At 42.6% G+C, this 54,115-nt stretch overlaps 1 protein-coding gene across 1 annotated transcript; it reads left to right on the top strand.

Annotated features, from left to right (window-relative positions):
• Nucleotides 1-12,378: 12,378 nt before the first annotated feature.
• LOC139374856 (laminin subunit beta-1-like) lies at nt 12,379-45,864 on the top strand. Its single transcript, XM_071116020.1, has 33 exons — nt 12,379-12,517; nt 13,077-13,249; nt 15,316-15,457; nt 17,319-17,392; nt 19,314-19,502; nt 19,643-19,706; nt 19,906-20,108; nt 23,042-23,162; nt 23,377-23,565; nt 24,650-24,826; nt 24,933-25,045; nt 26,590-26,669; nt 26,887-27,022; nt 27,144-27,302; nt 27,481-27,608; nt 29,464-29,584; nt 29,775-29,976; nt 32,966-33,109; nt 33,217-33,448; nt 33,638-33,804; nt 34,142-34,366; nt 34,467-34,684; nt 34,786-34,882; nt 38,097-38,466; nt 38,596-38,780; nt 38,897-39,138; nt 39,428-39,631; nt 39,731-39,875; nt 40,078-40,285; nt 40,428-40,569; nt 40,738-40,914; nt 41,234-41,393; nt 44,412-45,864. Exons 1-33 carry the CDS (start codon nt 12,487-12,489, stop codon nt 44,549-44,551), a joined length of 5,358 nt encoding a protein of 1,785 aa, XP_070972121.1. The 5' UTR covers nt 12,379-12,486; the 3' UTR covers nt 44,552-45,864.
• Nucleotides 45,865-54,115: the final 8,251 nt, after the last annotated feature.

Raw genomic sequence — 54,115 nt, forward strand, 5'->3', positions numbered from 1 at the left:
ACAATTTTAATTGAAAACAATCACAGAAATGTACTTAAATGTTACCCAGAAATGATTTGATTTTGAGATAATAATTAAACATGTCTATATTGGACCTTTAAATCATCTTACACTGTGAGGCTCTTAGATCTGTGGAGCGCCAGGCAATGAGGAATGCTCCAAGTCGAAGTGTGGGGGTGCGCTATGTCGTGACATCCTGGTACAGAGAGAATGTGGGGGTCCTACATGCAAGGGCAGTGTCCCTGTGAGCCACAACACCACACAAAAACAGCAGATCAACTAGACAATTGCATTGTAGACTTGCTCCACAAACTACAGGACTCCAAGATCAAGGCATATTCCCCCAAAAACTCAACAGATGTATTTATTTTTTCCTTTTGATTTAAAATGAAAATATCTGTTTAATACACAATAGTGTATGACACAAGTCTCAATCTATCCTGTTCAGATCAATGAGGTCAAACAGAAGACCAAGGACACCCATCACCAATTGAAGGAGATACAGAAGAAGATCACTGACAGCAAGGACAAGTTTGACAGGGAGAAGAAAGACACCAAGGACCTCATTAAGAGGGTCAAAGACTACCTCACAGGTCAGTGTGGAGGCTAGCTGGAAATAACACTACCTCACAGGTCAGTGTGGAGGCTAGCTGGAAATAACACTACCTCACAGGTCAGTGTGGAGGCTAGCTGGAAATAACACTACCTCACAGGTCAGTGTGGAGGCTAGCTGGAAATAACACTACCTCACAGGTCAGTGTGGAGGCTAGCTGGAAATAACACTACCTCACAGGTCAGTGTGGAGGCTAGCTGGAAATAACACTACCTCACAGGTCAGTGTGGAGGCTAGCTGGAAATAACACTACCTCACAGGTCAGTGTGGAGGCTAGCTGGAAATAACACTACCTCACAGGTCAGTGTGGAGGCTAGCTGGAAATAACACTACCTCACAGGTCAGTGTGGAGGCTAGCTGGAAATAACACTACCTGGAAATAAGCTTGACATTTCCATGCAATGATCCCTTAAAAACTTGATTTGTTGAATGTACGTGTTGGTCCAACGAATCTGCTTAGAAATGAGATGGTGGCACCAGAGGTCATAGAAAGGTTGGCCAAGGGTGTTCTGGCTATCCAGCTGCTGGGCTCTCTAGACGACACCTGCTCCATGATCCAGAACATGTGGGGCATGCTGGCCAACTTCACTGAGTTCAAGGAGGATCTGAAAAAACTGGAGGACTAAGCCAAGACAGCCCAGGACCTACTGGAGAATGCTCTGGATATCAGGTTAGCCAGTACCACATATACTGAATATGAGTGACTGTCACTTTCTATAAACCTTTCTGCTAAATTACCATATTTGTACCATGGTTGTCAATGTATTAGGGACAGAACCAGGGGTATTGATGTTACGGATATCAAGAAAGCCAGTGGCCACAGAAATCACAGGACGAGGTTGAGCAAGACCTGGAGAAGGCAAAAGCAATTACATGGCATACGAGATGATTAAAGAGGTCATTCTCTCACTGTCACACTCTTTCTCCAACTTTCCCTCTCTCTCTACTGTCACAGGCCGGCTCATAGCCTGTGGCAAAAATGAGGGGACGCGAACAGGTATCGGCCAATCAAAAAGGTTCTTTATTGTAAACCAAAACTATTAACTTTAAACAAAGAAAAAGGAATGAGGTGTGAAAGTATCATAATGTAGGGTGTATGTAAAGTGCAGGGATGCATGAATCTGTGTGTGTGAATGACTGAGTGAAAACTATTCAAAACTACAAAGGAACAAACAAAACAGGATCATACCTGGAGGAGCAGAGAGAGAGAGATGAGAGATTAGTGAAGCAGCAGTATTTAAATACCCTGAGCCCAGGTGACTCCAATCACTAATGACCCTCCTCTGCCTGCAGGAGGAACCGCCCCTGCACTGCAGAGGAGGAGCCGTGACACTACCTATTCCTGCTTGTGCGTATTTGTATTAGTCTCAACATCCATCAGATATTCAGACACTTCAGCTCTCAGAAGAAAGTCGGTTCTTTCTCATAACTGTATATATCTGTCATGACCACAGATTGAGAATAAACTGAATAACACATAGACTAACTTTAACTCCACCAGACCTCCAGAGATGCTGGAGGAGATTGAGGCTCTGAAGAAGAAGACAGAGATGAACAGAGAGCAGGCGGAGTAGGCCAAAGCGGATGTTATCACATCCCTGGGTAGCTCTACTATCACAAAGGAGGTACGTTGTGTGTGTCCACTTACTAACCACTACTCACCAACCAGCAACCACTGACCACTACTAACTACTCACCAACCAGCAACCACTGACCACTACTAACTACTCACCAACCAGCAAACATTGACCCAAACTATCTACTCACCAACCAGCAACCACTGACCCCAAATGACTACTCACCAACCTCTGACCACTACTAACTACTAACTACTCACCAACCACTGACCACTACTAACTACTCACCAACCTCTGACCACTACTAACTACTAACTACTCACCAACCACTGACCCCTACTAACTACTCACCAACCAGCAACCACTGACCCCTACTAACTACTCACCAACCAGCAACCACTGACCACTACTAACTACTCACCAACCACTGACCACTGACCACTTCTAACTACTCACCAACCACTGACCCATACTAACTACTCACCAACCACTGACCCCTACTAACTACTCACCAACTACTGACCCCTACTAACTACTCACCAACCACTGACCACTACTAACTACTCACCAACCTCTGACCACTACTAACTACCAAATACTCACCAACCACTGACCCCTACTAACTACTCACCAACCACTGACCACTGACCACTTCTAACTACTCACCAACCACTGACCCCTACTAACTACTCACCAACCACTGACCACTTCTAACTACTAACTACTCACCAACCACCGACCACTACTAACTTCTCACCAACCACTGACCCCTACTAACTTCTCACCAACCACTGACCCATACTAACTACTCACCAACCACTGACCACTACTAATTACTCACCAACCTCTGACCAGTACTAACCAACCACTGACCCCTACTAACTACTCACCAATCATTGACCTCTACTAACTACTCACCAATCATTGACTTCTACTAACTACTCACCAACTAGCAACCACAACCACTACTAACTACGCACCAACCTCTGACCACTACTAACTACTCACCAACCTCTGACCACTACTAACTACTCACCAGCCACTGACCTCTTTTTCCCACTTACTTATTTTCAATCTCACCTTGGTACTAAGTGGTGAGTATAAAACAACGTTTTTGTAACTTGTTATTTGCCAGGAGCTCGAAAAGGTGACAGCTCTGTTTGATAAGCTAAAGGAGGGGAACACAAACCAGGACAGCAATTAAGTGGTCATCAAACACCTAAAGAATATTACTATGGAGGCAGAGAAAATCACAAAATTCCTTCAAGATAAAATTCAACAAATTTGGTGGTAAGTCTCAAGACCTTGAAGGGGCAATCTAAAATTGGTACAATTGGTACATACTTAAAACTTTTAAATGACTGATTAATTCTTGAAGAGTATAACATATAAATGCCTCATGAGCTTAATTCAACTGTCGTACCGCATCATATCTGAAAAGGTAAGCTTGTTTGTAAACAATGTAATGTTAACAACGTCTAGCCTTAAAACATGGTTAAAACTGGCATTTTGATCACATGGATGGTCAGTCATTCCATCCATTGCTCTGCCTATGAATTTTGAGTGTAGTTACATTTCTCCAGCCACATCCCTCAACTGTTTACCAAAACAGTAGTGGGGTGATTGCTTTTGCTTTAATGTTGTTTGAACGGCAGATTTCCCCCTTTTAAACAGAGGTGTCCAACTCCTTTCCTGGAGAGCCACTTGGTGTGCAGCATTTTATTCCACCCCAGCAGTAACAAACGTTTTAAAGGATCCTCTAATCACTGTCTTCATTTTCTCTTTGTCTTTGTTGTTTCGGACTTGGAGAAACAGATCCAAGACTTCATCAACAACAAAGAGGACAAAGCCATGGAGGTTGCCATGTTGTTGGAGATGGTGGAATCCCTCCGAAGGGAGATTGCCTCCCGTGTGGATGGGTACATTAACAGTACCTCCTAACACCCTAGGTGGATCAAGAGAGGAGGATTCAGGGTTCTATCTTCAAGACGGTATACAGGGTCACAGACGTCTAGCACTTATTATAATGCTGACTTTACACATTCATAAGCATGTCATTGCAGATGCCATAGGCAGCACTAACAACGTTTTATAATGCCTGTGTAATAATTATCATCAACTCTGTCAGTTCAAGAGATTGAAATTACATTCATGCAGAGATCAAAGATATGTGTAATGGAATTGACCCTAAACTGTGACCAGTAGTAGTCAAATAAGGTAATTGCTATAATAATTATCTGATCTTGCGTGTGCCAAATGGCATGGATATGTATTATTTTTACACATTAAACTTTTATTTAGTTTATTCTGTTTATTTACTGTTTATATTTACATGCTCAAAATGGTCTGTGTCTGGAACCTGTTCCTACTCTGATGTCATGTCAAAGATAGGTTCTCTCAGGTTCTAGGTTGTATTGTGTAAAAGGAATTTCCTCACATACTGTTCATTGCACCCTACCCTTTCCTCTCCACCTCTCGAGTTTTGCAACTGAATTTAATAGTGTAGTTCTCCTAATCATCCACGTGGGGGCGTGTGGTGGTCATAAAACTGACAGTTGAGAGAGAAGCCCCCTTTGTGATGGGTATTATTACGTTTCAAGCTGACCTAATTATCTGCTTTCATTATATTTGATGTTAAAAAAGGGGGGAAAGCTTTTATTCCTACTGTTTTCAGGTTTCAAGTTATTCTACCTCTAACTTTTTTTCTCTCCAATTTCTACCCTGGTTTCTGGTGGAAGTAGATCTCTTTGTAAGTTTTGACTGTTATTTTGTGAAACTGTGCATACTGAATTGGCCTGGTCTATACAGAGCTTGTTGCTGGCCTGAAACAATGTTTCCCCCCAGCCTAGCTGGGGATGAGATGATATTTAACACACTATCAGGTTTGGAATGGATCCCTGCTGAGTTTGGAATGCAGTCATTTTTCACAACAGAATGTTCTCTCTCATTTAATGCACATTGCCCATTTTTTTTACTTGTAAAATCCTAGATTTCTGTTGCTTTAAGCTCCAGCATACACTTTCTCTCTTGCTCACTCTCAATTTCAAGGGCTTTATTGACATGGGAAACATGTTTACATTGCCAAAGCAAGTGAAATAAAAACATTTACAGTAAACATTACACGCACAAAAGTTCCAAAATAAAGACACATTGTCATATGTCTATATACAGTATTGTAATGATGTGCAAATAGTTAAAGTACAAAAGGGAAAATAAATAAACAAATATAGTTTGTATTCACAATGATGTTTGTTCTTCACTGGTTGCCCTTTTCTTGTGGCAACAGGTCACAAATCTTGCTGCTGTGATTGCACAATGTGGTATTTCACCCAATATATATGGCCGTTTATCAAAATTGGATTTGTTTTCAAATTCTTTGTGGGTCTGTGTAATCTGAGGGAAATATGTGTGTAAAAGCTGTTGGTGGAAGAAGGTGAGGACCAAAGTGCAGCGTGGTACATGTTCATGTTTGTTTGACACTGAACACTAAATACAAAAATAACAGAGGGCATAACCGAAACAGTCCTGAAAGGTGAAAAACACTAAACAGAAATCAACTGCCCACAAAAACCCATGTGGGAAAAAGCTACCTAAGTATGGTTCTCAATCAGAGACAACGATAGACAGCTGCCTCTGATTGAGAATCACAGGCCAAACAACAAAGAAATACAAAACATAGAAAATGAACATAGAATGCCCACCCTAGTCACACCCTGGCCTAACCAAAATAGAGAATAAAAGCCTCTATGGCCAGGGCGTGACAATGTGTCTCTAATATGGTCATACATTTGGCAGGATGTTAGGAAGAGCAGCTCAGTTTCCATTTTGTTGGCAGTGTGCACATAGCCTGTCTTCTCTTGAGAGCCAGGTCTGCCTTTGGCAGCCTTTCTCAATAGCAAGGCTATTCTCACTGTGTCTGTACATAGTCAAAGCTTTCCTTAAGTTTGGGTCAGTCACAGTGGTCAGTTATTCTGCCACTCTATATAGGGCCAAATAGCATTCTAGTTCACTCACTTTGTTTTGTAAATTCTTTCCAATGTGTCAAGGAATTATCTTTCATTTTCAAATGATTTGGTTGGGTCTAATTGTGTTGCTGTCCTGTCCTTGTGTTTGTGAACAGAGCCCCAGGACCAGCTTGCTAAGGGGGCTCTTCTCCAGGTTAATTTCTCCGTATTTGATGGCTTTGTTGTGGAAGGTTTGGGAATTGATTCCTTTTAGATGGAGGTAGAATTTAACAGCTCTTTTCTGGATTTGGATAAATAGCAGGTATCGGCCTAATTCTGCTCTGCATGCATTATTTTGTGATTTACGTTGTATGCAGGATATTAATGCAGAATTCTGCATGCAGACTCAATTTGGTGTTTGTCTCATTTTGTGAATTTTTGGTTTATAAGCAGACCCCAGACCTCACAACCATAAAAGGCATTGGGTTCTAAAACTGATTCAAGTATTTTTAGCCAGATCCTAAATGGTATGAATTGTATGTTCCTTTTGATGGAATACAAGGCCCTTCTTGCCTTGTCTCTCAGATCGTTCACAGCTTTGTGTAAGTGACCTGTGGCGCTGATGTTTAGGCCGAGGTATGTATCGTTTTTTTGTGTGCTCTACGGCAACGGTGTCTAGATGTAAGTTGTATTCATGGTCCTGGCAACTGGACCTTTTTTGGAACACTATTTTTTGTCTTACTGAGATTTACTGTCAGGCCCCAAGATCTAGGTGCTGCTGTAGGCCCCCCTTGGTTGGGGAATGAAGCACCAGATCATCAGTAGACATTTGACTTCAGATTTGTGTAGGGTGAGGCTTGGTGCTGCAGACTGTTCTAGTGCCCTTGCCAAGTCGTTGATATGTACAGTGCATATGTACAAGTCCCCAAAAAATGTACACACCTACTCATTCCAGGATTTTTCTTTAATCAGTTGTGTTGTGACAAGGTATGGGTGGTATACAGAAGACCAAAATCCATATTATGGCAAGAACAGCTCAAATAAGCAAAAGGAAACGGCAGTCCATCATTATTTTAAGTCATGAAGGTCAGTCAATACGGAGCATTTCAAGAACTTTGAAAGTTTCTTCAAGTGCAGTCGCAAAATCCATCAAGCGCTATGATGAAACTGGCTCTCATGAGGACCACCACAGGAAAGGAAGACCCAGAGTTACCTCTGCTGCAGAGGATACTTCATTAGAGTTATCAGCCTCAGAAATTGCAGCCCAAATAAATGCTTATTAAGAAACTGAACACTTCAAAAATACAAAACAACAAAGTGACAACCGAAACAGTTCTATCTGGTGCAGACACACAAAGACTGAAAATAACCACCCACAAAACATAAAGGAAAACAGGCTACCTAAATATGGTTCTCAATCAGGGACAACGATAGACAGCTGCCTCTGATTGAGAACCATATCAGGCCAAACACAGAAATAGAAAATATAGAAAAACTAACATAGACTGCCCACCCCAACTCACGCCCTGACCATACTAAAAAAAGACAAAACAAAGGAATAAAGGTCAGAACGTGACAGAGTGATGGTGTGGGGGTGCTTTGCTGGTGACACTGTCAATGATTTATTTAGAGTTCAAGGCACACTTAACCAGCATGGCTACCACAGCATTCTGCAGCAATATGCTGCAGAAGAAAAACCCTTGAATGAGTTGGTGTGTCCAAACTTTTGACTGGTATTGTATGGTGAAGGGGGTGGGGCTTAAGCTGCATCCCTATCTCACCTCCCTGCTCTGTGGAATGAAATCTGTGGGTTTTTTTTTGCCAATTTTAACTGCACACTTGTTGTTGATGTACATGGATTTCATAATGTCTTATGTTTTTCTCCCAACACCGCTTTCCATCAATTTGTGTAGCAGACCCTCATGTCAAATTGAGTCGAGAGCTTTTTTGAAATCAACAAAGCATGAGAAGACTTTGCCTTTGTTTTGGTTTGTTTGTTTGTTAATTATGGTGCGTAGGTTGAATACATGGTCTGTCGTACTGTAATTTGGTAAAAAGCCAATTTGACATTTGACATTTGCTCATTACACTGAGGAAATGTACGAGTCTGCTGTTAATGATAATGCATATGATTTTCCCAAGGTTGCTGTTGACGCATATCCCACGTTAGTTATTGGGGTCAAAATTTTCTCCACTTTTGAAGATGCCAGAGCTGAGGATGATGTTAAAGTGTTTATGTATAGTCAATTGGAATTCATGGTCTGTATATTTTATCATTTAATTTAGGATACCATCAACCCCACAGGCCTTTTTGGGGTGGAGGGTTTGTATTTTGTCCTGTAGTTCATCAAATCAAATTCAAATCACATTTTATTTGTCACATACACATGGTTAGCAGATGTTAATGCGAGTTTAGCTAAATGCTTGTGCTTATAGTTCTTGTGCTTATAGTTCTGACAGCTTTGATGCACCTGTACTGACCTCGCCTTCTGGGTGGTAGCGGTGTGTACAGGCAGTGGCTCAGGTGGTTGATGTCCTTGATGATCATTCAATGTTATCGGAGAATCCAGTGAGTTCTGGTAGTCTTTAATAGTTGATTCTAAGATTTGTATTTGGTCATGTACAGTATATGTTTTCACTGTTTGTTCTTTGTTATAGAGACAACAAGATTGGAGAAGTGGTTTATCCATACATCTCTGTTTTGGATAGATAACTATTCGTATTGTTGTTTGTTTAGAGTTTTCCAATTTTCACAAAAGTGGATGGATTCTTCAATTACATTGAGCTGATTTCTCTCTCTGTCTTTCTTCCTCTCTACCTGTCTACCTCTCTCACTCTCTCTTTCTTTCTCTCTACCTCACTACCTCTCTTTCCAGGTCACTGCTCATTCTAGTTGTGGAGAGACCACGCACCACTTACTTCTCATGTACGTTCCATCCAACCGTTAATGTTAACTTTCCACCCAGCCGTTAACGTTCCATCCAACCGTTAATGTTAACTTTCCACCCAACCGTTAATGTTAACGTTCCATCCAACCGTTAATGTTAACTTTCCACCCAACCGTTAATGTTAACGTTCCATCCAACCGTTAATGTTAACGTTCCATCCAACCGTTAATGTTAACGTTCCATCCAACCGTTAATGTTAACTTTCCACCCAACCGTTAATGTTAACGTTCCATCCAACCGTTAATGTTAACGTTCCATCCAACCGTTAATGTTAACGTTCCACCCAGCCGTTAATGTTAACGTTCCATCCAACCGTTAATGTTAACGTTCCACCCAGCCGTTAATGTTAACGTTCCATCCAACCGTTAATGTTAACGTTCCACCCAGCCGTTAATGTTAACGTTCCATCCAACCGTTAATGTTAACGTTCCATCCAACCGTTAATGTTAACGTTCCACCCAGCCGTTAATGTTAACGTTCCATCCAACCGTTCCATCCAGCCGTTAATGTTAACATTCCATCCCAAAAGTTAGAGGTCACTTAGAAATGTCCTTGTTTATTAAAGAAAATCTAAAATGTTGTCCATTAAACAACATCAAATTGATCAGAAATACAGTGTAGACATTGTTAATGTTGTAAATGTCTATTGTAGCTGGAAATGGCAGATTTTTATGGAATATCTACATAGGTGTACAGAGGCCCATTATCAGCAACCATGTGTTCCAATGACACGTTGTGTTAGCTAATCCAAATGTATCATTTAAAAGGCTCATTAGAAAACCCTTTTGCAATTATATTAGCACAGATGAAAACTGTTGTTCTGATTAAAAAAGCAATAAAATTGGCCTTCTTTAGACTCGTTGAGTATCTGGAACATCAGTATTTGTGAATTCAATTACAGGCTCAAAATGGCTAGAAACAAGGAACTTTCTTCTGAAACTCATCAGTCTATTCTTGTTCTGAGAAATGAAGGCTACTCCATGCATGAATTTGCCAAAAACTGAAGATCTCGTACAACGCTGTGTACTACTCCCCCTTCACAGAACAGCGCAAACTGGCTCTAACCAGAATAGAAAGAGGAGTGGGAGGCCCCGGTGCACAACTGAGCAAGAGGACCATGTACATTAGAGTGTCTAGTTTGAGAAACAGATGCCTCACAAGTCCTCAACTGACAGCTTCATTAAATAGTACCCGCAAAACACCAGTCTTAACATCAACCGTGAAGAGGCTACTCCGAGATGCTGGCCTTCTAGGCAGAGTTCCTCTGTCCAGTGTCTGTGTTCTTTTGGCCATCTTAATATTTTCTTTTTATTGGCCAGTCTGAGATATCCAGGAGTCACCTCTTCACTGTTGACTGGCTGGTGTTTTGCGGGTACCATTTAATGTAGCTGCTAGTTGAGGACTTGTGAGGTGTCTGTTTCTCAAACTCTGCTCTTTTTATTCTGGTTAGAGACAGTTTGTGCTGTTCTGTGAAGGGAGAAGTGCACGGTGTTGTACGAGATCTTCAGTTTCTTGGCAATTTTGAACTCACAAATGCTGATGCTCCAGATACTCAACTAGTTTTAAGAAGGCCAGTTTTATTGCTTCTTTAATTCACCCAGCAGTTTTCAGCTGTGCTAATATAATTGCAAAAGTGTTTTCTAATGATCAATTAGCCTTTTAAAATGATAAACTTGGATTAGCTAACACAACGTGCCATTGGAACACAGGAGTGATGGTTGCTGATAATGGGCCTCTGTACGCCTATGTAGATATTCCATTAAATAGCAGCCATTTCCAGCTACAATAGTCATTTACAACATTAACAAGGTCTACACTGTATTTATGATCAATTTGATGTCATTTTAATGGACATAAAATGTGCTTTTCTTTCAAAAACAAGGACATTTCTAAGTGAGCCCAAACTTTGGAATGGTAGTGTATGTTCTAAATATATGGATATACATGTAGATTGAACAATTGCCAGGTCTATTGTTTGCTCTAATCCTATAGTGACTCTTGGGGGTTAGTTCCATCTCATACCCCCTAGGGGAGAGTTAGCCCACTCCCCCCTGAGAATGTGTCTTAGACTGGGGTCTGCATTCCCTCCCTGCCCCCTGGTCATGTTTTTAGACGTGAGGAATTCACAGACCACTAATTGCAGGTTGCCACTGATCCACTGCATTGAAGATTAGAGGAAATATCAGCAGTGATGCAGCTAATTACAGAAGAGGGAGCTATTATTTGAGAACCTTTTTTAACCTTTGTGGTTTTTGGTTGCATTTTTCTGTTCTTGAATGGACAGATTGTAGTATTTTTTGTGTGTTGGTTGTATTCATTCAGAATGAGATTGTGATGCCACTGTATTAGCCTAATTTAATGAAGACTTTATTTTTGCAAGTGAGACCACTTTTCTGTGTTTTAGGACTAGTCATTTGTCCCTGGACAGAGCCTAAATTTGGATGTTATTTTCAGCAGTAAACCAAGAAATGGTTCATGAATACCACAAGTAATGTCTTTCTTTCTTCAATATTGTCAGTGACTGTGAACATAGTCTAGTTTCTCAGACTCAAAAAGCTCATTGAATCTGTTCCTACAGTCCCCCTCTTTGCCATTTTAAAGATAATTGAATTAGAACTATCACCCTGTTTCTCCTCCAGCTATGGTTGGATCTGGTACTGACAGACACACAGACACACACAGACACACCAGACACACACATACACACACAGACACACACACACACACACACACACACACACACACACACAAACACCCTGTGACACATAATTAAGGTTGTAGGTGATAGTTTAGTCTTTGGTAATCTGTCATTACCAACAACTGTACAGGAAAGTTTTAAGCTCTTAACCTAATTTCTCTTCAGTACAGTAAATTAGTAGTATGGCTTCAGTACCTATATTATCCCAGCTTTACCTGAGCCTAGGGACATAATAGGGCAGCTTCCTGCCTTAGTGGAGGAATGTCCTTTGTTCTAGATGAGTAGGTCTAGGTGGGGGTTGGTATCTGAGAGAGAAGACATTTACAATCCTACTAGATGTGTAAGTTTGAACGTTCTCTCAATGTGAACATAATGAGATGCTGTCAACATGATCCTTCTGCTCCAAATTATGTGCCACATTTCAGATAGCCCACAGGTAATGATTTATCTATTATGTAATTGGTCGTCAAGCTATACAAGTTAGTTGATGAGCATTTGTAGCTGCTGGTTATAGGACTTCACTGGATTTATCGAATAGACTCTTTGGCGAGTTACACCCTGTGCGCATGCTTGAGGCGAGGGGGACAGAAAAATTACTCAATTTTCTCAGTGGTGATTTGAGGAGTAGCGGGACAAGAAACGCGTGAGGGCAAAACCCTACCATAAGGAACCACACACAGTCTCACGGAGAGGAAGCACACCAAAAATGTTGATAATTCAAATTGCGACCCTGCTATGTAAGTTTATTATTTTTATCATTTTGAAATGTTTTCTGTAGAACGCATGTCCAACATTGAGTCAACTGAAAGTGCATAATGATAAACGTTGCATGTAGCCTAATGAAGAAAATACAGTTAAGCATATTTAAATGGATATTAATTCTAAAAGTTTAAATAGTCAACGTTTCGTAGGCTAGTTTCATTCATCATATGTGGAATTGTTTGTATTTTTTGTTTGATTATGACACATATTGTTCTTGTTATAAACTCGGAATGAAACAATTAAAGAACATGTGGCATGAATATAAATCTAAAACCCATTGAAATGGAAGGTTTATATCCTGTTTTTCAGATTCTGTTTTCGACTAAAACGTACATTTTTATTATGGAGTTTTAAAAGTTTTATGAACAGGGAGACCAAAGCTCTGAGCACTTTTCGTTAGTATTTTATTCTAATACTTCGGCTATTTTATCTAATAGCCCACTTGTCTTCGACATTTTTGTACAATAAAACGTCACTCCACAACCTGTATTGAATAAATCCCATTGTTCAATATTTTTCCTCTTCTTTGTGTAGCCGCAGGGGCGTGCGTCCTTGCCCAGGTACCGGAGTTCAGCGATGTGTGCACAGAGGGGAGCTGCTACCCCGCCACGGGAGACCTTCTCATCGGCAGAGCCCACCAACTCTCCTCCAACTCCACATGCGGCCTCCACCGGCCCGAGCCGTTCTGTATCGTCAGTCATTTACAGGTAAATGCTTCTGGCACAAGTACAGAGACTATTTGGACTAGGCCCAGGTGTTATTATATGCCTATATACTTCATTAACTATCACACAAATATTGTTATGCCAAGTTGACAACAGTTCAATCAATAGGATTCGTTATTATTTCAATGGCACGAGCGCGTAAAAGTAGCGATATTCAATATTCACGAAAAGCAAGCTCTGATTTGTTGTGCCTCTGGGCAGCATTTGGAGTCTCTCATTCATGCCTGTAGTAGCGAGGGAGATAAGCAATACATAGATATGCTCCATAATAAAGCATTCCTGTAATTGCTAACCTGAGGGTGTTTGCTCTTGGAAATGGGAAAGATTGTTTTGACCTTGTGAAAATTTGTGTTGAGAATAAATTGGTGCTATATTCATGCCTGGAGGGGGATTTCTTTCCTAAGTCATCTAGGCTACTACTAAACAAAGTGCAATGAGGCACAAAACAGGCTATGTGGCTAACTCAAAATTAAACATTAATTACAGTATAAGTATTAAATGACAACATTGTTTCATTTCCTCAGTTAGTAAAGCTCCCCTAATTATTTTAATGGGGAATAAATGCATGCTCAATATTAAAATTCTCTTGCTGTGGGCAATGCAGCATTCAGATTTCATAATAACTACTGTAAGGTTTACAGTTAATCTCTTGTCTGTTGGGGGTGGAATATATAAATGGGATATATTCCAAATATCCCTTGGGCTTGTATTGTCAATACAAGGACTTCCTTTCACATATTTTTTCTTAAACTCCTGCTTTCTCAATATGAGCGTAGGAGTGGGAAAGATGTTTAGGATTTGGGAAGGATTGGTTTAGGAGATGCACGACCCTCTGAGTTGCCTAGACTGCTTCCTGGGTCTCACAATCATTCTAGAAGCATTATTGAGGTTCAGAACAACAATGACTTGAAAGTGTCTGTGCCAGCAGCTTGGATGCATGGGGGCTCATTGTATTGGCACAGACATTTCATGGTTAGAGATATCCAAACCATCAAACAACCATCACTTGAGGAGCCAACATCAAATACTTTTGCCGTGCACTTACATGAAAATAAATGGTTGCCTTGCTTTAGGTATCATCCTATTTGATCAGTATCCACCTAAATCAAATGTACTAGAAATGGCTGATTCTTGTTCTCCACCACCTTAACTGTAGAGTATTTGTGAACACTTCTATGATGTGTTGAGCATATTTTTAAAGAAGGGGTGTCACATTCATTTAATAGAGGCCCTAGTGTCTGCAGGTTTTTGTTTTTTCCTTTCAATTAAGCCCTAGACAACCAGGTGTGGGAAGTTCCTTACTAATCAGTGACCTTAATTCATCCCTCAAGTACAAGGTAGGAGCGAAAACCCACAGGCACACTCGGCTTGATACTTGTGATTTAAAGTATGGTATGCCCTGAGCATGCAAAGAATTTAAGATGGAAATCTAATATAATTAAATTAATTACATTTATGTCACCACTGAAGGAGAGAGAAACCAGATTGTGTCAGTGAAAGACGTGATCCAACAGGGTTACATTTCTTATCAAACACATATCGGTGCTGGAATTCAAACAAATGTGTGTGGCTGTGGACAGACTGTTCTGTTGCATGGTCTGGATGTATAGAAGGTTTACAATCTTGGAAATCCATCTGGAAATCCAGATGGTGCTGAATTTGAACCCTTGAGCATGTGTATACATACACACACACACACACACACACACACACACAAGCACACAGTCTGTTTTCTGAACATCTGGTGGCCAAATGAAACCTGCATTGTCAGCAGCCTAAGGTAAGCCTTCACTGATGAGTGAGACCAGGGCAAGACAGACTCCTCATTTTAAAGTAGTTATTAAGGCCCTATTTAGCTCAGTCACTTATTTCAGCATCTATATCTGCTCTTGATAAAATACCCAATTTCAATGAATTCTGTATGAATGGGCTCTTCAAAGATGTTCATTATCTGTACCCTCACCTGATTGGGAGAAATCAGCTTGGCATCCCAAGAATCCCACTGACATTTTTATCTCTCTTTCTCCCAATCTTCACGGTCTCTTCAGGAAGAGAAGAAATGCTTTGTGTGTGACTCCACCGACGTCTATGTCAAAAGCGTAGTTAACGCCACCATCGGCCACCGGGTGGAGAATGTCGTGACCACATTCGCCCCCAACCGCCTGAAAACCTGGTGGCAGTCAGAGAATGGTGAGTTCTCGTGGGGGAAAAATGGTGGATAGCTAGTAGGTAGATGAGTTCAATTAAAGGCGACTCTGTCTTCTTTCCCCCCTCAGTATATTTTCACCCTCCAATCCCTTACCCAACCCCTTTAATCAATGTGAGGGGAGATATCAAAGAGAAAGCAGAAATGGCTGACTTAGATGATGACCAGTTTATTAACTTTGGAATGACAGGATTAACCTGTGGGGAATGATTACCTAGGTGGCTGTTAGATGAGGCGGGGTTACACTCCATGTGTTTGGAGTTACCTTTCTAGCTAATAGGCTATGTTAGAGTTTGCACTTCCTCTTCCAATTATAATGTGGGGAGGTCAAAATTATTTTAAAAAACTATGTACCAAAATGTTGATTACTTCTCCTTGCCATTATCATTCACCTGATGAAATGACAAAACATGTGAAAAACATTTATTTTGCTGGCGCATGTCTCTGGGTCACGGTTTGCCTGGGAGGGTGTCCCTCGGAAAGAAAAAGTTGAAGACCCCTGGTTTTGAAGCATTGTTAATGATTATTAGGAGGCCAAAAGCATTGAAATCGTCCACAACTTAGATACAAATTCAGCTATCCCAAGTGCATCTTGCCTTGAGTTAACTCACAAAAAAGTGCTGGAAGGATATAAGATTCAGAAAGTAATCTGATAGGAGTTAGGGGAGGTTTGGCCAAGGATAAAGCGGTGGGAATATTTCTCCGGAAGAACAGGAAGGAGGTTAATACTCACTAGTGGAGCGGCCAACTACACAGATGGGCCTGGCAAAAGAGACAGGGAATTTTCATTCATAATCCAGACATTACTGTACTAGATCCACTCTATTACAACACTGTCCCAGTAGGCCCCAGCTCAAAGCACAAGCCTCTTACTAGCTTTTCCAACTGTCTTCTCCTCAAAAGCTGTGCAAGACCATTGCCCAAGAACACACAGATCCTACTACATTTGTTTTGTTAAGTTGTATTTTGTTTGTTTTGTTTTTAAAGTGACTTTGAGATTCTACTTGTAATGAAATGCGCTATATAAAATACATGTATTATTATTATTACAATTATAAATATTATAAGCACAGGGGAGGTTCCCCTAAAACGAATGTAAAACTGACACTCAATAGTCCCATTCTACAATATAAGATGGGGGGCGCATTAGTGCTTAGTTGATAAACTCTGTGTTGTTGCTAAAGTAACGCATTAATTGTATATAGTCTAATGATGAGTTCGAACATTTTCTCCTGTTATACATTGTTGCATATTGATAAGTGGTGTCTTGTTCTTGCTCTTATTGCTAAACAATAAACATAACCAATTAATAATAGTTTCACTAAAGAAATAGAGATATTTGAAATGGTTAAGTTGTTATTTGCTGCTTAAACTACCCAGCAGCTATGCATAAAACCCACGGCCCCATTTTGTGGCAAAGAAGAATGTCAGGAATCAGAAGGGCAGCCATGAGCTTTATATCATAGAACAGAACCAAACATGAAAATACTATGAAGGGAGAGGTAAAGAGTTAATGTTAACATTTTTTGGTCCAGAATATGCACTGTGGAGAGTGGATAAGTGTCATGTATAGTTAACCATTCCAGCTTGTGTTATGCTTGGCTCAATTGGAAACCTGTATGTACACTCATGTTTTTGTTTCTGTCTCTCCTTCCGCTCTCCACCCTCTCTGACTTCATCGCGTTTTTAAATTATATCCTTCCCTTGACGTTTGACCCTCTATTTTTTCTCTGTCCCCTCTATCTCTCCCTCCCTTTTAACATTTTTTGGCCACCTATTTTTTCTCTTTCCCCCTGTCCTTTCCGTCCTTGTCTCTTTCCCCCCGCTTCTTCCTTCTTTCCCCAGGTCTTGAGAAAGTGACCATCCAGCTGAACTTGGAGGCAGAGTTTCATTTCACCCACCTCATCATGACCTTCAAGGTAACCAATGGGGAGGCCGGATCAGAGGGCTCAATGTGGGGGAGCGTGGGTAGTGTGTAAGGGGATGCTGGCTGGACCGTCTACTCCGCAGATTATCAGAAAGCTTGGCCTCGTGGGAGGTCTACCATACACACAAACACACACACACACACAGCTGTGTGAGCCTGAGGAATGGAGAACAGACCGCCCACCAGTCTGGGGTTGTTCGCTCCACACAGATCTGGCCTGTATCACTTTACTCACAATTGCAGCTCATTTATGCTGTGTAACAGGAATTTTGTAATACAGCCAATATTGAACTAAACTGTGACATCAATTTTGTGTGACAAATACAGCTGAAATAACAATTTGAGATGAATTTCAAGTTATGAATAAATGTACTGTGACAGACATACCCAATGGATAGCAGCTTATGATAGGAAGGATGTGAAGAAACATATCTTATGTCCCTACTATCCATAGATTTTTCAACATAAAGATGTTCCCGTAGTATAACCGAATTGACATTGTAATTATGGCATTATAGTATATAATATTTTCCGATCAGTTCACACCTAATATTGATACTATGCATGGCAGTCTCTCTTGGCTAAGAGTTGAGGAAAGACTGACTGCGTCACTTCTTGTATGTCAATTGTAAAGTATTTTGTCTGTAATGTCTTTTTCGTTATATGTCGGACCCCAATAAGACTAGCTGTCGCCATTGACGTTGGGTAATGGGGATCCTAATAAATCATAATACATTTCTCTCCTGGCTATGGTACTCACGGCATCTTTGATTACAGCGGATGATGTACGTTTAGAAAAAGTGGGCCATTTTCCAGATCACTCATGGTCAAATTGCTGGTTGTAACCTCAGTGCATATGTATATCACCAAGATGCATACAGTGGGGCAAAAAAGTATTTAGTCAGCCACCAATTGTGCAAGTTCTCCCACTTAAAAAGATGAGACAGGCCTGTAATTTTCATCATAGGTACACTTCAACTATGACAGACAAAATGAGAGAAGAAAATCCAGAAAAGCACATTGTAGAATTTTTTATGAATTTATTTGCAAATTATGGTGGAAAATAAGTATTTGGTCACCTACAAACAAGCAAGATTTCTGGCTCTCACAGACCTGTAACTTCTTCTTTAAGAGGCTCCTCTGTCCTCCACTCGTTACCTGTATTAATGGCACCTGTTTGAACTTGTTATCAGTATAAAAGACACCTGTCCACAACCTCAAACAGTCACACTCCAAACTCCACTATGGCAAAGACCAAAGAGCTGTCAAAGGACACCAGAAACAAAATTGTAGACCTGCACCAGGCTGGGAAGAGTGAATCTGCAATAGGTAAGCAGCTTGGTTTGAAGAAATCAACTGTGGGAGCAATTATTAGGAAATGGAAGACATACAAGACCACTGATAATCTCCCTCGATCTGGGGCTCCACGCAAAATCTCACCCCGTGGGGTCAAAATGATCACAAGAACGGTGAGCAAAAATCCCAGAACCACACGGGGGGACCTAGTGAATGACCTGTAGAGAACTGGAACCAAAGTAACAAAGCCTACCATCAGTAACACAATACACCACAATAGGCCAAATACCAGCAACAGTGTGTGAAAACCTTGTGAAGACTTACAGAATACGTCTGACCTCTGTCATTGCCAACAAAGGGTATATAACAAAGTATTGAGATAAACTTTTGTTATTGACCAAATACTTATTTTCCACCATAATTTGCAAATAAATTCATTAAAAATCCTACAATGTGATTTTCAGATTTTTTTTTCTGATTTTGTCTGTCATAGTTGAAGTATACCTATGATGAAAATTACAGGCCTCTCATCTTTTGAAGTGGGAGAACTTGCATAATTGGTGGCTGACTAAATACTTTTTTGCCCCATTGTAAGTATGGTTTTTCCTCTATGACAGACCTTCCGGCCTGCTGCCATGGTGATTGAGCGGTCTGCCGACTTTGGGAAGAACTGGCAGGTGTACCGCTACTTCGCCTACGACTGTGAGTCAGCATTCCCTGCCATATCCTCGGGGCCCATGCAGAAAGTGGATGACGTCATCTGCGATTCACATTACTCCGACATCGAACCATCGACAGAGGGAGAGGTGTGTGTTTTTTATGACTGAGTAATAACGAAGTAATAACTAATTACATATGACACAATATTCTGGATGTATTGAGAGAAAAGAAGCCATTTGAAAAAATAGTGTAATCCCACTGACCATAAACTCATCTGTCTCTGTAGGTCATCTTCCGAGTTTTGGATCCAGTTTTCCGTATTGAAGATCCCTACAGCCCCAGAATCCAAAGTAAGTTCCAGCTATAATATGTGTGCTTAATGATTTATGTTTGCTAATAAGTTATTATTATTATCCTTCCCATTTTTGGACAAATACCAGCTATGTGTTGCTTATTAACCAACTATACTGTAACTGCAAAATAAATGTTTACACACAATGACCATAGGGCTACAAGCTAATGGCTAACACATGTCTCTTTCTGCTTTAGACATGTTGAAGATCACCAACCTAAGGGTGAAGTTCACCAAGCTGCACACACTGGGAGACAACCTGTTGGACTCCCGCATGGAGATCAAGGAGAAGTACTACTACGCTGTCTACGACTTGGTGGTACGGGGTAACTGCTTCTGCTACGGACATGCCTCAGAGTGCGCGCCCGTCGATGGGTCTGGGGATGTTGTTGAGGGAATGGTGAGTTCTTGATGATAAGATTATCCTAGTTTTCATCACTTACTACATAGTCCCACAAACCCGCCATCACCCAGTTGATTGCCTGTTTTGTTTTCTGTAGTACACCAGGTCTCCTTAGGTCAGTGGCGGTCGGTGCCGTTTAAGATGAGAGAGGACACACATTTTTTTAAGAGCATGGCTTTATTTCTATTACAGCATATTGGATGACTATCATTCATATTCCATTCACCCAGCTCAATGTAACATCGATAGGTTTAGGCTACTACATGATTCTCAAATTTTCCCTATACAGACCATGAGGTTGCTACAACCTAGCCTATGAATGAAAGTTTACAGCGTAGGTACACAGGTCGAGAGAAACATTTTGAGTAATCAAGGTGACAGACAGTGGCACATTCAATACTGCCTTGCATATGTTTGCCTGCCTCTAGCTCAGCTGTAACAAACTCCTTCCACGGAGGGCCAAGTGTCGGAGGGTTTTTAGTTTTTTCTTTCAATTAAGACCTAGACAACCAGGTGAGGGGAGTTCCCTACTAATTAGTGACCTTAATTAATCTATCAAGTAAAAGGTTGGAGCAAAAACCCGCAGATACGGCCCTCTGTGGAATGATCTGGCTGATCTTGGATGTAATCATTAGTCCAACAGTTGCAAACAAGAGTTTCTATTCAGGCATGTTTATCCCTGTTTCGTTTAATTTACTTCTGTTTAAGAAACGTTTTTCAACACAATCGGCAGAATGAATACACACCTGATCACATGCAAACACAGTTCACTTTCAAAGCATCCACATACAAACAGCATGATCAGTTTGGTCGTTAATTCCTTCTCGCATCTAAGTGTGCTCCTCCTCTCATCTTTTCGCTTTGCTTGTGGGCTTCAGTGCACAACAAATCAGCTGTCTGTGACCATGCGAAAAAACCTTTCCAAGCTAAATCTTCGTATCATAACCACTACACACAGCCAACATTTTTGTCACCATATTAGCTAACATCAGTCAACATAGCCACTAGAACTAACATGTTAGTAATCCCGCTTCATGCAGTACAGTGTACAGTTAGCAAGCAGTTTAGCAGTTACACCAGTGGGCCCCAGTGGCAATATATTAATCAAACCAAAATCTTAACTTGACTTGGAAAAGTTTCAGTGTTGGATAGCCATAGCCAGCTAGCTAACATAGCATCCTTCACTATTTTAGTCGGTTGTTTGAGTAGGCTAAACTAGCTAGCAGCATTTTCTTGCTAAGTGAAAGTGAAAGAAATACAACTAAATATAGCTATCTCTCTCTCTCCTGCTTCTCTTTCAATTTTAAAGAAATTAATTTGTTCAAAACTGTTCAACTATTGTCTTTTTCTCTCTTTGAGTCATCTACTCACCACATTTTATGCACTGCAGTGCTAGCTAGCTGTAGCTTATGCTTTCAGTACTAGATTCATTCTCTGATCCTTTGATTGGTTGGACAACATGTCAGTTCATGCTGCAAGAGCTATGCTAGTTTGGAGGACTTTCTCCGGAAATTGTCATAATTACTGTGTAAGTCTATGGAAGGGGGTGAGAACCATGAACCTCGTAGGATTTGTATTGAAGTCAATATACCCAGAGGAGGACGGAAACTAGCTGTCCTCCGGCTACACCATGGTGCTACCCTACAGAGTGCTGTTGAGGCTACTGTAGACCTTCATTGCAAAACAGTGTGTTTTAATAATTATTTTGGTGACGTGAATATATTTAATATCGTTTTATCAAAAAATGTATAACTTTAAAAAAATTCACGATTCACGAAGTCTGTGCATTTACATGTGTTTATCACTGTTTGAGAACAACTGAGTTTGTGCTTGGTAGACCGTGTGTGTGTATTTGTGGACAACGTGTCTGTCTGTGTGTGTACATGTTTGTCTGTCTGTGTATGCTAGGGAGAGAAAAGGCAGTGCACTTCCTGTTTAGTCTCTGCTATGGTCTGTTTACAGTCTGTGTCTGTCTGCGGCTAGGCTACTCTACCTCTTGTACTGTTATTATAAAGCCTATTCACCAAGAAATAGGAAAGTAACTGTAGTAACTCTGGGGCAGCAGGTAGCCTAGTGGTTAGAGCATTGGGCCAGTAACTGAAAGGTTTCTAGATCGAATCTCCTAGCTGACAAGGCAAACATCTGTCGTTCTGCCCTTGAGCAATGCAGTTAACCCACTGTTCCTAGGCCATCATTGTAAATAAGAATTTGTTCTTAACTGACTTGCCTAGTTAAATAAAGGTTAAATAAATTAAATAAATAAAACAAAACTAAAGATGAATCAAACTCTCTTATTCTTCTCAAACCCATTTTGCAGTGGTTGTCAAATTGATTCCCTTACATTACAATGTCTTAAAGACAAAACAAGATACAGTTGCACCTTGCCTGAAGATGTCTAACATAAAAACGACACAATCCTGTCATGAGTGACATAGTGCCTGTTATAACAGCTCAAGTCATGACACCAAATGCGTGGCACGTATCTGACATTTTGTTGAAGGTTTTAATATTGAATTGTTAGTTTGAGTCTGTCTATCTGTCAGCAAATTGGCATTTGTCCGTTCAGTTTAATGCAGAACAGATGAGAGCTAGTCAACACTGTAAACATGTCCTGCAGCCATCTGGAATAGGAATACAGCCTTTCGTCTGTAGTTTCCCTTTGCTTTTGCACTGATATCTCAGATGTAATTGACCATGATGGTCAAGGGGAGCACAGTCAAATAGCACTGAGGCCTCAGTCTCTGCACAGTAGTTGATAGGTCCCTGAACTGCACTATTAAACCCTGAATATGGCCTGTGAAATCATTTTAAGGTGGATATCAATAAATCTTTCATGTACATGCATGGCAATGAGGTAATGGCTTATTCACTGCTTGTAAGTGCTTATTACTGCTAGTTTCTCACCTCTGTCTCTGTATGTTTTCCCTAAGGTCCATGGCCACTGTATGTGCAACCACAACACCATGGGGCTGAACTGTGAGAAGTGTCAGGACTTCTACCATGACCTGCCCTGGAGACCAGCCGAGGGACGCAATACCAACGCCTGTAAAAGTAAGCCAACTTAAGCTAACAAACTGTCTTAATAAAGAGTTCCCAAAGGGGAATATTATAGTTTGTGTCCCCTTTCAATTGATCACTTGTGATGACAGGCTGCAGTGTCTGCTCAGACCGTTTACAACCATCCAACTGCCTTTTTATAAACACTGTGAATCAACATGTTGTCTTTGCCCCCCTCCCTTCCCCCAATCTGTATCTCTCTCTGCAGAATGTAACTGTAACCAGCACTCAGACTCGTGTCACTTCGACATGGCAGTATACGTCTCCACGGGTAACGTGAGCGGTGGTGTGTGTAATGAGTGCCAGCACAACACTATGGGACACAACTGTGAACAGTGCAAACCCTTCTACTTCCAGCACCCAGAGAGAGACATCCGTCACCCCAGTATCTGTGAACGTAGGTTGAACCTTGAACTTCAAACTCCAACCCCCTCTACTCTTCTACACCCCACCATCCAAACCCAGTCTTTCCTATCTCCATCCATCTTTCCATCTATCCATCCTGTTATTTTCTCCCCATTACTTCTCCACCTCTTACCCTCTACTGTTTTTCCACTCTTCCTCCCTCCGTCTCTACACTTAACTCCTACTCCCCACTCTCCCTCATCTCATCCGTGACTCTGTCTGTCTCGTTTTAGAAATATATTTGTATATTTTCTCCTCCTCCCATCTGGCTCTTTGATCCTGCCTCTGTGGTCTGGATCTGAGAGGGAACACCTGGGTTTTTGAAGCTTTATCAGCCAAACCAGTGGTGTCTCCTTTTAACTCCAAACCACTGTAGGGTGGAGAGAGACCCTTCTCATGTGTCACCTCCCCCCTAGGCTTTCATGGCTCTAGGTAGAAATTGACCTCAGGCCTCAGGGGATGCTGACCTCAGATTAGCATCTGGGAGAACTTCATCCTACTCTGCTTTGATGTGTGAATTATGGGCTTGTTAGGCTTTTCACACTTGTCTCACCAGTGTGTTGAGTCCTTGTGTTTGTGGTGTGTGAGAGAGAACGTCCATTCAAGTTTCAAGTTTTTTATTGTCACTTGCACAAGTACAGTGCAATGTCTTTCTTGTTCTTTCCCGATAATGCTGTAACACCCTTTGTAAGCTTTTTTTCTCCCCTTTGGTATTCAGTTTGATATTATTGTTAGCCTGCAGGTAGCTACAGTAGCTACTAAATTCTTCAAGCAGATGTAAGAACATTTTCAAGGGATTTTCAAATAACCTTCAGAGATTACAATATGTACCTTTCTTGAAGAGGATGTACTTTTCTTATGAAAGATCAAATACCTCCCATCGATACTGAGCTTGACCATTTCCTTTTGCCTGTTAAGTCTGACTTCCATTCCATGAATGTGGACTTCACCATTTTTTCTTCGTCCTGTTAGCTAGTCACCATTACAGCTTTCTACTCCCCCAGTTCCACTCGCAATACTCAATTTTACATCATAATGCCTAACTCAATGTTCCTGATGTTTCCCCATCTCTGTAGCGTGTAACTGTGATCCGGTGGGCTCTCTGAACGGTGGGATCTGTGACAGGATGACTGATGTGTCGTCTGGACTGATCGCTGGCCAGTGTCGCTGCAAGCCCAATGTGGAGGGAGAGCAATGTGACCAGTGCAAACAGGCCCACTACGGCTTGGGAGACCACCTTCTGGGCTGCATGGGTAAAGACACACACATTTACTCATGTGTTATTGGAGTCTGTAGCTTTTTCAAGCAGTAAGATGTCTACATTTTATTTGAATGCCTATAAATCGTTGTTTTTCCCAGCCTGCACTTGTAATGGCCTGGGGACAGTTCCTGGAGGGAGCCCATGTGATACAGACTCAGGAGTCTGTTACTGCAAACGCCTGGTCACCGGGAGGGACTGTGACCAATGTATGGTAAGGAACCTTATTCTTCTGATTTACATACTTTGTACACAAGAGTCGCTAATCAAAGTCCACATTGCTGTCTGATGGACCAAAAGGTTAACGCTTTCACTCTGTGAGACACAGTTGACTTATGATCTCATGGCATTTGACGTCACCAATGGCCACTAGTTACACATCTGCTACACACATCTACTACATACACGGCTTCAGAAAGTTTTCACACCCCTTGACTTTTGTTGTGTTACAGCCTGAATGGAATATTTGTTGGAGTCACTGGCCTACACAGAATACCCCATAATGTCATTGTGATGTTATGTTTTTCAACGTTATTAATATTATATATTTTTTATATATATACCTTTTTTTTACAAATAAATTAAAATGAGAAATTGAAATGTCTTGAGTCAATAGGTATTCATCCCCTTTGTTAAGGCAAACCTAAATATTTCAGGAGTGAAAATGTGCTTAACAAGTCACATAATAATTTGCATGGACTCTGTGTGCAATAATAGTGTTTAACATGATTTTTGAATGACTACCTCATCTCTGTACCCCACACATATCTGTACGGTCCCTCATTCGAGCAGTGAATTTCAAACACAGATTCAACCACAAAGACCAGGGAGGTTTTTCAATGTCTGGCAAAGAAGGGCACTTATTGGTAGTTAGATTTTTTTTTAAAGCAGACATTGAATATCACTTTGAGCATGGTGAAGTTATTATAACACTTTGGATGGTGTATCAATACAGTCACTACAAAGATGCAGTCGTCTTTCCTAACTCAGTTGCCGGAGAGGAAGGAAACCACTCAGAGGTTTCACCATCAGGCCAATGGTGACTTTAAAACAGTTACAGAGTTGAATGGCTGTGCTAGGAGAAAACTGAGGATGGATAAACAAAATTGTAGTTACTCCACAATACTAACTTAATTGAGAGATTCAAATGAAGGAAGCCTTTACAGAATAAAACATATTCCAAAATATGCATCCTGTTTGCAAGAAAGCACTGAAGTTATACTGCAAAACATGTTGCAAAGCAATTTACTTTTTGTCCTGAATACAATGTGTTATGTTTGGGACAAATCCAAAACAACACATTACTGAATACCACTCTCCATATTTTCAAGTATAATGGTGGCTGCTTCATGTTATGAGTATGCTTGTAATCGTTAAGGACTGGGGATTTTTTCAGGATAAAAAAAATTAACAAAATGGAGCTAAGCGTACTGTAGAGTAAAACCTGGCTCTGTCTACTTGAAGAATTTAAAAAAGAATAATGACCAAATGTTGCACAATCCATGTGTGGAAAGCTCTTAGAGACTTATCCAGAAAGACTGTAATCGCTGCCAATGGAGCTTCTACCAAGTATTGACCCAGGGGTGTGAATACTTATGTAAATTAGATATTTATGCATAAGATTTTCTATACATATGCAAAAATGTCTTAAAACATGTTTTCACTTTGTCATTGTGGGGTATTGTGTATAGATGGGTGTCATTAAAGGGTTGTTTTTAACAATGTGCGTGTGTGTGTGTGTGTTTGTGTGTCCTACAGCCTCAGCACTGGGGGCTAAGCAATGACATGGATGGCTGCAGACCATGTGACTGTGACCTGGGTGGAGCCATCAATAACGAGTGAGCTCAAAGTTCACCCGGCTAATTCGTTAATCTAAATGCCTCACTTAAAAAATATATAATTTCTAAACGATTCTTCATAGTTGCCTCTTTTCATACAGCCACAGAAGTCTTAACATGAACTGTTACCTTGAATGCAACACTAAGATGAACACTTTTTAAACTCTGATTAAACTCCCTGACATTCCCTCCCTGTCCCCTCTCTCTCTCACTCCAGTTGTTCCCAGGAGACTGGTCAGTGTGTGTGTCGAGAACACATGTTTGGCCGGCGCTGTGACCAGGTGGAGTCAGGCTTCTACTTCATCGCCCTGGACCACTACACCTACGAGGCAGAGGACGCAAAATTTGGACCTGTGAGTTACCTTTCTACCTTTGGCCAATGACCCTGATGTGTCTTTCTTCTTCTAAGTTCTTCTGGGATCATGGGTGTTCCCTACTAATCCGTGTTACTCTTTTCTCCCTCTCTATCTCCAGGGTGTGACAGTAGTGCAGAGACCCCACCCTCAGGACCGTAGCCCCACCTGGACAGGGATAGGTTTCGTCAATGTTCCCGAGGGGGCCTACCTGGAGTTCTCCATCGACAACATCCCCCACTCCATGGAGTACGACATCCTCATCCGCTACGAGCCTCAGGTCAGTCCCAGAACATACTGCCTTCCCAATGGACGTAAACTCCGGGGCACATGAGTGTCAGAGGGTTTTAATTTCTTTCTTTACTTAATTGATTATGTTAGGTAACGTCTCTGCTTGTCAAGGTCCTGTCATTACCCTTTTGTTTACCAATGTATATGTACCTGTTACGTTGCCGTAGTTACCAGACCAGTGGGAGGAGGTGTTGATGACGGTGATGCGGCCCAGTGTGATTTCAGCTGACAGTCGCTGTGCCAACACCATGCCTGACGACGACAACCAGATGATATCCCTCCACCCCGGATCACGGTAAACACACACCGCCTCCTCTGTCAGTGTTGGGGAAGGAGGACTGTTGGGTAACTGGTGGGTGGGTGTGAGAGATGAACTCTGAGTCTGTATATTAGGTGGTAGACTCTGAGTCTGTATATTAGGTGGTAGACTCTGAGTCTGTATATTAGGTGGTAGACTCTGAGTCTGTATATTAGGCAGACTCTGAGTCTGTATATTAGGTGGTAGACTCTGAGTCTGTGTATTAGGCAGACTCTGAGTCTGTGTATTAGGTCTACTCTGAGTCTGTATATTAGGTAGACTCTGAGTCTGTGTATTAGGTAGACTGAGTCTGTATATTAGGTGGTAGACTCTGAGTCTGTGTATTAGGCAGACTCTGAGTCTGTGTATTAGGTAGACTGAGTCTGTATATTAGGTGGTCGACTCTGAGTCTGTATATCAGGTGGTAGACTCTGAGTCTGTATATTCGGTAGAATCTGAGTCTGTATATTAGGTAGACTCTGAGTCTGTATATTAGGTAGACTCTGAGTCTGTATATTAGGTAGACTCTGAGTCTGTGTATTAGGTAGACTCTGAGTCTGTATATTAGGTAGACTCTGAGTCTGTATATTAGGTATACTCTGAGTCTGTATATTAGGTAGACTCTGAGTCTGTATATTAGGTAGACTCTGAGTCTGTGTATTAGGTAGACTCTGAGTCTGTATATTAGGTATACTCTGAGTCTGTATATTAGGTAGACTCTGAGTCTGTATATTAGGTAGACTCTGAGTCTGTATATTAGGTAGACTCTGAGTCTGTATATTAGGTAGACTCTGAGTCTGTATATTAGGTAGACTCTGAGTCTGTATATTAGGTAGACTCTGAGTCTGTATATTAGGTAGACTCTGAGTCTGTATATTAGGTAGACTGAGTCTGTATATTAGGTAGACTCCGAGTCTGTGTATTAGGTAGACTCTGAGTCTGTGTATTAGGTAGACTCTGAGTCTGTGTATTAGGTAGACTCTGAGTCTGTGTATTAGGTAGACTCTGAATCTGTGTATTAGGTAGACTCTGAGTCTGTATATTAGGTAGACTCTGAGTCTGTGTATTAGGTATTCTCTGAGTCTGTATATTAGGTATTCTCTGAGTCTGTGTATTAGGTATTCTCTGAGTCTGTATATTAGGTATACTCTGAGTCTGTATATTAGGTAGACTCTGAGTCTGTATATTAGGTAGACTCTGAGTCTGTATATTAGGTAGACTCTGAGTCTGTGTATTAGGTATTCTCTGAGTCTGTGTATTAGGTATTCTCTGAGTCTGTATATTAGGTAGACTCTGAGTCTGTATATTAGGTAGACTCTGAGTCTGTATATTAGGTAGACTCTGAGTCTGTATATTAGGTAGACTCTGAGTCTGTATATTAGGTAGACTGAGTCTGTATATTAGGTAGACTCTGAGTCTGTGTATTAGGTAGACTCTGAGTCTGTGTATTAGGTAGACTCTGAATCTGTGTATTAGGTAGACTCTGAGTCTGTATATTAGGTAGACTCTGAGTCTGTGTATTAGGTATTCTCTGAGTCTGTATATTAGGTATTCTCTGAGTCTGTGTATTAGGTATTCTCTGAGTCTGTATATTAGGTATACTCTGAGTCTGTATATTAGGTAGACTCTGAGTCTGTGTATTAGGTAGACTCTGAGTCTGTATATTAGGTAGACTCTGAGTCTGTGTATTAGGTATTCTCTGAGTCTGTATATTAGGTATTCTCTGAGTCTGTGTATGCACCCTGTATACGCCCTGAGGGTTCCCCTTTGAAAACACTGATTTAGTGTGTGTGTCATAGGAGTATTTTTAAACATGTGTTTTCTGACATCCATCTCTCTCTTGTCTCTTCAGATATGCAGTGCTCCCCAGACCAGTGTGTTTCGAGGCAGGGATGAACTACACTGTTCGTCTGAGTCTGCCCCTCTACTCCGCACTCAGTGACGTCCAGTCCCCATATACACTCATCGACTCGGTTAGTTCCCACACACACACACTGTCAAACACATTGACACAACTCTGACTTTTGCTTGAAATATCCATCAATGTCTATTCGAGACTTAGGCAGAAATTTCAGCTACTAGGATTTCATATTAGGATTGGGCCCTTACTGACTCCATACTAAATCTCATTCCATCTCCTGTAACTTTCTTCCCCGTCTGTAGATTGTGCTGATGCCCCACTGTAAGAACCTGGAGATCTTCACTGGCTCTGAGGGCGGTGACTTGGCCACCAGCAGTGCCTGGGATACCTTCCTGCGCTACCGCTGTCTGGAGAACAGTCAGAGCGTCGTGAAGACCCCGTCCACAGACATCTGCCGCAACTTTATCTTCAGCGTATCCGCTCTGCTGCACCAGGGAGCTAAAGGTATGGCACCACACTCCAGTCATGTGTGCTTGAACATACTTGTTTGCTCATGTATGTGTTTCTCAACTAAGGGTCTGAAAGGGTATAAAGGTCTAAAGGTCTTTTTAACTAAAAATGGAACTGACAGCATTTTAGCAACATAACATCGTATTAAAATCTGTTCATATATACCCCTAGGAAGAATATAATACCTTTTTTTAAATTATTTTTTTGTTACATTTTATGAGATGCGATCACTTATATATTTGGAGAGGTTCTCCCATTCTTCTCTGCAGATCCTCTCCAGCGTTGCTGCACAGTTATTTTCAGGTCTCTCCAGAGATGTTAGATCGGGTTCAAGTCCAGGCTCTGGCTGGGCCACTCAAGGACTTTCGGAGACTTGTCCCAAAGCCACTCCTGTGTTGTCTTGGCTGTGTGCTTAGGGTCATTGTCCTGTTGGAAGGTGAACCTTCACCCCAGTCGGAGGCCCTGAGCACTCTGGAGCATGTTTTCATCAAGGATCTCTCTGTGCTTTGTCCATTCATCTTTGCCTCAATCCTGACTAGTCTCCCAGTCCCTGCCGCTGAAGGACATTCTGATAGCATGATGCTGCCACCACCATGCTTCCCCATTTTTTTTTATTTTTTTTTTACCTTTATTTAACCAGGCAAGTCAGTTAAGAACAAATTCTTATTTTCAATGACGGCCTAGGAACAGTGGGTTAACTGCCTGTTCAGAGGCAGAACGACAGATTTGTACCTTGTCAGCTTGGGGGGTTTGAACTTGCAACCTTCCGGTTACTAGTCCAACGCTCTAACCACTAGGCTACCCTGCCGCCCCATCCCACCCGCTAGTTTGATTGTATTGACATTCCCAGCCTTATTTACAGTTGTCTGTTTTTGTCCAAATTATTCAGTCAATGAAACAGTGAACCTGAATTGCTGGAGGCAGCAAACAATGTACCAGGCCAGCTGTGATTTACAACCTGATAGCAATATTTGCTGGACTACCAAGAAATGTATTGGTGAATTAGCTATATTAATTATGCATTGAACTGCATCCATCTATTCTGACAACAATAGCTTACTCAACGTCATGGAATTTTGAATCAAATATAACCTATTTTTATGCAGTTGGTTTTGTAGCATAAACTGGGATTTAAAAAATGTTCACTGATATTATGATTGCCTATTTGTTTCATATCTGCAAAGTAGTTAAAACGCTGCCAGTTCCACTTTAACTAAAGAAGGTTTCTTAACTAAAGGTCATTGTCATAAAGTTCGTGTGTCAATCACATAAAATTTACCCTGGTCGGCATTGTTTGGAAATGACAGGATTTCATTCCAATGTTGACCTCCGTCTGACAATCATCCTCAGTCCATCTCCTCGTACACTCCCTACACTAAAATTATATTTTACCTCCTCTATACATTAGCTGTTTCAATCCCTTTCTTTTCTTCTCTCTTTATTTCCTTTCCTTTCATTCCGTACCTTATCCCTTCCTGTGCCTCTGGCATATTGCTGTTGTCTTCAGTTTCCAACCCATGTCCCTCATCAACAGTTACGCTATGTCTGTCTACTCTCCTCATGTGTGGACTTGTATTGGACCCTGGGGCCCTAAGCTTGATTATAAGCCCTCTCAGATCTTGACACACTGAAAAGACCACAGAGGAACTTTCTCAGCCCGCCACAGCAGTAAATCTCTTACCCTGCCAGACAGAGTGAGAACTTGTCTCTGCTGCCAGTCTAGTAGTATATAACGGGTCCATGCTATCGTAGGACAGATTTCATGGTTTTATTCATGTAGGTGGTCTGATTAGATTACAAGAGTATAACATAATATAAAGGGTGAAGTCAAATATAAAACTCTATTATCTTGAGGAAAACCTTTCTTACACATGCAAGCATCAAGGAAAACTAAACATGGCATCTATATCATGGCACTTAAATTGCAACATGTAGTTAAATGAGAATGAATTGTTATTGAAATATGACCTAAGTGTGATATGATTTTATTGTATACATTTTTTCTTGGGAATGCAGTCAGTATGAGTTCAAATCCTCCCAGCTGTGAAAGTCACATAATCTTGTCTCACTTAGCAGGTTTTTTGAGGTCTCCTGCACAGATGTAGGTCCCTCATCTACACATTGCTGCAGGTCTTTACAAATCATGTGGTTTCGAAGGTCCCTTTTAAGTCTTACCCCAGTCTTAGCAGTTGGTAACGATCAGAGCGTCTTAACCACAGTCTTCAAGTTCTGCGTGCAATAATCTAGTCCCATAAATAATTTGCCTATCCTAGATCTGAAGGTTCCCACATTGCTGTGGTGTCCCCTTAAACAATAGTGGTTTAGAGGAGTTTCAGATGTATGAGGGCAGCAGAGACTTCAGAGGATAGTGTTGAAGGAGTCTAGGTTTGGGCAGAGTCTGGCTTAGAGCATGTCAGTACCCGCTCGGGGGATGTTTAGTGGATATAGGGACACAACACTTACACTCTGTAAGGTTGCATGTACGTAAGCTTGAACACACACACACACCACACACACGCCCATGCTTGCCTAAAATCCCACTCCCATGATGTGACCCAGTGAATACCAGTTCACTTGTCTTTCTCCTCTACATGGACTTCTATGGAATGTCTGGTCCCTGGCTTTCTCTTTCTTTCCACTCGTCTATTGAGAAGGTTACAGGCCCTGTCAGCCTGTAAGGGTAATATATCTAAAAAGTGTTGTTGATTAAATACCTCAGTCGCCTTAATTAATAAAACAAACCTTTGTTAGTATGTCAGAAGCAAGATGTATTGAGACAAAGGGTTAACCAGAGTTCTATGTACAGTTAGTACTTATACCATATTCAAAACAGCTTGGGTGAAATACCTTACTCATGTATACAGCAGCAACTATTGCCCCCATTTGAACAGATCATTCCAGATTATGTGTTCAATTCAATTTTAAGCCCATTCCCTCCCTCTCTCTCTCTCTTTAATATTTCCTCCTGTATTTGTTTTCCCAGCATGCCAGTGTGACCCGCAGGGCTCTCTCAGCACGGTGTGTGATGCCAGCGGCGGGCAATGCCAGTGTCGCCCCAATGTAGTAGGCAGGAACTGTGACAAATGTTCCCCTGCCACCTACCTGTTTGGACCCAGTGGCTGCAGATGTGAGTTTGACTGAATGAAAAGTGACTGAGTGCATGTGTTTTGTATTGCACAATACAGGCACTGAATCTGACACTCATCACTTTCTTTGGCCGCTCTCTCCCCCCAGCCTGTGATTGCAATCCCCAGGGATCGGAGCATGCATTCTGCCATGAGGCTACTGGCCAGTGTGCTTGTATCCACGGGGTGTACGGCCGTCAGTGTGACCACTGTTTGCCGGGACACTGGGGCTTCCCCAACTGTCGCCCCTGCACCTGCAATGGCCACACTGAGCAGTGTGACCCCTACTCTGGAGAATGCCTGGACTGCCGAGAACAGACCACCGGGCACAACTGTGAGAGGTCAGACAAGTGTTAGTCTTGGTTGAGGAGTCAGGGGTCAAGGAGGCTCATTGGTGTATGTGCTGGATGGGTCGGCATTAGAATAGGTAGTCAATCAGTCTCCTAAAACATAGATAACTTAGATATTATAGGCATGCATGTGAATGATAGAGTGATTATGACCAACCACCTTATGCCTTTTCTCTACAGGTGTCTGGAAGGTTACTACGGCGACCCTGTCCTGGGTTCAGGGGACCACTGTCGTCCCTGCATGTGTCCGGACGGGCCAGGTAGCGGGCGGCAGTTTGCCGGTGGATGTTACCACGGTCTGGACTCTCACTACCAGGTGTTTTGTATCTGCAACCCTGGATACAGAGGTAGGCAGCCAAAAACAACCACTTGCCAAGATGTATAGAGCACCCTGTAAACTAGCGGCGCATGGCAGGATTGCTCATGTCAAAGTGCTTCTGTTCAGACCTGTTTCCTAGGAAGCAGTAGATTTGTATGCATTCATGTTACAGTGTGGAAGCTTGGTGACTTTCCATGATGTGTAGGTGCCGGCCATGTACACTTACAGTTTGATATATGGCTTGAAAAGATGTGTTGTTGTAGAGGTGAGTGATGACACTGTTTTTGGTGAAGCGTTGCCCTCTCTCCTCCCCATTTTACCTCTCGTTTCTTCTCTCTTCCTCTATGTTTTCCTCTCCCCTACAGGTGCCAGATGTGAGGAGTGTGCCCCAGGTTACTATGGAAATCCCCATGAGAACGGCGGGCAGTGCCAACCATGCCAGTGCAACAACAACATTGACATGCTGGACCAGGAGTCCTGTGATGCCAGGACGGGTGAATGTCTCAAATGTCTCTACCACACCGAGGGTCGAGGCTGCCACAGCTGCAAGCTGGGTTACTATGGAGATGCCCTCACACAAAATTGCAGAAGTGAGTAAAAAAAGTTAACTTGCAACTCTTTATGTGTCAATGTGAGTGATTGTCATTGTCCAATTGCTAACCTGCTAGCGACGTCTCTTCTCTTCCTCAGAGTGTGTGTGTAACCACCTGGGTACCAACCCAGCCACGTGCCCGGTAGTGGGTGACTGCCACTGTGATCTGGGCAGCGGGCAGTGCCAGTGTCTACCAAATGTGGTGGGTCAGCACTGTGACCAGTGTGCCCCCGACACCTGGAACATGGCCAGCAAGAGGGGCTGCGAATCTTGCGACTGTGACCCCAACCACTCATTTGGAACGTCCTGCAACGAGGTGAGTTCTCACAAGGCCACACCCTTCTTCTGTTGGGTCTTAATACTCCTGTCTCTTTTATCCTATGTCACATTACTAATATTTATGTGTTTTGTCCACAGCTGAGTGGCCAGTGCTCCTGTAAACCTGGCTTTGGGGGTAAAATGTGTCAGGAGTGCAGAGAGCTGTTCTGGGGAGACCCTGAAGTCAAATGCAATGGTGAGTTGCAACATCTCAATCAGCAGCATAGTAGTTATCCGTGCTGGCATTACACTGCCTAAATAACCATCTAGCGTGCCAGGCGTGTGTGTGTGTGAGAAGGCTCCAACCCAACTATTTTAAATTGCAACACACACAAAGCAGGCCTTTAGTGTTAATCACTGAGATATTACAAGCAGCCCCATTCCTCTAGCCTCTTATCATGGGAATGTGTAGGAGTTTCAGCTGTGGTGGAGAAACTCACAGCATCCTCTCCTTACTGTGGGAGCCAATATTAAGGCCAGATGTGCTCTCTCACCCGACGTCTGTGTTTCTATGACGAACAGGCGGGGGATCTGTCCGAGCCTCCCAATATCCCGCCGTCCCCCACAATGCACCTTTGTTCTGATGGGGTGTCCTTTTGGAGGGACAGCTGTCCAACACAGTGCTTGCTGCTGACAGAAAGGACCCTTTGTCCCAGGGTAGCGTCACTGGAGCAGAGCAGCCTGCTTAATTATCTACTGAAGGACACATGAATTGGCTTCTGATGTAGGCTAGTCCCTTGAGTGGAAACGTGCAGTGACTACAAATGGCCCACTGTGGTAGTTGAATCTACTTTAAACTTCTGTATACATTGTTACCAATCAAATTAGAAAATGATTGTGATCAAACTAAAAATGCAGAGGTCACTTTGACGGCTGTTTAAACATCGAACTCCTTCCAGGCAGGCTGCACCATGTCAATTGTGTCATAAAAGTCCTTGCTGTCCCGTCACAGTGCAGTTTTCTCAGGCTTGTGGTTTGCTGCTACTAGCAGGGAGTGTTGCATGCCGGAAAGGTTTGTGTTTCTTCGCTCTGCGGAGAAGGATCTGTGTTGACAGTCCTGACTGTTTGTCTGGAGAAGGAAGTCTGCTCTGGTTCCCTGATATCGGATTACCTCATTTACCGCAACTAATGTTGACATACCCCTAATCTGGATTAGTCCAACAGCCAAACATTACACTAAAACTAGCTTCAAACGGTACAGATCCCTGTTAGTTTGTGGTATGTTAGTTTCTCTGGAAACATAGTAACGTTGTACACTTTGAACAATTCAATGAAGGGAGAGAATGGTCAACTGCTCAATTTGTGGTCACATTAATTGATATCACAGTTTACTTTCTTGTGCACCTCCAGCTGTTTTTTGTGGCTTTTGCAGTGATTTGACCCTTTTAATCACATCAGTTTACTATTTGAAGACCGTTTTCTGTCAATGGGAGCCATGTCTACTGTTTCTTGTTCATCAAAGCCTTTGGAGGTGTGTGTGTGCGTGTGTGTGTCTGTGTTGGCCCATGGTGAAAGACTGCTCCAGCTGTAGACCATTAAAGCTGTAGTTTACTGATGTGCCCCCATCATCCCCCAACACAGAGGAATAGAAGCCATGTTGGGATCCATGTCACAAAAACAGCTGGAATTTCCCTACCCTGCCTGCTCGCAATCATCTTATCTGACCTGTAACATACAACAGATGCTGTGTAGAAAAGAAAGAAAAGAGGTCCAGCTATCTTCTATAAAAGGCCTTTATTAAAAATGTGTGCAATTTTGTTAGAAACAGCAGAAAGCCTGTGTTAATCAGCCATGTCTTATTGTGCCATGGATTTCAGTTCCCATTACATATTGCTTGTAGTGTGTTTAATCTGCAATGAGGGCCATTGTTAATTTTGACGGGTAGGGGGTGAGGGTCAATATTTACCTCCCTTCCGTACCTGGCCTATGTGGCCATTTTGTGTGTCAAAGCCATCACCCAGTGTAAACAGAGGCAGTGCTTTAATCTGCAGTGGGGGAGGGGGCTGTGTGAATGGGGACCTTCAGGGGTGGTGCTGTAGTGTGGCGTGTGGGGTCATGAATGTGACCTTTCCTTTTGTCCCCCCTGTCTGCTGATAATGGAGACTGGTGACTGACTCCCCACACAGCCAGTTAACGCACAGAGGAAGAGAGACGGGGGACAAAAGGACAGGTCACATTCATTACATATTTCCACTGAGCCCAGGCCCCTCACCCTCCTGCCTTACAAAACTATAGGAGGATTACGCCACACATCTAAGCCCCCATTTCCCCTCCTCTTTTGTTGCTTTAGCACCCTGAGGTGACTAAAAGTAATTTTTCAGGGTGTGTGTACATCTACATATTTGAAAAGGTTTGTGGTTCTACAAGTGTGTGGTGTGTCCAAGAAAGTATGTACACTTCACCATAGATTCTTCAAGTTTGTGTGTAAGAGTAAACACAGGAGGTACCACAGTTAGATATATGGTTGTCATCAGTGGTTCCTGGGGAGTTGTTTGCAGAGTCTGTAGGGGCCCATGGTGGCCCCTTTGTTCTCCACACACTCTACACACTTCCCGTAACGAGGCTGTGAAGTGGGCAAACATCCTCCTCTTTCTCCATTCCTCCTCCTCCACTCCCCTTCTCTCCATCCCATCCTATTCACACAACCAGCCCCCCTAAGGTCACTGGGTTAATGTGGATGGCTGTGGTTCATTGATCTTTGGCTCACCAGAATTTCAGCTGACATCATCTTTACTAGTTGAAACTCCACCAAAAACATTTTATCCACCAGTCAATACATCAGCTGTCCACTCTTAACTCTCCCAATGGTCACTCACCCAGAAATACATGAGGGCTTATCAGTAGATTTAAAATGCAATATGGCTAGCATTAAAGAACTTGAATTATAATGAAAATTAAGTCAAAACTATTATTAGAACCAAAGGTTAGGCTTGCTAGTCCACATTTCAGAGTTGCTTACAACAGGGTGCCAACTGTGCTTGACACATTAACATGTGATTAAAACCCTATAAAGGTTACGACCCATAAAGCAACAGGAGCTCCCGTCCTTTCCCCTCTCCACAGTGGAGCACTTTGAAATGACTTTAGGAGGATGCCAATAAACTGAATGAGTTTGTAAGTTGACCTGACGAGACAGACATGTTCTTTGAGGTCAAGATGTCTAGCGAGAGAGAGGCGGGCTACTTAAAAGCACTTCCCTGGCTTTGTAAGACTGCTTTATAGGCTCTTGTCCATTGTTATGGGACATCATCTACCTGTTTGAAATGTCTCCCTCCCATTTAGGATCCCTGAATGGAACAAAATGAGTTGTAGAAAAAGTGTTGTTTTTTGAGTCATGCTGAAATAGTTTAGAGTTGAATGAAAAAAAGGCTAGACTAGTAGTAAAACCTATGTTTCCTATTGCCTTGCAGCATGCGACTGTGACCCACAAGGCATTGCCGAGCAGCAGTGCAACAAGGCCAACGGTCACTGTGTGTGCTTGGAGGGCGTGTCTGGTCCCCGCTGTAATCTCTGCGCCCGGGGCTCCTCTGGCACCTTCCCCTACTGCGAACGCTGCCACCAGTGCTTCGCCGACTGGGACGTGATCGTAGGTCAGCTGACCAACCAGACCCACAGGCTGGTCAACAAGGTGAACACCATCAAGGCCAGCGGCATCACCGGACCATACAAACACGCCATAGATAACATGGAGCAGAGCGCCAGGTCCATAAGAACTATCCTGGCCCAGAACCTGGCTACACAGCCACTGTCAGAGATACAGCAGCTACTGGAGCAAGCCACGTAAGTGGGGTCAAAGGGTGGGGTCAAAATGGGTCATTGACAATATTTATCAATAGCAAAAACAGTAGTAGACACATCAAAAGCAATAATATACTAATTATTACTGTATGATCCATTTCTGTTCTTTAGAGATCTAATGGAAGAGATGAGCAACAAGCTGAACCTCACTGAGGAGGCGTTGGCCCAAGTATCATCTGATGACAACAGCACCAACACCAAACTGGACTCTCTCAAAGAGGACGCCCAGAAACTGGATCGCACCATCAAGGAGTTGCTGGACCAAGTGGAGCTCATCAAGAACTCTGATGTTCGGGGTAAGGGACTGGGACAAGAATGTTTGACTTGTTGATGATTGTGTTATACAATGTCATGTTCATTATACTTCCATTTGTCAACTCTGTGAAATTGAACATTGTTTTTGTAATGACAGGAGCGACAGACAGTGTCACAAAGTACTACCAGCAGTCTCTGGCTGCTGGGGCCCAGGCCAACGCCTCCACCACCGACCCAGGCAACCCGGTGGAGAGCTCTTTCGTTCTACGACAAGCTACGGAGGACAAGATGAACGACACCAGGGACGAGTTCCATAGGAGGCAGGAAGAACACTCCAAGAGACTGGACGACCTGGCGGATCAGCTGGAGACATTGGACCTATCAGAACTCAACGAGAAGGTAAGGCCATCCAAGGCCATAACTGTGGCCTGAAACTGGCTTGCTGATGTTGATCTGAGTTTGCCAGAGATCGGACTCAATCAAATCCCAGTTTGCAAGATAAAACCATCGAAAACAAGACTTTTCTTGAGCTGTTAAATCAAAGCTTATGTGTAGGTCAGGAAGAATGATAGGTTTGATTGAATGAGAAGCATATGCTTAGATCCCATTTGAACTTGTCAAGATGCATATGCTTAGATCACATTTAAACTTGTCAACTCTTTTCACTCTACTGGGCCTCTCTCTGCAGACGTGCGGCAGCCCAGCTGGTGAGGCGTGTGCAGACTCTCCGTGCGGGGGCCTGAGTTGTGTGGACTCTGAGGGGAACAGGAGGTGTGGGGGTGAGGGGTGTAACGGTCTGGTCACCCTGGCCAACAATGCCTGGCATAAGGCCAAGGACTTTGACCAGGAGATCCTCACGGCCATGGAGGAGGTGGACAAGCTCTCCAAGATGGTGAGATCCTGTCTTTGAATTAAAATGAACCAACTCTCTTTAGACAAGAAATACACCCACTTTGGTTCCTAACCTGTTTGTTTGTGATCATGTGTCCAGGTGTCAGAGGCCAAGGTGAAGGCAGACGAGGCCAAGCTGAGTGCCCAGGACGTGCTGCTGAAGACAAACGAGACCAAGCAGCGTGTGGACCAGAGCAATGAGGAGCTGCGCAGCCTCATCCGACAGATCAGAGACTTCCTCACACGTATGTCTACTCCTCCAATCAACTACATATGTTTACTAACCTGTGGCTTAAAGGTACAATCTAGCTGTTCAATTTTAATTTCAATTAAATGTTTCAAATAATTTCACCCATTGATTCTAGAAGATTGTATCTCATAAACTTAGTACAACTGTCCCTTTCACAAGCTTAGTACAACCCTTGTCTCTCCTGTGGCACCCCCTAGAGGATGCAGCAGACATGGAGAGCATCGAGGCAGTGGCCAACGAGGTGCTGGCCATGCAGATGCCCAGCACACCAGCCCAGCTCCAGAATCTGACAGACGAGATCAGGGAGAGGGTGCGAGACCTGGCCCAAGTGGAGACTATCCTCAACCAGAGTGCTGACGACGTGCAGAGAGCTGAGAACCTACTGAAGCAGGCAGGCAGAGCCAGGTGACACACACTAACACACACTTGTCAAGATTATCCTTGAATGGAGCACAGATGATGAGGCATGTGCGCAATGCCAGGCACTCCACACACACTCTGGTGCTTGGTGGGCTTATTATTTTCTCCCTCTGTGTGTGTCCCACAGTAAAGAGGCCACAGATGTGAGGGAAACAGCAGAGATGGTGAAGCAGGCTCTGGAAGAGACTGAGCGTGCCCAGAAAGCAGCAGCCGAGGCCATCAAACAGGCTACCACTGACATTAAAGGCACAAACGACCTCCTGTCCTCAGTGAGTCAACATCCTCCATTTTATCACACACAGCAAGTTTGAACTTGGACTAATCCATTGGTTCCATGTACTGGGAAAACTAAATCAAGCACAGCTAAGGTATTTGACCCATTAAAATGTACAAGTATACCATTAAGTCACCCTGTGCTTGTCTTTATTTCTGAAAAGGTGGAGTCGGAGACAGCAGACTCAGAGTTCAAGCTGAACAACGCCACCCAGAGACTGCTGTGGTTAGAGAAAGACATCACACTGCTCAGAGAGAAGGCACAGAACACCTCGCTTAGCTCTGAACAAACCGAGAGAGATGCAGAGAGCATCAACAAAGTTGCTGAGCAGGTCAAAAAGGTTTGTGAGCTACTTTGTGTTAAATTGGGATGTGAGAGTTTGTGGTTTATTTTTCATCCTTGTCATTCTCACAATAAATTGCTGACCTTGCATATCAAATCAAATCAAATTTTATTTGTCACATACACATGGTTAGCAGATGTTAATGCGAGTGTAGCGAAATGCTTATGACTGTTCGTGTGTGTGTGTGTGTGTGTGTGTGTGTGTGTGTGTGTGTGTGTGTGTGTGTGTGTGTGTGTGTGTGTGTGTGTGTGTGTGTGTGTGTGTGTGTGGGTGGGTGGGTGGGTGGGTGTGTGTGTGTGTGCGCGCTTGCGTGCAGGATCTGGAGTCGGAGCTGAAGGATAAGTACAGCACCGTGCAGGACCTGATCAAACAGGAGGCCGGGGGCGTGGCCGACGCCAAGAAGAGGGCGGAGCTTCTACAGCAGGAAGCCACAGACCTTCTGCTACAGGCCAGTGACAAATTACAGCTACTGAAAGGTACAGTACACACACACACATACCTGCACTGGCTATATGCACACAGGTCTCTATCCACACACACTGACACTCTCACACACACATAGACATGCACCACATAAATCTTCCACAACAGCTTGGGGAGCACCTTGCATGAAAATACACTGAACAAAAATATAAACGTAAAGTATTGATCCCATGTTTCATGAGCTGAAATAAAAGATCCCAGCAATGTTCCATATGCACAAAAAGCTTATTTCTCTCAAATGTTGTGCACAAATGTGTTTACATCCATGTTAGTGAGCATTTCTCCATTGCCAAGATAATCCATCCACCTGACAGGTGTGGCATATCAAGAAGCTGATTAAACAGCATGCTCATTACACAGGTGCAACTTGTGCTGGGGACAATAAAAGACCACTCTAAAATGTGCAGGAATGTCCACCAGAGCTGTTGCCAGAGAATTTAATGTTAATGTCTCTACCATTAGCCACCTCCAACGTCGTTTTAGATCATTTAGCAGTATGTCCAACCGGCCTCACAACCGCAGACCAAATCATCGAAGCTCTGCAGATTTTGTTGTGAGGATAGAGAATCAATAGACCATTTATTTTGATATTGCCCTCAGGTAGCTTGGAGAGACCGGGTCAGTCAATTACTAATATACTAATACTCTTAGTAAAAGTATTTATCTTCAACTCGCAATCTGTGGATTCTATTTGATTAGATAGATTGAAATTGTACGTTAAACATCACAGCATAGTTGAAAGATATATGTTGCGTAGAATTCCGTAGCGGGTGACCAGCAAAGATAGATAGGATGGGCTGAGGATTGGGAGTGGAGTAGAGTTGCTGTGCGGAAGATAGAATGATGGTCAAAGATAAAAGTCAAAAATGAAGTCAAAATAAAACTAAATAAAAAGTAAGTTTGAATGAAACTGATGGGCAGTGTTTTTACAGCTAATGCCGGTTTGGCTGATGCCGTGCAGGTGTTTATACACATGCATATACACACACTCTCATTCAAATACACAGACACACACACACATGTAATAGTGCCAGACATGCACTCAAACATATACAGTTGGCATTGCTGTTATGATTTTAGTTGTCCTTGATGTCCTTTCTTAATTTTTTTCTTGCATTGTTGTTTGCTGTTTTTGTGTGTCTTTCTTGTCTTTAGTTAATTTACTTGGTTGTTGGTGCATTGGGGGTTTCTTCGGGGTGGGGAATGGAATTAATAGTATATTTATTTATTTATTTTCTTCTTGGGGGTGACTGTCGGAGGGGTCTCGGATGGTTGAGGGACAGCTATTGGGGAACTGATGGAGGATCTTGGAGGGTTCGGGTCCCCGATTTCTTTTGTGCCTGGTGGGAGATCTGTCGACGTGACGTGCGCTTGAGCAGGGCATTGACCCTGGATGCTTCTGTGTGTTGCTCTGAATGGGAGTCTGTTGGGTGACTGGTCTGGTGTAGTTGTTACTGCAAGTATATTGTATGTTTGGATATTCAATAAAAATATATATTTTTATTATAATAATAATAATTCTCTACTATAAGCTGCCTCCAACGTCGATTTAGATAATTTAGCAGTACGTCCAACCGGCCTCACAACCGCAGACCACGTGTTACCACGCCAGCCCAGGACCTCCACATCCAGCTTCTTCACCTGCAGGATTGTCTGAGACCAACCACCTAGACAGCTGATAAAACTGTGGGTTTGCACAACCAAATAATTTCTGCACAAACAGTCTCAGGGAAGCTCTTCTGCGTGTTCATCGTCCTCACCAGGGTCTTGATCTGACTGCAGTTCAGCATTGTAACTGACTTCAGTGGATGAACACTCACCTTCGATGGCCACTGGCATGCTGGAGAAGTGTGCTCTTCATGGATGAATCCCGATTTCAACTGTACCGGGCAGGTGGCAGACAGTGTGTATGGCATTGTGTTGGTGAGCGGTTTGCTGATGTCAACGTTGTGAATAGAGTGCCCCATGGTGGCGGTGGGGTTATGGTATGGGCAGGCATAAGCTACAGACAACAAACACAATTGCATTTTATCGATGACAATTTGAAAGCACAGAGATACCGTGCCGAGATCCTGAGGCCCGTTGTTGTGCCATTCATACGCTGCCATCAACTCAAGTTTCAGCATGATAATGCGGGGCCCCATGTCACAAGGCTGTGTACACAATTCCTGGAAGCTGAAAATATCCCAGTACTTCCATGGCTTGCATACTCAACAGACATGTCACCCATTGAGCATGTTTGGGATGCTCTGGATTGACGTGTAGGACAGCTTGTTCCAGTTCCCGCCAATATCCAGCAACTTCGCACAGCCATTGAAGAGGAGTGGGCCAACATTACGCAGGCCACAATCAACAGCCTGATCAACTGTATGTGAAGGAGATGTGTTGCGCTGCATGGGGCAAAGGGTGGTCACACCAGATACGGACTGGTTTTCTGATCCACGCCTCTACCTTGTTTTTAAGGTATCTGTGACCAACAGATGCATATCTGTATTCCCAGTCATGTGAAATCCATAGATTAGGGCCTAATGAATTTATTTCAATTGACTGATTTGCTTATATGAACTGTAACTCAGTAAAACCTTTGAAATTGTTGCATGTTGCGTTTAGATTTTTGTTCAGTGTACAATCACAACTCACTACCTAAAACACACACCCTTAGGGTCCAACCATGATATGTCCTTACAACGCATTGAGGCAGGCATTACCACAAATATTACACTACACAGACTCTACTTTTCAATGGTGTCTGCTTAGTGGATATATAAACATGATCCGTTTGTAATACCTATGAGATCTCCATCTTCATGTTGATTCACTTTTCCCAATCAAGAGTTGAACATGAAATTACGCAGGCCCTCTAACTTTCTCTTCTCAAGTGTGTGTATTCACTGCATGACATTCTACATGTTCTGATTATAAAGCCGGTGTGTGGAGGGATACTAAACATCCTGTGATTATGAGCAAGTAGTTTGACGGTAGGATCTCTCCATTTTTTGGTTCCCATCCAGATTTAGAGAAGTCCTACGAGGACAACCAGAAGACTCTGGAAGACAAGGCAAACCAGTTGGTGGATCTGGAGAAGGCTGTGAAAGAGCTGCTGCAGGAGATCAGTCACAAAGTCACTGTGTACAGCACCTGTCTGTTTTAAACACAACCCCCAGTCCGGGGTTGTGAAAACTGGTTCACATAGCAAAATTAACGCCAACCAAGGAATAGAGGCCATGAAACCAGAATATATTTAATATTACTGGCACAGAGCCCCTAGAGACTGAACACATTAAACGTACCACCCACTCACACTCCCTGGTATCATCATTTGAAATCAAAGATTACTGTTTACTTTTATACTGTTTCTAAGTCCAACAAGTGGTATTCGTGTAAAAAATAAGTAATCTGTTTCTATTTGTAGGAAACAAGGAGAGCGAATAAGTGAAAATCTGAATCCTGCCAAAGAGTTTACCATCCAAGCTACAGCCAGCATTTAAGATACACAGTACCAGCTAGACATCATCGCCTACATATACAAAGTGACATGAACCAGCCAGACTTTACAACTACCTTGTTTGGCAGTACTTCTAGCACACAGTATGTGTGCGAATGTTATGGTTCTAATTTTTGAGAATGAGAGCGTTGAGGCGAATTTGTGCGTACAGATATTTGGAATACGAAAAAGACCATCCTCAAAACATTTTAAAATAAAAAGGAAAATGTGCATTGTTTTGAAATGGTTGCAAAGAAATTCCCTCTCAATTTAAACCAGAATGTAATTCAATTATTTTATTGAGCTTGAAAACCACTGTCTTGAAGGCTGAAAGCATGAATGTAAAGGTTTGACCTAACTTCTTTTTTTACCTGAGACTGGATTATTTTGTATATTTGTATGCAACATTGTATGAACCAACTGGTTACTTTCAAAGTTACCTTGACCAAAAACTTGATCAACAAATGTATTTTCAATTTGGAGGGAAAAAAACATTGCATTTGAAATCCCATCAAATATGTGTTACATCTTGACAAGTTCTGAGAGTTATTGTTTTTAAACATATTTACTATTTTGAGCCTTAGCCTCTCACCTTAACACTATAGTGTACCTGTTATGGCAAAATGGGGAAGTGTTTGTGGAGCCTCAGAGTACTCCTGGGAGGCAGCCACATACAGAGCAGACCTTCTGTGTACACTAAGCATTAGATCCAATGCCTTGGCTAGATCTGAAACACAAGAGACATTAAGCTACTCACAATTTTGTTTTTATCCTTGATTTATTCTCTTATATTTTGTTGTATAGTGTCCTTGTTATTTTATATTTAACAGGCGCTTTAAAACCAATGTATTACAATTATTAGTGCTAGCATAGGGCAATTGTGACAGGACTCTTCATAAATTCTCCCAATATGCCACAAATTTCAATGAAATGCAATCATCCCTTCTTTCCTGGAATAAATCAGGTCTGATATGTTTGAATTGGTGGTAACTTTCAGGGTGGTAACTTTCATTTGACTTTAATCACAAATGGATTATTCAATCAAACACAGGCCTATATTATGGACACTGGCAGACAGGTTAACCTGGTTGGGTTGTATCAATCAATCAATCAAATGTATTTATAAAGCCCTTCTTACATCAGCTGATGTCACAAAGTGCTGTACAGAAACCCGTCCGAAAACCCCAAACAGCAAGCAATGCAGGTGTAGAAGCACGGTGGCTAGGAAAAACTCCCTAGAAAGGCCGGAACCTAGGAAGAAACCTAGAGTGGAACCAGGATATGAGGGGTGGCCAGTCCACTTATGGCTGTGCCGGGTTGAGATTATAACAGAACATGGCCAAGATGTTCAAACGTCAAATAATAATAATCACAGTGGTTGTAGACGGTGCAACAGGTCAGCACCTCAAGAGTAAATTTCAGTTGGCTTTTCATAGCAGATCATTCAGAGTATCTCTACCTGCTGTCTCTAGAGAGTTGAAAACAGCAGGTCTGGGACAAGGTAGCATGTCCGGTGAACAGGTCAGGGTTCCATAGCCACAGGCAGAACAGTTGAAACTGGAGCAGTAGCATGACCAGGTGGACTGGGGACAGCAAGGAGTCATCAGGCCAGGTGGTCCTAGGGCTCAGGTCCTCCGAGGAGATGGGAAGGAGAGAGAGAGAATTAGAGAGAGCATACTTAAATTCACACAGGACAGCGGATAAGACGGGAGAAATACTCCAGATAAAACAGACTGAACATAGCCCTCCGACACATAAACTTTTGCAGCATAAATACTGGAGGTTGAGACAGGAGGGGTCAGGAGACACTGTGGCCCCGTCCGACGATACCCCAGGACAGGGCCAAACAGGCAGGATATAACCCCACCCACTTTGCCAAAGCACAGCACCCACACCACTAGAGGGATATCTTCAACCACCAACTTACTATCCTGAGACAATGCCTGAGTATAGCCCACGTTCTGAGCCCTCTCCTGTACTCCCTGTTCACCCACGACTGCGTGGCCACGCACGCCTCCAACTCAATCATCAAGTTTGCGGACAACACAACAGTGGTAGGCTTGATTACCAACAACGACGAGACGGCCTACAGGGAGGAGGTGAGGGCCCTCGGAGTGTGGTGTCAGGAAAATAACCTCACATTCAACGTCAACAAAACTAAGGAGATGATTGTGGACTTCAGGAAACAGCAGAGGGAACACCCCCCTATCCACATCGATGGAACAGTAGTGGAGAGGGTAGTAAGTTTTAAGTTCCTCGGCGTACACATCACAGACAAACTGAATTGGTCCACCCACACAGACAGCATCGTGAAGAAGGCGCAGCAGGAGGCTGAAGAAATTTGGCTTGTCACCAAAAGCACTCACAAACTTCTACAGATGCACAATCGAGAGCATCCTGTCGGGCTGTATCACCGCCTGGTACGGCAACTGCTCCGCCCACAACCGTAAGGCTCTCCAGAGGGTAGTGAGGTCTGCACAACGCATCACCGGGGGCAACCTACCTGCCCTCCAGGACACCTACACCACCCGATGTCACAGGAAGGCCATAAAGATCATCAAGGACAACAACCACTCGAGCCACTGCCTGTTCACCCCGTTATCATCCAGAAGGCAAGGTCAGTACAGGTGCATCAAAGCTGGGACCGAGAGACTGAAAAACAGCTTCTATCTCAAGGCCATCAGACTGTTAAACAGCCACCACTAACATTGAGTGGCTGCTGCCAACACACTGACTCAACTCCAGCCACTTTAATAATGGGAATTGATGGGAAATTATGTAAAATATATCACTAGCCACTTTAAACAATGCTACCTAATATAATGTTTACATACCCTACATTATTCATCTCATATGTATACGCATATACTGTACTCTAAATCATCTACTGCATCTTTATGTAATACATGTATCACTAGCCACTTTAACTATGCCACTTTGTTTACATACTCATTTCATATGTATATACTGCACTCAATACCATCTACTGTATCTTGCCTATGCCGCTCTGTACCATCACTCATTCATATATCTTTATGTACACATTCTTTATCCCCTTACACTTCTGTCTATAAAGTAGTAGTTTTGGAATTGTTAGCTAGATTACTTGTTGGTTATTACTGCATTGTCGGAACTAGAAGCACAAGCATTTCGCTACATTCGCATTAACATCTGCTAACCATGTGTATGTGACAAATACAATTTGATTTGATTTGATTTAAGCTCTCCAACCCGGACAGGAAGATCACGTCAGTGACTCAACCTACTCAAGTGGCGCAACCCTCCTGGAAGAGCACCAGTAAGCTAGTGACTCAGCCCCTGTAATAGGGTTTGAGGCAGAGAATCCCAGTGGGGAGAGGGGAACCGGCCAGGCAGAGACAGCAAGGGCGGTTCATTGCTCCAGTGCCTTTTTGTTCACCTTCACACTCCTGGGCCAGACTACACCCAATCATAGGACCTACTGAAGAGATGAGTCTTCAATAAAGGTCGAGACCGAGTCTGCGTCTCTCACATGGATAGGCAGACCATTCCATAAAAATCTCTATAGGAGAAAGTCCTGCCTCCAGCTGTTTGCTTAGAAATTCTAGGGACAGAAAGAAAGCCTGCGTCTTGTGACTGTAGCATACGTGTAGGTATGTATGGCAGGACCAAATCGGAAAGATAGGTAGGAGCAAGCCCATGTAATGCTTTGTAGGTTAGCAGTAAAACCTTGAAATCAGCCCTTCCTTAACAGGAAGTCAGTGTAGAGAGGCTAGCACTGGAGTAATATGATAAAAAATGTTGGTTCTAGTCAAGATTCTAGCAGCCGTGTTTAGCACTAACTGCAGTTTATTTAGTGCTTTATCCGGGTAGCCGGAAAGTAAGGCATTGCAGTAGTCTAACCTAGAAGTGACAAAAGCATGGATACATTTGTCTGTGTCATTTTTGGACAGAAAGTTTCTGGTTTTTTCAATGTTATGTAGATGGAAAAAAGCTGTCCTTGAAACAGTCTTGATATGTTCGTCAAAAGAGAGATCAGGGTCCAGAGTAATGCCGAGGTCCTTCACAGTTTTATTTGAGATGACCGTACAACCATCAACATTAATTGTCAGATTCAACAGAAGATCTCTTTGTTTCTTGGGACCTAGAACAAGCATCTCTGTTTTGTCCGAGTTTAAAAGTAGAACATTTGCAGCCATCCACTTCCTTTTGTATGAAACACAGGCTTCCAGGGAGAGCAATTTTTGGGCTTCACCATGTTTCATCGAAATGTACAGCTGTGTGTCATCCGCATAGCAGTGAAAGTTAACATTATGTTTCCAAATGACATCACCAAGATGTAAAATATATAGTGAAAACAATAGTGGTCCTAAAACGGAGCCTTGAGGAACACCGGAATGTACAGTTGATTTGTCAGAGGACAAACCATCTACAGAGACTAACTGATATATTTCTGACAGATAGGATCTAAATCAGGCTAGAACTTTTCCGTGTAGACCAATTTGGGTTTCCAATCTCTCCAAAAGAATGTGGTGATCGATGGTATCAAAAGCAGCACTAAGGTCTAGGAGCACGAGGACATGCCGAGCCTCGGTCTGACGTCATTAAAAGGTAATTTACCACCTTCACAAGTGCAGTCTCAGTGCTATGATGTGGTCTAAAACCAGACTGACGCGTTTCGTATACATTGTCTTCAGGAAGGCAGAGAGTTGCTGCGCAATGGCTTTTTCTAAAAATTTTGAGAGGAATGGGAGATTCGATATTGGCCGATAGTTTTTATATTTTCTGGGTCAAGGTTTGGCTTTTTCAGGAGAGGCTTTATTACTGCCACTTTTAGTGAGTTTGGTACACATCCGGTGGATAGAGAGCTGTTTATTATGTTCAACATAGGAGGGCCAAGCACAGGAAGCAGCTCTTTCAGTAGTTTAGTTGGAATAGGGTCCAGTATGCAGCTTAAACGTTTAGAGGCCATGATTATTTTAATCATTGTAGTATAGTATTAAACAACTTGAGTGTCTCCCTTGATCCTAAGTCCTGGCAGTGTTGTGCAGACTCAGGACAACTGAGCTATGGAGGAAAACGCATATTTAAAGAGGAGTTCATAATTTGCTTTCTAATGATCATGATCTTTTCATCAAAGAGGCTTGCTTCAGAGCTCGGGTATTTTCTGTATACCAGGGAGCTAGTTTCTTATGACAAATGTTTTTTGTTTTTAGGGGTGTTACTGCATCTAAGGTATTACGCAAGGTTAAATTGAGTTCCTCAGTTAGTTGGTTAACTGATTTTTGTACTCTGACGTCCTTGGTTAGGTGGAAGGAGTCTGGAAGGGCATCTAGGAATCTTTGGGTCGTCCGAGAATTTTTAGCATGGCTTTTGATGATTCTTGTTTGGGGTCTGAGCAGATTATTTGTTGCGATTGCAAACGTAATAAAATGGTGGTCCGATAGTCCAGGATTTTGATGAAAAACTAGGTTCAGAGTATGACTGTGGCAGTGAGTAGGTCCGGAGACATGTTGGACAAAACCCATTGAGTCGATGATAGCTCCGAAAGCCTTTTGGAGTGGGTCTGTGGACGTTTCCATGTCAATGTTAAAGTCACCAATGGCTTTTGTGTGATGTCATTGTTACCTGTGAAACTAAAAAGAGCACAAACCTACAAGTCAAATCTAAAGTTTGCACGGCTCATCCACAATGGAAAGTTTAATGAGCCACAGGCCTCATGTCAATAGTATGAGAACATGGTTTCATCCAAAGTTGCTGAATTGAGATCCCTGTCTGAACAATTTTTTTTAACATGTCCTCCATAGTGGACTCTGGAAGGTCTGAGGAGGATTCTGTCTCAATATTACCTACCATTAGGTGGCAGTATGTAGCGACAAAGTAACCCAGTGTTACAAGTGCTGCTAGAGGCTCCCAGGCCAGGAATTTAATTCAAGAACATCAAGCAAAATCAGAGAGGATGGAATCTCTATGCCTAAATATTGTCCCAGGAACAGCCTAAATATATGTTGTTCCAGGCTCTTAGCATCATGCCCAGGGACCTCATTATTTTGTTGTCCCTGGAACAACATGCATACAGGAAAACTGTCTCCAGTAGCTCATTGTGGCCAGACTTTAAAACCGGAGCAACCTGTTCTCTTACATCCCCCTTCGCATACACGTTATAGATTGGCTGCAATACATTATAAAGCATTCACCTCTAAATGAAGCTAATATACAGTGGCTTGCGAAAGTATTCACCCCCTTGGCATTTTTCCTATTTTGTTGCCTTACAGCCTGGAATTAAAATGGATTGTGGGGGGGTTGTATCATTTGATTTACACAACATACCTACCACCATGAAGATGCAAAATATTTTTTATTGTGAAACAAACAAATAAGACAAAAAACTGAAAACTTGAGCGTGCATAACTATTCACCCCCCCAAAGTCAATACGTTGTAGAGCCACCTTTTGCAACAATTACAGCTGCAAGTATCTTGGGGTATGTCTCTATAAGCTTGGCACATCTAGCCACTGGTATTGTTGCCTATTCTTCAAGACAAAACTGCTCCAGCTCCTTCAAGTTGGATGGATTCCGATGGTATACAGCAATCTTTAAGTCATACCACAGATTCTCAATTAGATTGAGGTTTGGGCTTTGACTAGGCCATTCCAAGACATTTACATTTTCCCCCTTAAACCACTAAGCAGAATGCTTAGGGTCATTGTCCTGCTGGAAGGTGAACCGCCGTCCCACTCTCAAATCTCTGGAAGACTGAAACAGGTTTCCCTCAAGAATTTCCCTGTATTTAGCACCATCCATCATTCCATCAATTCTGAACAGTTTCCCAGTCCCTGCCGATGAAAAGCATCCCCACAGCATGATGCTGCCACCACCATGCTTCACTGTGGGGATGAGGTTCACGGGGTAATGAGAGGTGTTGGGTTTGCACCAGACATAGCATTTTCCTTGATGGCCAAAAAGCTCAATTTTATTCTCATCTGACCAGAATACCTTCTTCCATATGTTTGGGGAGTCTCCCACATGCCTGTTGGCAAACACCAAAAGTGTTTGCTTATATTTTTCTTTAAGCAATGGCTTTTTTTCTGGCCACTCTTCCGTAAAGCCCAGCTCTGTGGAGTGTATGGCTTAAAGTGGTCCCATGGACAGATACTCCAATCTCCGCTGTAGAGTTTTGCAAGTCGTTGGTCTCCTTGTTGCCTTTCTTATTAATTCCCTCCTTGCCTGGTCCGTGAGTTTTTGTGGGTGGCCCTCTCTTGGCAGGTTTGCTGTGGTGACATATTCTTTCCATTTATTAATAATGGATTTAATGGTGCTCCGTGGGATTTTCAAAATGTTTTATAACCAAACCCTGATCTGTACTTCTCCACAACTTTGTCCCTGACCTGAGAGCTCCTTGGTCTTTATGGTGCCGCTTGCTTGGTGGTGTTGCAGACTCTTGGGCATTTCAGAACAGGTGCACAGGTACAGTCGTGGCCAAAGGTTTTGAGAATGACACAAATATTCATTTTCACAAAGTTTGCTGCGTCAGTGTCTTTAGATATTTTTTGTCAGATGTTACTATGGAATACTGAAGTATAATTACAAGCATTTGTCAAGGGCTTTTATTGACAAGTTGATGCACAGAGTCAATATTTGCATTGTTGACCCTTCTTTTTCAAGACCTCTGCAATCCGCCCTGGCATGCTGTCAATTAACTTCTGGCCACACATGACTGATGGCAGCTCATTCTTGCATAATCAATGCATGGAGTTTGTCAGAATTTGTGGGGTTTTGTTTGTCCACTCGCCTCTTGAGGATTGACCACAAGTTCTCAATGGGTTTAAGATCTAGGGAGTTTCCTGGCCATGGACCCAAAATATATATTTTTTGTTCCCCGAGCCACTTAGTTATGAATGTTGCCTTATGGCAAGGTTCTCCATCATCCTGGAAAAGGCATTGTTTGTCACCAAACTGTTCCTGGGTGGTTGGGAGAAGTTGCTCTCGGGATGTGTTGGTAACATTTTTTATTCATGGATGTGTTCTTAGGCAAAATTGTGAGTGAGCCCACTCCCTTGGCTGAGAAGCAACCCCACACATGAATGGTCTCAGGATGCTTTACTGTTGGCATGACACAGGACTGATTGTAGCACTCACCTTGTCTTCTCCGGACAAGCTTTTATCCGGATGCCCCAAACAATCAGAAAGGGGTTTAATCAGAGAAAATGACTTTACCCCAGTCCTCAGCAGTCCAATCCCTGTACCTTTTGCAGAATATCAGTCTGTCCCTGATGTTTTTCCTGGAGTGGCTTCTTTGCTGCCTTTCTGGACACCAGGCCACCCTCCAAAAGTCTTTGCCTCACTGTGCGTGCAGATGCACTCACACCTGCCTGCTGCCATTCCTGAGCAAGCTCTGTACTGGTGGTGCCCCGATCCCACAGCTAAATCAACTTTAGGAGACGGTCCTGGCGCTTGCTGGACTTTCTTGGGTGCCCTGAAGCCTTCTTCACGACAATTGAACCACTCTCCTTGAAGTTCTTGATGATCTAATAAATGGTTGATTTAGGTGCCATCTTACTGGCAGCAATATCCTTGCCTGTGAAGCCCTTTTTGTGCAAAGCAATGATGACGGCACGTGTTTCCTTGCAGGTAACCATGGTTGACAGAGGAAGAACAATGATTCCAAGCACCACCCTCCTTTTGAAGCTTCTAGTCTGTTATTCGAACTCAATCAAAATGACAGCGTGAACTCCAGCCTTGTCCTCGTCAACACTCACACCTGTGTTAACGAGAGAATCACTGATATGATGTCAGCTGGTCCTTTTGTGGCAGGGCTGAAATGCAGTAGAAATGTTTTTGGGGGGATTCAGTTCATTTGCATGGCAAAGAGAGACTTTGCAATTAATTGCAATTCATCTGATCACTCTTCATAACATTCTGGAGTATATGCAAATTGCCATCATACAAACTGAGGCAGCAGACTGAAAATTAATATTTGTGTCATTCTCAACTTTTGGCCACGACTGTACATTAAAACACAAACAGCAAATCCTACATATATACTGAACCAAAATATAAATGCAACATGTAAAGTGTTGGTCCCATGTTCCATGAGCTGAAAATAAAAGATCCCAGAAATGTTCCATATGCACAAAAAGCAATGTTGCACAAATTTCTTTACATCCCTGTAAATGAGCATTTTAGCAAGATAATCCATCCACCTGACAGGTGTGGCATATCAAGAAGTTGATTAAACAGTGTGATCATTAC

Source organism: Oncorhynchus clarkii, chromosome 2 (genome assembly GCF_045791955.1).
Source record: "Oncorhynchus clarkii lewisi isolate Uvic-CL-2024 chromosome 2, UVic_Ocla_1.0, whole genome shotgun sequence".
Classification (NCBI taxonomy): domain Eukaryota; kingdom Metazoa; phylum Chordata; class Actinopteri; order Salmoniformes; family Salmonidae; genus Oncorhynchus; species Oncorhynchus clarkii.

Coding starts and splice junctions, on each gene's coding strand:
- LOC139374856 (XM_071116020.1), top strand. CDS start 12,487: ATGTTGATAATTCAAATTGCGACCCTGCTAT. Junction 24,827..24,932: donor CCACCTTCTGGGCTGCATGG/GTAAAGACACAC, acceptor TGTTTTTCCCAG/CCTGCACTTGTAATGGCCTG. Junction 40,570..40,737: donor CAAACGACCTCCTGTCCTCA/GTGAGTCAACAT, acceptor ATTTCTGAAAAG/GTGGAGTCGGAGACAGCAGA.